This window comes from Rhododendron vialii, chromosome 5a (genome assembly GCF_030253575.1).
Source record: "Rhododendron vialii isolate Sample 1 chromosome 5a, ASM3025357v1".
NCBI lineage: Eukaryota > Viridiplantae > Streptophyta > Magnoliopsida > Ericales > Ericaceae > Rhododendron > Rhododendron vialii.
The window spans coordinates 26,796,871-26,865,747 of record NC_080561.1 but is presented as its reverse complement, the minus strand read 5'-3'; the positions used below and the strand labels follow the sequence as shown (position 1 = coordinate 26,865,747).

The window sequence follows — 68,877 nt, the reverse complement described above, 5'->3', positions numbered from 1 at the left end:
TTGCTGGCCTTTGCATACAAATGATTGTATCGAAGGACTTGAAGGACAATTCTCAAGTGGTTTTCGTGTTCTTTCTCCGTTGGGGAGTATACAAGGATGTCATCGATGAACATTACCACAAATTTGTCCAAGTACGACATGAAAATCTGGTTCATTAGACACATGAAAACTGTAGGAGCATTGGTTAGGCCGAACGGCATGACTACGAACTCGTAGTGTCCATAATGTGTGCGGAACGCCGTCTTTGGTATATCACAATCTCAAATTCGCAATTGGTGATATCCAAACCTTAGATCAATTTTTGAGAAATAAATCGAACCTCTCAGTTGGTCGAACAAGTCATCTATTCTTGATAGTGGGTATCGGTTTTTGATTGTGACCTTGTTGAGTTAGCGGTAGTCGATACAAAGTCGGAGCGTTCCCTCTTTCTTTTTGACAAATAAAGCAGGGGCTCCCCATGGTGAAGTACTGGGATGTATAAAACCCTTCTCTAAGAGTTCTTGAAGTTGCATATTTAATTCTCGTAATTCTGCTGAAGCCATCTGATACGGGGCCATAGAAATTGGGGTCGTACCGGACTGTAACTCGATGGTGAAATCTATTTCCCTTGGCGGCGGTAATCCTGGTAATTCCTTGGGAAACACGTCCTTGTATTCGCAGACGATGTGAGGAAGGTCCAACTCCATTCAATTCGTTTCTTCCAACATGAGGCTCGCAAGCCATCCGAAAAGTTTCTTATGCCATTTCGTTTTGTGTGCGTTAGGTGCAGAAGGGTCTTGTCTATCCCCCTTAAACTTGAAACATGTTCCATCTAATGAATAAGCTGTCACCATCTTTCGATGGTAGTCTATGACAGCTCGGTGTGCGGTCAACCAGTTCATCCCGAGTATGACGTCAAAGTCCGTCATTTCGATTACTCGTAAGTCGCATGTTAACCGCAAGTTCTATACTTCTAGTTCGCACCCTTTGTAGACTAGTACTACCGAAATCTTACCCCCTAATGGTGAGGTCACATGCATAGTCATCTTTAGGGGTTCAGTTTCTAATCCAAGTGTAGATACACATGCGACAGATATGAATGAGTGCGAAACTCCGGAATCAAATAGTGCTTGAACGTATGTGGTATAAAGAGTGAGGGCACCTTGGATTACTGCAGGGTCCATTTCCTCTTCCTTTCCTTACAGTGCAAACACCCTCCCTGCATTGGCTGGGTTGGCCCGTTTGGTCCTCTGTTCTGAAATGAGCGGGTTGGTGGTTGGTTCCACCCTCCACGCGGTTGGTTTTGTCCTCCGGGTTAGTTACCATTCCAAATCGGCCTAGCTTGATTCTGATTTTCAGATCCTGTGGTCTTGACTTGATTTTGCGACGGTTGTTCTCCCTGGTTTTCGACTTGGATCAATTTGGGGCAGTGGACCTGGATACGCCCTTCTTCGTGAAAGAAATAACAGCGGCGGCCTGGATATTGATTCTGGGGAAAGTGGTTGCGGTTTGGCCCAGGGTTAGGGTTTGAGTTGGGGTTGGGGTTTCTCCAGGGTTGGTAGGGTTGGTTGTGTTGTTTTGGACGATGGTTGTTCTGAGAATAGGGTTTTGGAGCAACATACCCTTGGTTGTTATTTCGAATAGGTCCTCCTTGTTGTGGTGCGGCCCTTTTTGCATCCCCGATCTTATAATAGTCGTTGAGTTCTCTTTCCTTAATCAAAGTGGCCTGCACCACCTATGCATAAGTTGAGAGTCATAACCCAACTACCTTTTCTTTGAGTGCGTGGTCCAGTCCCCATTCGAATTTTCTAGCCTTAGCCGATTCGGTTGGTATGTACTCTGTGGCGAAGCGTGACAGTTCGTCGAATCGGGACATGTATTGAGTCACTGTCATGTTTCCCTTACGCAAGGTCATGAATTTTTGTGTCATTTCATCTTTCATAGGGGCTAGAAAGTACTTTTCCAAAAAGATAGCCTCGAATTGAGCCCACATAAGTGTGGCAAGGTTGATAGTAGTTTTGGTGGCTTCCCACCAACAATCCACCTCTCCTTCAAATTGGTAAGTGGCCAGAGCTATCTGGTCAGCACTTAGCTGGACTCCCAAAGCTTCCAACATCTTCTTAATTTGTCGGATCCAATGGTTGGCAACAAGAGGGTCAGGTGTCCCTTGGAAGGTTGGGGGTCTTTGCTTCCTGAATTCAGAAAGGAAGTAAGCGCGGTTTTGGGTTCTTGGTTGCTGCATAGGTGGGTTGGTGGCTAGGGTTTGTAGGATTTGTGCAACATTGTTAAGGGCGTTGGTGATGAGTGGTTCTTGTGATTGCCCGTTCTGTTGACCGTTGCTCACAGATTCCTCATGAGTTTCCACCATCTAAATACTGTTATAAATTAGTAAGGGGGTTTTATTATAAGAACATATATATTTGTATATCTATTATATACATGGAAACAGAATGTTAAAGGAAACCTTTCTTTATTAACAAACGAATCAAGTACATTATTCATGTCAAAACATCTACAGAAATGTGTAGCTACTACAATAGGAGTAAAAAAAAAAAAAATTTCCTTCTACCACAACTATTTCCCTAGAAAGAACAAAAATGTGTTGTGTGTGAAATGACTAGTAGATGCTAGAGAAATCGATCAGTAGAAAAGTGTCGGATAGTGCTCCTCGAGTAGATCCTGTGACTCGACGGTGTCCTTGGTAAGCCCGTAACAGCGCCATGTTACTCGCCATAGTGGTTCTTCTTGTCCTTCGTTGGGGTTTGGGTTGTTATAGGGTTCTCGGCGGATGGGTATCTCAGTATAGGTGATGTGATCGGTGAAGTCGGCATCCTCTATAATGATACGATGTCCTTGTTCAGGGCGGGTCCTTGTGACTCGTGAATAATGGATGCGGTCGGTGTAATGTTCCTGGAATCCTGGGGGTACAGCGATGAGGTAGTATCCATTATAGCATGGGGCTCGGATCTGTACTGGCCCTAGGTAAGCGGACTGGGATCGGATCATGAATGGGCAAAGGTATAACGGTTCTAGCTATATATAGACCCAAGTGTTTGGATCATAGTCAGAATGGTGTCCTATCCATGGAATTCCTGCGGGTCGAGCCATCTTAGGATGAGGTGGAGGGTCGGCATCTATGACTTCACACTCACTGTCGGATTCTTCCATTGGTACTGGGGCTGGAGAAGGTGGAAGTTCTTGCATTTCGAACCGTTGACTTGTCAGCCACCACTGCAGCTCGGCATCCATGTCTCTGGGTGCATCTATGGGTAAGAGCTAGCCATAGTAGTCCATTTCTGGCTCTGTTAAAAATCCATCGTCACTGTCACTGCTATTTTCCGCATCTTCTTCCAATTTCGGCTCAGCATCGCCCATCTCTACACCTTGGTTTTGTACTTGTTCTTCTTCTAGTACTATTGGCTCTTCCTGTAACGACCCGAATTTTTACGTCAATTTGTTTTAACATTTTATTATAATTCTTTTGCTAAAAATTATTTTAGGACCCTGGTACAGGATAAGCAAGAGGAATAGTGGATCCATGAGACGGTTGTAGTTAGTGGATGTGGAAGGAAAGGTTCTCATGGAGATGATCCTTAGATTTCATGTAAAATGATGGATAGTAAAGAAAAAGACGATGTGCTATAATTATGTACCTCTCGTGTATTATCAATTATGATATTATTGTTATTATTGAATGCTAATTGTAGAGTAAGGGGTTGGTAGGATTGGGATTATTCTACTGGGTGAATTATCACTCACGGATACGTTTGTATCCTGGTAAATCAGTTGCTTCGGAGATCAATTTGCCAGAGGGTGCAGGGTTCAATGATGGAGCAGTTTGACACAGGAGGAATACCAAGGGCGAAGATCAAGGATGCTTGAGATCTGTATCAAGACTAGAGTCGCTCTGAAAATGTTTAAATAAAATGTTAGATTTTTTTTTAATTTTTAAATGTAAATTTTGTATAATGACAAATAGGGGCCTAGTAGTTTGTAAAATTCAGTATATTTTAGGGTTAATGCTTCCGAAATTTTGTGAAAAATCGGGGCGTTACAAGTACCCTAGAGTTTTAGGCACTTTCATTAACTTTCAGTTCTTAGTGAACTTTCATTAGTTTTGCAGAAAATGGTATTTTAGCAGCACACTTGTCTTTATGTTTGATTATAAAAGGCACATGTCCTTAAGCTCAAAAAATATAAATATGATGGATTTTTGGCCAAATCTCCCCTTCTTCACTAGTTTCAAATTGCATTAAATCTTGTTTTGGAGTTAATTATTAATTTATATAACATATACTTCTGCATAAATTTGTGGCCAGTAAAATTTTTGGTCATAGGTGTACGTACGGATAAATAAGAAACTTTTGCCTTGTTCTTAGGTTTCTAGCCCTGTTTGATTGGAGGGATTGAATTAGATGAGATTGTGGTCAATAAATTATTAGTGAGGGGATTATTTGGAAGTATCCACGTTTGTTTGTGCATGGGATTCAACAATAGACAATGTTAATTCCGTGTGTCTTATAGTTGTTTTGAATACCGCTTGACAAAGATTAATAGTTCAATTGTCTATATTGCCCACAGTGCAATATATAGTTGAGTGATTCCATTCAGATGCTAAGGGGAGTTTTTTTTTAATTAACCAATAATTAAAAAAAATGGATGCTAAGTGTTATACATATATAACGGTGATAGAAACTAATCTAATCCCACAAATTGTCTTTTTGGTTTGATTGAGAATTACATTCAATCACACTACATCACCAGGAAAATTCACTTTTCTACTTGTGATAGCAGTATTTCTTAAAAAAGAATTATTCATATTGTCCCAAGTGCAATTTATAGATGAGTGATTCTATTTGAACCCAAAAAATTATCTCTAACCCCGACTACTCTTTACAACCACATCAATTAATTTGATCAAAAAAATGAAAAGAAAACCTTTGTGTGGTCTAAGTGCCATTTTATTGACCAAACCAAAAAAAGAAACAAAAGAATTGCTATTTTTTTTACACTAATGATATACGTACCGACCATTTGTAGGGAAATCGTACCGACCGGCTGCGCCGGGCCTTCTCTGGCCACTAGACGGCCGATCCGAGCCGTCCAAAAAATTTTTAAAAAAAAACCGAGGGGCCCATGCGGGAATCAACGGCATCCGATATGTGTATGGTGCTTGATCTAAATACCATTTTTCATGTATATGTACACAGGCCGTCTGGTGGCCGAAGAAGGCCCGGCGCGGCCGGTCGGTATGGTTTCCCTACAAATCTGTCGGTACACATAGCATGACTCTATTTTTTTTAATCATATCGAAAAGAAAGAAAGAAAAAAAATGCAAAAGTTGATTAGGTAAAGCTTCTAACACAAAAAAACTCATATCAAAATTATTAGGCTTGTTTTCAAAATGTTTGCATTTAAAAAAAAAAAAAACCTTTGCCCTTAATTTCTTTAACTTCCGAAGCAAACAAGGGCAAACAACAGGGTATTTTGGTAACTTTGTCCTTAATCCCAACCTTCCTTAGTCCCCAGACTATTTATCCCACCTCCCCCCTTAGGATTATATTGTCCCCTTCAAAAATGACTAATAGTCCGGTTGGGATTATTAGTCCCGGAATTAAAGGTTACACAAACACAGAACTATTAGTCCAGGGGACTAATAGTCCAATCCTACCTCTAATCCCTCCTATAAAACAGGGCCTCATAGTATTAAGGATCCTACAAGTAGACTAGTGCAATTAAAGGGAGAGAAATATTTTGACTTTATTTATTGATTTATTTTTGCATTTGTTTGTTTTGCGTTAAGTTTTTGTAACTTATTGATTCATCTCGTCGAGAGGAATCGGAAAAGTAAAAAGGTATGATCAAAACTCATATATTTTTTGAATAAAGACAAAAATAAGTCAAAAAGACTTACTTTACTTATTTTTGTCTGTTTTAAAAAATTTATGAGTTTCGATTAAAATTTTATACTTTTTCGATTCATTTCGTCAAGACGAATCAATAAGTCACAAAAGGTTGACGCAAAACTAACAAATGCGATTTTTTTTTTGAATAAAGACAAAAAAAAAAATTACTATTTGACTTTTAAAGCCAAATCCACCTTTAGCCTAATGCCAACACTTAGCCACCACTTTCGTTGTCAATCGCAATCATGAATTCAAACCCAAGTTTACTTCCAATAAAATACTTAACATCATTGGATTTCCGCAAAAGTCCCAAGTAATCGCGATTACCTTACTATGATCCAGCGTCAATCATGTTCACAATATGTGTATGCTTTTACCTTATCAAGTTTAATCATTAACAATTGGACGAGATAAATTTAGTTGTCAATTCACTATTTCGAGGTTCGAAATTGCATATGTAAAGAGATCATGGTAATTTTGGCTACAATAATTGCATTTTACCATTGATCATGTTTGAAATTACTTAGGTTTTAATCGAAGTCATTACTCAAGAATTGCTCGTTCGAAAACCAAACGAGCCTAAAAGTTTGGCTCGTCGTTTAAGAAGTGAATCGAGCTCGAAAGAGCTAACCTTGAGCTATATATTGAGGGAAAAAAGATTTGGTTGCATCTCTAGAAAGAGATAATTCAATATATGTCTTGAACCACCACATAATTTTACTCTCACAAAATAATCATGGTTGGCCAGAAGTGGAACTCGGAACCCTAACAGGTGGTTCGTACCACTCTCCTGATAACAAGTTGGGACTCTTGATCCAAATATTCTTGTATGCAATAGCTCACTTGTTGTGACAGTCACATTAATCTTGATATATGCAATGAGACTACTACATACATGAAAAATTCTCTTGATACCTTAATATCGTCCACAAGTAGATAGTAAAAGCTTATGTTCCTCTTTCCACAAATCCCTTAAACCTTTTTGATCATATGGGCTTGGTAAAGGATGGATGACCTCACACCGGAGTATAAACTAATTAATATTGTGGGTCTACACATCCAGAAATAAGGAATGACATTACAATCTCATGATCTACCATGTTTCATTAGCTAGGATGGTGATAAAATAGAGAAAATTTGAGTATTGTTTATTGTAGGTCGACTACCATTTCTTTTGCTGATGATGGAAGGAGAAGAGAATTACAAGGCAACAAATGTACTATTTGTCTCCATATTGCTTTTTTTTTTTTTTTTTTAAATATAAAGCACATCCGTTACACGGCTACTTATTCATATGCATTTTAGTCATATTTTAAAATCAAAAAAGCCCCTGAACTTTTAGGATCTTTACAAAAAAATATCTAAACTTTAATTAATAACAAAAATACACTTGAACTTATCATTCCGCTAACAATAAAGCCCCCGCCGTCCAATTCCGTCAATTTGTAACGGATGGGGCTAACGGAAGGTGTTAAACCTTATCTTTTTTTAAAATTATTTAAACCTTTTTGTAAATAATAAATAAATATGTAATAAAGTTAATTTTTTTCTTACTATTTATTAAAAATTACCTTAACCTCATTTTTTACTATTTACAAAAAAAAAAAATTTAACCACCATTTTTTACTTTCAAAAAATACGTCTCTCTCTCTCTCTCTCAAATGAAACTCTCTCTTTCTTCTCTATGTGATTTAGAGTTTGGACTTTAGGAAAATCTGAAATTCCCCTTTCGGTTGGTTGTGGGGTTGATTGATAGTGTGTGGTCGAATTTCTTAAAAAACAAGAGGGAGAGAGAAAGGAAAAGGTAAATTTTGGTTTTAAAAAATGGGGGTGAAAGTAAGTTTTGAAAAATAGTAAAAAAAAGAAACTTTATTGCATATATATTTATTACTAAAAAGTTTTGGAAGTAAAAAATAAAAAATAAAATAAAGGTTTAAAAAAGAGGTTAAAAGTAATTTCAAAATTTTGAAACTAGGGCTAGGGCTTTGGTGGATGGTTATGGGGTTGATTGGTGATGTGGGGTCGAATTTCTAAAATAAAAAAGAGAGAGAGAGGAGGAAAGATAAAATTTGGTACTGTAGTAAAAAAAGAGGGAGGGTTAAAGTTATTTTTGTAGATAGTAAAAAAAAAGAATTTTATTGTCTATTTATTTACTACTAAAAAAAAGAAAGAGTTAGAAGTAATTTTTGGAAGTAGAAAAAAAAGAAAAGAAAGGAAGGTTAATGTATTCCGTTAGTTCATCCGTTACAAATTGACGGAATTGAACTACGGAGACTTTATTGTTAACGGAATTATAAGTTTAAGTGTCTTTTTGTCATTAATTAAAATTCAGGTTTTTTTTTTTGTAAAGTTTCTGAAAGTTCAAAGGTTTTTTTTGAAATTTTCCCTTATTATTAATTATTGAAACTTTCGATTACCAAAGTTTTTTGCTCTTTAATATAAAAATACAGGAATTCATTTGGTGATTATTTCTATATAGTCGGAAGCTCATGTTTTCAAATCTTAAATGCTTAGTGTTTACAATACTATTGGGTATTAAAAACACCATTCATTTAAAGATATTTAACATTGAATCTTTTTCATGTGACCAAATATTTGGTATCTATATAATTTTGAACAACTTTTTAAGAGGAAAAATCATGTCTCCAATTACAAACCTATCTGCCACATTTCCCAAGGGATAAATTACTTCCATACTATGTTAATCTATTGTCTAAACTTTCAAATTTGATTTCAACTAAATTTGAACGGCTGTCCCATTTTTTATTCTTTTCAATTCGGTCATTGAATTAAAAATAAACTGGGGCATAATCCTTGAATCCCAAAATGTAATATCTACTCAAAAAACTCTGATTTTGAATTATTTGAAATTACATAATCACCTATAAGTTTATTCAACCTTAAAAGATTATATATCAAATATATATTTACAAATATAATGTTTTAGTAGCCAACAATGATATTGTAGGCATTTTGGATATGGTTTGGCTGAAAAAATTACATAGAAAGGCGTGAAATCTACTTTTTTTACTTTAGTTTAAACATGGATTCTAACAATTTCACTTTACAAAATTGTCCTATAATCTCTTAGATTAAATGGGGTGTAAATAAAAATTGAAAGGAAAAAAAGAAGCCTTTTTAACTGTTGAAAACTTGAAAATAAACGGTTAAAACGACCAAAGTGGAATTTCTGTAACCACAGGAACCTATAGCGTAGTTTAGCGGAATATTTAACGCCGGCTTCCTGTAAATGCAATCACGCGCAGCGTTCTCGTCAGTCGTCTCTGTCTCTCTCTCTCTCTCTCTCTCTCTCTCTCTCTCTCTCAATTCCAACTCACTGTGACGAAAGCCAAAAGTCCATAGACTATTCCTTTCCACACGAAGCTCAATCTCAGACGCAAAACCTGCTGTAATAATGTTAGGGTATCTGGATTCCTTGGATTTCCAGAAGAAGCGAGTTCAAGCTCTGGTCTTTGTCGTTGGGATCATCGCCCTCAGCATCACAGGTACACCCCCGTAATTAAACGCCTTTGTAGATCGTTTTTGTGTTTGTACTGCTCTCACGATGTTTTCCAGTGAACTCACTTCAATCCATTTGTGATTTAGGCTCCGTTTGTTTCAAAGTAAAAATTTTTCGGATGTAAAAGTTTTTCCGCGTAAAATGATTTTGCAAAATGTAAAAGTTTCGTTTTTATTTTCCTTTTCCCGTTTTTGGTTGATAGTTGTTCCACACGGTAAGTTTCTGGAACAAACCCGAAAAATTAGAGTTCTGGTACTAATTAATGTAAAAGAAGAAGAAGAAGAAGTTGTAAATTAGCTTGACTCTCTCTTAACATATATATATACACATACATATATGTTTGTATGTATATGTATGCACGTGTGTATTACTTTCAAAATTTTGTCTTTGATGAGAAAGCATAGGGTTAGGTCATAGGTGGATGAGATTGGGGCTTTGGGGGAGCTCAGTAAAGTAACATAAGTCGAGCCGCGAAGTCAAAGTTCGGAAAATGACATACGACCTTTTCAAGCAAAAAACTTTTTCAACCATATGAAGTAAAATGTTTTACCTTGATGAGGACGACAAAAACCAATAAATTGCTAGATGAGGGTATTTTGGTAGTTGCTGAGACTCTAATCAAGAGCTGCATGGTTAGTACAAGGATTGGTAGATGAAGGATCATCCATAGTAGTTTGGTAGTAGTTAAAGGGTCATCATTAATTCAGTGCTTGCATTAATATTTATCTAGATGCATTAAACACATGTTAGTAGGTTCAATGTATGAATTTATATCTAGGTTCATTCACACATCTTTTTGGATGTATTCATTAATTAGGTTCATTTTATTTAGAGTTCTAGGAATTTGAAGAGTCTTTCCCATGGATTATAAATTGAGATGTAATCTATCATTTGGAATAGAGTTGATTAATGAATTGAGTTTTACAAGGCTGAGGCCATTGTAATTGGGGTTTAGGCTGTGGTCCTTCCTTGCAGAAACCGCCTAACCCTTGCGAGGGTGAAACACCTCTATCTTTCTCTCTTCTCTCGCTTCTTCTTTCCTTTCTCCTTCTAAGCGCACTTATTCAAATAATATTCTCATTCCCCACCCAAAGCCACCACGATTCTCATTGTAGGTGGCAATATTCTAAGGGTTCTAAATCCGTCCTACATCATTCCTGGTAGAATATTTTCCAATCTTTTGCACAACCAAACACCAGAAAATAAGTAAAACATTTTCCAAGAAATTATTTTACGCCCACACAAACGGAGCCTTAACTTTGTGTTGTTTTTATTTCCAGAAATCGAAATTGGTTACAAATTGCCCAAAGTAATCTAAATTCGTAGCACACAAAGTAATCTGTAAAAGTTAACAACAAAAGAAAAAGTAATCTATAAAATCCAGATATAAAAGGATTACACCAGGATTAAAAAAAAAACTAGTTTGAGATTGTCACTAGGTTTGAAACCGTGTTGGCAGATTTATATTGTATTCAACTCCTACGTGTGTATTTTACATGGGATCCTATGGCCTATTTGAAACATATTCGGAACAGGACACGCTAACTAAAGAAGACGCCTTCTTCTAGTCGAGTAAGGTTCAATACCATTAGTACCGATGTTCAATACCATTAGTAATTTATCCATTGGTTGCAGCATAGGAATTCCTCACACTAACATATATCCACCAATCGTCACATATACAAGCTAAAACTCTCCCAAACGCTGGCGTTTACGCGACTAAAGAAAATGGAATAAAATTTCCTCTTTATTATAGGTTTTAAAAGTTCTTCCCCTTTTGTCTTAATGTTGACGCTCCAGTCAGATAGGCCTTATTCTCTGCATCACAGGAAGTTGAAAGAAAAAAGAAATACGCACAAAAAGTAAAACAACTGCGGAGGGAATTAAACCAAAAAGAAAACAGTTTTTCATAATTATGGGTAAGTTCCATTATAGAATATAATAAAAATTGGAGGTGTATTCCGATATCATTATGAAGCGACTATACATAATCGTTATTCCAATATAGTCACAGACGATGTGGTGTTTTACACCTCCAATTTTATTATATTCTATAATGGAACTTACCAGTAATTATGAAAAACTCTTTTCTTTTCTTTTCTTTTTTTGTATAATTCCCTCAGTTGTTTTACTTTTTGCATGTATTTCTTTTTCTTTAAACTTCTTGTGATGCAGAGAAAAAGTCTGTTTGACTGGAGCGTCGATAGTCAACATTAAGACAAAAGGGGAAGAACTTTAAAACCTGTAATAAAGAATTTATTTTATTTTATTTTCTTTCGTCGCTTAAACCCCTGCATTTGGGAGAGTTTTAACTTGTATATGTGATTGGTGGATATCTGTCCGTGTGCGGAATTCCTACGCTGCAACCAATGGATGAATTTTGAATATCGGTACTAATGGTATTGAACCTTAAGTATCGATAATTGAGCTTGACAAGGAGAACTCGTCTTCTTTAGTAAGCGTGTCGTGTTCCGTGATATATTTATTAGGCGAATTTAAAATCCTCTTATAAGAGTTCGACTTATAGTTAATAGTAAGTTCAGCATACTGAACATATTGGGTAGGTAAATGTCCAACTAATATATATTGGACAAAGATCCCGAACACTCTTACCTGGAATGTTTGACACATAAACTTTTTGCAATTGGAAGAGTCTGTGTCTCGTAGCGCATTGCAATGCTATGACATACGTAATACTTGTTTGTCATTGATTTTGGTTTTTAGAGAAACCCTTACAATGCGACTCTGGCTTGGAGGAGTTCATTGATACAATATAAAAAAATGCAGGTCCAAAAGCTATGAAACATGGTACTTCTAAAACCTTGTCGTACTCGTATCCCTAATACATTGGGTACCTGTGCTTTGCATGGTACTTCCAAAGTCCAAAGCCGTACCGTGTACATGAAACACATACCGAAACTTTTCTTTATAGCTTTTGCTATACCCAAGAAGTACCTTAATATACATCAAGTCATACCTAGCGTGCCAGCATAGAGATGATGCTAAGGGGATGAAACTTCTTTTTCTGTGCTTAGCATGATTGTAGAGGGTGGTCATAAATTAAGGCAAAATAAATTGGATGGTACCTAGGCTATGGAACTAACAATGCCAGAATAAAGGTTTTGGTCTATTATAGCATCTCCAACGTTCACCATTTTTTTTGGCCCAATTTTGAGTTGAAATTTGGGTAACACTATCTCCAATGGCAAAGCCATTTCTTCAAAGAGAAAAAGTTCCCTCCGGGCTAGCCGGTAACCCCAAGTTGTCCGGATATCAAATAGGCTGAAGCCACATCACCTAAATGGCAGCAGCTTCAGCGTTATCATGGAGGATGGGACCTGCTTTAACCTTGAGTCGGTAGTGTCTCTTTGTCCGGGTTAAACCAAACTAATTCCCTCTTGGTTTGTAACATGGGTCCCCCATTTAGCCTTAGTTTTTTCCTTTTTCCTAGTCACGCGTGTCTTTTTTTGCTTTTGAGTTTACTTCTTTTTTTAACCTCAAGAAAATTGTAGATAACTTCTCTTCTTGGAGGGCCTTTTGAGTTAAAAATAAATGAAAAAAAAAGTTGTCAAGTTCTTTGTAACAGTCTTTATGTTTTAATTTTTACGTTGTTGTGATTAAGGGTCCATTGCCAACATTTTCACAAAGAGTGAATAATTTTGTTACCCTCCCTATTGGTTGGTGGAAATTGTGTAGGTCCCACCACAAACTAACTCATTATTACCAAAAAGTGTATTGATTCTGTGGACCCTACACAATTTTCACCAATCACAAGGAGGATAACGTGCACCCTCTTTAAAGGAGGGTGAAACGAAATTATTCTCTCACAAGGATCTACCTTTACGGTATAAATTCGATTTTGCTAATCAAATAGAAAATACATTTTTTACTACAAAATTAGAGGCAACCCCTAGTTTTTAGGTTTGGTTTCATCCCAACCCTGAATATTATTTCCGAACTTGAATAGGCTTGGTTATGGAGCATGACTTTTTTACCCCAAATCAATTGCTACACAGCATTTCCTCTGCTCTCTCTCTCTCTCTCTCCTCTCTATCCGAGACCCACATTCTCCTCATCCATCCTCCTCTCGTCTCTGCCACACCAGTGTCTCCTCTCCTCCTTTCCTTCCTCGCCATCTCTGCCACTGCCCCTCCTGGCTGCCCCAGTTTGTTAAATGTAGAGAAGAGAAGAAACAAATACGCCGCCGTTGTCGGAAAATTGGTTGCCGTCGGTTGTTTCTTCTACCTCCAAATTACCAGCGGCTAGTAAAAGTTTTGAATCGTTCCTCTCAAGTTCATTTGATCGGGTGGACAATTGTACTCTACTCCATAATAGTACTACCATTATTAGGCCTTTCTCCTCTTGCGCTTCTGTGAGGGACGGGATTTCTTCGCTTGACGATGACGAGGATTATGAACACGGGCTAGAGAATATGGTAGGTATGATTAATTAATTAATTAATTATCTGCTGATTGGAGAGGTGATATCTATTGAACTTAATTAGTACTATCCAACAGAAAAGGGTGAAGTGTCATGAACTTAATTAGTACGGGCTATGTGAACTGTGTGTGGGCTATGTAAAGTGTGTCGTGAGGCTATGTGAACTTTTTATTTTAGTGTGGCAAGGTTATGTGAACTGTATGATGGCAAGGTTATGTAAACTGTGTGGTGGACTATGTGAACTGCATATTTGAACTATTTGAACCGTGCGCTATGTGAACTGTGGGCTATATGAATTGTGCGCTATGTGAACTAAGGGGTATTTTTGTCCAAAATAATATGGGTCAGGACTATTTTAAAAAGATTAGGTAGGAATAATGTGTAAAGGACTATTTTGAAGACAAAGCTAAAAAATAAGGTTGGCATCTAAAAACCCCCCTTTTCCCCCCTAACATTCTAACTTAATTCTAATTCTATTGTATGTTTCTCATATGGGATATGATGATGTAGACCACTCAGAATTGGACCATAACATATGATTGAGAATGGGAGCAAGCATGACCTCAAAATTGGACCATGACATATGTCGGTGTATGGTTAAACAAATATACGGAAGTATTCTAGAATTATTAAAAAAATCTCATATTCAATTTAACTGTATGTTGGAAAAATTAAAGTTTAGAGCTTTAAATTTTTCTTCTTTTAAAAAATCACTATGTTTGTTTTCTCATTAACTCAATTCAACATCTATATAGAATTGACCTTGGTGGAGCCCTACCATAACCTTAATCCTATATATATATATTTTAATCTTTGAAGTAAACTCAAAAGCCGTTACAAAAAAATAAGTAAACTCTTTTTTCTTAGAATTAAAAAAATAAATAAACTCAAAAGGAAAAAAACACATGTAGACTGTAATAGTCGGCTGGGAAAAAGAACTAACTGAGGTTGAAGGGGGACCCATGTTACTACAAACCAAGAGGGAATTGGTTTAGTTACCGGGACAAAGAGACTAACAAAATTGACCCAAGGTTAAACCGGGTCCCACCAATTTTGTTGCATTTAAAGCTTTCTCAATCGCTCAAGCACGAGTGATGTGGCTTCAGTCTATTTGTTATCCGGATAACGGGATAAGTTGGTACCGGCTAGTTCGGAGGGAACTTTTTCTCTTCTTCAAATTGGAACACACTTTTCTCCAAGACGAAGGTTAGAGAGAGAGAGAGAGAGAGGACTGAGAGAAAGGAGGAGTTGTTGAAGGTGGTGGCGATGGCGATTGGTGGTGGCTGGAAATGGTGATAGAGGGGAAAGAGAGGGGTCATAGAGATTTGAGGAGGAGGAAGCCCCAATTTTGAACTCAAGCATCAAGCAGTGGTGGTGGTGGCCGGAGATGGCGATGGAGGGCTTTCGTGCTTCTCTCTGTCCAGACGCACGCACAAGCACAGAGCAAGAACCTGATCTGAAATAATAGCCATGGGTTCCATCTCAACTCTCTCTCTCTCTTAGATGAGCTATTGGGAAAAAAAGGGGATGGGTTGTCCATCATTTGGGCAAAGAAATGGGTAAAACCCATAACGGGGAGGGATTTGGGTAAAGCATTGGAGATGGGTTTTTGAGGTTTTTGCCCAAATTTTGAATTTAGGTCTTAAAATGGCTAAGGAGCGAAAGATGGTTTTAGTTCTTTAGTATAATGGCCTGAAATTCGAATTTGTACCTTAAGTTTGGTGTTAAATTGTTATTTGATGTTGGATTCTTAATCGCTCAAGTCATTTAGCTACTTGCTATATTTTAAGTGTAACACATTGTCTAAATATACATTTGTTAGAGTTGTACCCTTGCCCTACTCGTACCCTAAATTTTTAGGCTTTTCCATAACGCAGGCATATTGTTCCAGTATCCGTGCACGTGCTTCTTAGTCCAAAAGAGTTGGATGCTCTCTTGCATTCGTTTTTGGCATCAGGCATTGAAAGATGGTGCTTTTGGGCTGCTTCTTTTTTGGAACCTAATAATGCTTTCATTACAAATGCTAGAAAGGAAGATATTTACCCGGTCCTACAATCCGCCCACCCCCACCCAATTTGACTGGATTCAGGTCCATGGCTGTACTATTCCTGTCTTAGTTGGATTCACCCGATCTCAAGTTAAAGCCTCTAGAAAAAAGAAAGTTTTGACTTTTGACCCAAACTTAGGACTCTTATTCCCTAAGATGTGTCGGTTATTAGGTTTGAGCGGGTTGGAAAACGTTGAATGCTTAACCAGCTGGGCATGGAACTTGATCATGTGATCAACTTGCATGGTACTTGTTAGTAATACCTGTGGGACTTCATTCCTCAATGATTTTGGGATTGGCTGAAAATTGATGAAAGATGAGTATTCCCCTCCCCCAACACGGACTTCCATTATCGACTGGTGAGACAACCGCGTGCACCTCTTCATTTCCATGCCAGTGTCTCAGAGGTGCTGGTAAATAATTACGCATAGGCGGTATCTAGTTCGATGCACGAGAATCTGCAAAATTGATATAAACATTAGATCAGAGTTAACAAAAAAGGATAATTGAACCCAATAGTGAAATGCGAACATTTTGAATAATTAAAAATTGGGAGAGAGAGAGAGTTCTTGGGGAAGTTGTAAACTACAGATAGATATAGCATACAATCAAAACTTATTTCCATAATTATGTTGGAGAAGTGTGATTAAGGGGCAATCAATCATCTCAAATCATTCATTTTGGAAATTGTATATTACCCCACCAATCATGGAGAGAAAAAGAATCTTAAAATAAAAATATTTTTGTATCTTTCTTTACTGGAAGGATAACTGTGTCTGTGTGCATATCAGATCTTTTAGTAAAACCTTTCTGCGGGAGGAAAGGAGAGATTTAGGAAATTTGATATCCAAAGTGGAATGACACGAGTATGTTTTTTTTTAAAGTTGGAGGGATTGCCCCATAAACCACACGTGCTTAATATGTAGTATAGATATGTTTGTATTTCTTTTTACACATGACTTTATTTGTTTGTAGGTTTTTTCTGCATATATGAGCAGTAATATTTTGGTATACATCTGTATGTTCGGGATGGCTTTTCAAAGGTCAATGAAATAAACTGCCAACACATCTTTTTCTTTCTTTATCAGTTGGCTGCACAAGACTTGGAAGTAAATGTCTCTGTATTTACTCCTTTTGCACATTATAGGTTCTTAATATTGTTATACAGGTTTCAGTTCTTCATGTGTAAAAATGCTAACATATTTATGTTTAGCTGCGTATCTATATAATTCTCTTCAATAAGTTGGGATATGGTGGGGGAGAAATAGATTTGCTGGTCAAATCGGGTTGTAAAGTTGACACTGTGATGAACACTTTGACAAGTTATATTAGCTGGGTTTCATGGTCTTATTCTTAGTAGCACGAAGAGGGGGGTGGGAGCGGGTGTGGGGGAGCGGAAGCACCTAGAAGCTTCCAAGGAGCGTATAATATCGATTATATATAAATATGTGTATAAAATATTTTTAAATACTTAACCATTGAAGGAAAAGTGATACTGTTAAAGCATCCACCTCAAAACCAATTGGCAATGAAATGAGCAGCCGCCTAGGCTCATATACTAGTTTTCGAGGTGATAAGTAACCGATGTGGGACAGGTTTCAACACTCCCCCGCACGTGCGACCCCCGACTCGCACGTTGAGAGGTCAACAAAGGGATCCGGAACACACGGATCACAATCAAACAAAGTGCAACTATGGCACAAACAAAAGGGAAAAGCCTCCGAAAACCTAGCTCTGATACCATGTTAAAAAAGCTCAGCCCACAAAGTCTCCTTAAAACCCAGGTATTATGGAGAGGGAAGCTAGGGCCTTATAACCAGAGTATAAAGGGGGCATGTCCAGGCGATATGAGATACAATCCAACACACCCTCCTGGCCCACAAAGCATGGCAACCGGACAACGGTCCACCATGGAAAGGCCCAACTAAAGTTCTGATACCATGTTAAAGCATCCACCTCAAAACCAATTGGCAATGAAAGGAGAGGCAGCCCAAGCTCATATACTAGTTTTCGAGGTGATAATTAACCGATGTGGGACAATTTTCAACAGATACTTATTGAGAATTTTCCTGATCTTAAAGAGTAATTATGGGAAGTTAGATATTTTCAAGTTGCAAAACTTCTTGATTGATATGATTTTCATATTCTTATTTCCATAATGGCATAACTCCGTTAAAAGTAAAAGAATAACTGCCTTAATGGCCCAATAAGCTCCCATCTTAGATAGGAGCGAACTCCTATTTCGAGGGGACCGAGCTCCCGTCAAGCTCTCATCTTGGGAGCACTGATTTGAGCTCCCGTCTTGGGAGCACACCATTTTAGAAGGATCCTGCACCAAAGTCCAATCACATTTTCCCCCATACCCAAAGTGCTCTCCTATTGAGCTAAAGCTTTTTCATGCCATCCAATCATCCAAAACAGGAAATGTTCGACACTCGTCAACAAATTTAACAAAATTGACTTCGAAAGGGGGACGGGGGAGGCCCAACACCTGCACCAGACCTTTGCTCTATGAAGACATCCATGTCTCCAGATCTTCACTCTTGCCTCAGAACCTAATCAAATCTGCATTTGGTGGGACTGGGTGGGCAAAGAAAAACTGCCATCGCTCAATGTCTAACCCTTTCACACCTTTTGATTATCTCCCCCACCAAATCTTCCTCTTGGAAAAACTGCATGCAAGTATGTAACTCATTACTTCGTGCATGTCTTTTTCTACCTTCACAAGTCCTTTGTCCATATGAATGGAGTTCCACCACTATTCTTGCTTTGGATTTCAAGAACCTCGGTTTTTTAACCCATGTTCTGAGCACGCAATTTCTGGACCTCCTTGGATACCCAGCCACTTGTAACCACTCTCCTCTCCCTTTCATGGATGGTATGTTCACCACTCTGTTTCCTCCACCTGCCCGCAGTTTCGTCTTGGTAAACCTCTTGACTACCTTCTCCACTGAATGCAAATAACCTGTTTTTTTGTTTTGTTTGTGTGCCAAAAACAATCCTCGAGTCTCGACAACAGGCCTCTCCCCACCTAATCTCGTGAGAAACATCTCGCATATCTTATTTATAGGCTTCAATGGAACCAATGTTCTAAATGGCGCTTGGCGCTAGTAGGGCGGAGACCCACCTCCAAGCGCCAAGCCGCCTAGGCGGCGCCAAGCAATTCGGCGTTTTTTTTTTTTTTTTTTTAACAAACCATTATCCAATCAAACTATATTCTATGTATCCATAATGCAAGTTCAAAGTTCTACATAACCATAATGCAAAGTTTAATGTATAAACCCAAATGAAATTAAGTAGTAGCAACTAGCAAATAAGTTGAATAAGACAATAAGTAGAAATAAACGAGATCGGAGATCCCTAATGCCAAGTTCAAAGTTCATCTCCTTCCTCTAACTCTTCTCTTCCATACCCTTCCAATACTTGATCTCCATTAGTTTAATACTATACATTTTAGGCCGCCAAAGGCCTCCAAAGATGCCGCCGCCGCCGCCAAGGCCGCTAAGACCGCCGAGACCGCCATGACCGCCTAGCCGGCAACCAAACCTCCCTGGGCGCCAAATCAAATGCCAAGGGGTATTGGTGTGGCGGCAGGGCACCTCCAAGCGCCTAGGCGGCCTTGGCGGCCTCCATTTAGAACACTGAATGGAACAATCGCAGACTCATCCATGCTCTAGCTTGAGCGAAACCACTGTCCAATGCATCTTCTGACTCCTTCCAATTAGTGAGTTGAAGCCAACCTTCTACCTCTATCGTATCAAGGAAGAAGCATAGGCCTATCATACCACAATTTAGGCATGTAGCGCACTGCGTTTCCGTCCCCATTACTCATACCAATATGATCTGTGTTTCAGGTAACATAGCTCTCTTGCCTTCCTAGCGGTCTTCTTTGGATTCTCATATTAGAGAGATTGTGGCGGCTCGCTTGATCACTCTTTGATTAGGATTCAAGCACAGAGCTCTATATTTCTATAGAGCACATGAGGCCTCTTCAGCGGCTTTTCTCTTCAAGAGCTTTGTGAACGGTGCTCTTCAGTACTTCTGTATATCTACCGAGTACTCCATGCCTCAATGGATTGCTCATTGAGAAGGCCTCTTGTTTTTTGCTCAGCAGTCTTATGTGTTGTGCAAAACTAAGTCTCTAAACCGAAATTGGATTGACAATAGGGCAACTAGGTGTAAGTTTTCCCGGTCTAAATTGTTGTTTTAAAACTATTGTAACATGCTCATAGCGGTATCAAATTGTGTATGTCTTGAACTGAAACACTTTGACCCAACATGTCAACCTGTACAACGAAGTTACATTTTTTCTAATCTCATTTAACAATGGCGTTGCATTTTCTTTGTTTGTTCAAATTTTCTTATAGCGAATATTCTGTTCATTAGTTGCTGAAAAGTTTTCTTTGGATTGAAAGGAGGGATATTGAGGAGAGGAGGACAATTCCTGAATGACGTTTGCGTTTGTGTCCAACCATGGATGACAAAGCTTATCACATACACCACACCTAGTCTTTTTTTGGCGAAAAACATAATTGCTCTTGAGTCTTGATTGAATCAGCCAGCTGAGATCCCTTGATTAGAGAGGAGGTCAAAACGTTAAAGTACTTTCTTTTAAAACTCGCCATTCAAAAACAAAAAGAAGTTTTAAAAGTGTCTTTTTGTTGTGCATTCTATTTTGGCACCTCAATGTGGCCCATTTTGCAACAAATGCATTGGAGAGAAGGCTGATTCAATTCAAAACCAATTAGAGGGGAAGAAGACAACTCAATGGATGGATATTTTCTATGCTTAGTTGATGAGGATAGATTATGCCAGGCCCATGTGGCCAATCCTGACCAAGCTATGGTACACGTACTCTGGTACAAGTACTGAGTGTGAGTGTGTGTCTAAGTGTTGGACCTTCCTAATTCCTAGGACAGTGATATGTATCCAAAAGTTGAATAGGTATCATGGTCACGTTCTGACCATTAGGATAAGCTGTATGTTGTCCAGTAGTCTAACATAAGGCTTTCTTTTCCTCGGATTATATTTCATATCGAATTTGATTAATGAGGATTTGTCTTTCTCATCCATATGAGAATCTATAAAAAAAAAAATCACATGAGCAGCTCCTTTGAACATGGTAAATAAATTAAACAATTTAAGTTGGTAGTTTGGGTACAGGGTTTGACACTTGAGTTGAGCAACTTGAGCCCTTAATCTTGTCGTATCTAACATACGCAGGACCTCAGGTAAAATTCTGTATTTACAGGTATTTAGTAGTTCTGGAAGCTTATTAAGCTTCATATATTTGGGGATTGAGGTGAACATACGCTCAAGTGTTTTTGCACTTAGACTAGATCCCCTGTCACTTTCCAGTCCCGGTTCTGGTTCCAGTAGTTGTCATTCTCATCAAGTATGTAGGAGCATTAGAGGGTGGCTAGTTGTGTGATTGTATAATGGAAGAACGTTCTGGGAAATATGACTTTCGCTTGATAGTGTATTTGTTGGTATATATCTCTTGTCTATTCAGGCTTCCTTTGCAATGTATTGCAATGGTCATTGTTGCAGAATTGTATCATTCTGTGCAGCTTATTGATCTCTCTCACCCCTATAACTTCTCTTTACTGGTTATATTCATTAATATTTCTTACCCTGAAGTCTTCTTTATTGGTTTATCACAGATTTTACATCTAACTACATAATTTCAAGTTCTGTGTATCATACATTCTACTGCAACTCGACATCTTCTCTCTCTCTCTCTCTCTCTCTCTCTCTCTCTCTCTCTCTCTCTCTCTCTCTCTCTCTCTCCCTGATTGGCAACTCGACGTCTTCTTTTGCTATCTTATTAATGTCATGTAATGGATACAGAGGTGGGGGAGTATTACTCTGTCTATGTGTGTGCGCGCGCCCCATCATTGCCTTTTGGTCTGAGTTGTGAACGTTTGCGTGCAATGAATGATCTTTCAACTCTGATTCTACCCAAAATGAAGTAGGTAAACTTGACTTGGATCATCATCCCTACGGGACTCCAGACAGAAATTTCTGTTACTCCCTCCAAAATAAAAAAAATATTATGTAGAAATATATTTTTCTTGGATTCGAAATTGCACGGATTTCAGTAGGGAGCATTTAAATTGGGACGGAGGGAGTAGTTTCCATTCAAAAATTTTACAATGAGAATTTTTTTATTTCCATACTACTAGTATTCTTGGAAGTGTTGTCCAAAGGATATAGGTTCTCCAAAGTTTGTGTGCATTTTTTCATGCATAGCATTGTCCTTGCAGTTTTGAAGTCTTCAATTGATACATCTTTTGTTTCATATTCTTTCTTTGTTCATGAATGGAGCTGTTCTTACTTTTTCCTTTTTATAGCTGATAAATGTAGGCAACTGGTGGGCGAAGAGGCTTCATCAAAGAGTGGAAAGTTCACTGTTTTCAACTGTTTCGACGGGAATTCAGGAACCCTAGCATGCGTAGTGAAAGAGGGTGTGAAGCTCTACTTCTACAATATCAGAGCCGCTCATGTTGAAGGAACAAGGCACAAAGCGATTGAGAAAGCCCTGGTGGATGCTTTGTCGCAGGGCCTGAGTCCTCAAGATGCAGCCAAACTAGCCCAGAAAGAAGGGATGAAAGCGGCCAAACTCGCAACCCGGAAAGCCAAACGCATTATCGGCCCCATAATCTCTTCTGGATGGGATTTTTTCGAAGCACTTTACTTTGGGGGTACTGTGACAGAAGGGTTCCTCAGAGGAACTGGGACCTTGTTTGGCACCTATGCTGTAGGTTTCCTGGGGGAAAAAAAGTTTGGGAGATTCGGGTATTTGCTTGGGAGTGAATTGGGCAGTTGGGTTGGAGGGAGGATCGGGCTAATGGCGTATGATGTTGTAAACGGAGTACATTACTTGCTTCAGTTTGTCCAAACAGAGGAGAGTAAAGTTTCTGGGACTTCTTTTGGGAGTGTTGAGGTAGAGGAAACGAAAGCGTACGAGGCTCCTGCTTTTGAAAGTGCAGAAGCTTCAGAGGATTCCTATGCATATGAGACGCCAACATATATGAGCTCTGAAGCTTCCGATTCCGATGACTCGAGTACTTATGAATCTCCTACTTTTGAGAGCTCTGAGGTACCTGAAGAATTTTGACTTGGTTCTTGAGTTCAGTTCACTTTATGAAATTCTTGTGTAGAACTTGTGCTAGTTACATGGACTATTTCTCATCCAATACTTGTATAGGAAATTACGGGTGGTGGTCGAGGTTTTGTATATAGTCAGTTGTATTTTAAGCGAAGGAAATTGCATTCTTGTCTTGACTGGAAACTATATTTTTCCCCTGTTGAATGTACTTAGGGATGGTTTGGCTTTAATCATCCGTTTGGATTTTTTTTTTATTTAAAAAAATTTGCTGCTGTTAGTTTTGCGTAAATTTTTTGGTAGATTATTGGTTCGTCTTAATAAGAGAAATTTAAAAAATACAAAAAAGAAATATATATGAATCAAAAATTCTGTTTTGGTGCCGACGTCATAGCTCACGCTTGGTCTAGCCTTTAACAGCTTTTGGCGTTGCTTTCTTTCTCATTTCCTATATATGTAATGTGCGTATGCAGTTAGTGAGAGCAGATGTAGGGAACAGAGGGAGGCGCGAGACAGAACCAGAGGGTGTGAGAAAGAGAGAATTTTGGTTTGAATACTCCATTGTTCCTCCTCTTCTAGTCTAGTGCCTTTGGTCTTCAGATGAGTACATGTAGAAGAATCTCTCTTCCCCATTCCGATTTGTATATGAAGATATCTATTTTCTCCACAAAACACACATTCCGGTCAAAACACCAGACGTAAAAAATCAGTTGGATATCAGTATGGACGTGATCGATTATTTGCTCAATTTTCTGTTAGGAAATTGAGCACAAAATCGATCAAGCCCTTACCGATATCCGACTGAGCTAATTTTTTCAACAAAAAATCTTAAAAGAATCTTGACAAATTAAATTGCTCCGATCATTTGTGTGAGACCCTTTGTGTGAGACCCCGAGGTGGGTCTCACACAAACTTTGGGAGGTCAGTCAAATCATTCATACCGAAATGCCATTGCACCTATGATCCAGTGCAATTTGAGCGGCAGGATCGAGCATAAGTTTCTTAATCTGTGACTGAAATTGGAGGTACAGAGACATTTCAGTACCGGTGCCCTGGTGCCAATATGAGGGTGCCCATCTTTAGAGCATTCCCTATTTCTTTTCTTTATTACAAAATGGTAAAAGAACAGGAACATGACTCGACGAATCTTTCTTATACCATGAGACGATGCAGAAATATGATTGAGGAGAACAATTTATTGAATGCTTGTCAGCTTGATGGTCACTCCAAATCGTCAACAACTTGTAAAATTGGTAATGCCTTGGCTCATCCACCATCTGAGTGCCATCAAGTTTAGACTAGTGCCCACATACTTCCCAAGGAAAATAAGTAATCAAGGAATACCAAGCACCAAATACTAGTAATTAAAAGCATCATACTCATATCAAAATTCCAAAATGATCCACATTCCATATTTACGACTACCCATTGATATCAACCTCTACAATCCAGATCGAGGCGCGCGCAAGTAACCCAGGACATCCGCTTATCAAAGGAAAAAAAAAACATCTACAACCCTATATGCCTAGAGTAAGACAGAACAATGACCCACAGTTTGTGCCAGATAGACACACTTGCCTACATACTTCTCTGAAACTGGGGCTTGGTGAAATTTGTTTCAAACTGTTTTAAATCCTAAACACAATGGCTTGAGTGAGGCATGGATTTGCAAAAAATGGATCTTATGTCTTCACAGAACCAATTTATGAGAAACCCAAATGAACTTCAATCGTGTATCCAATGAAAGGATGGCTATCTCGTCAATTAACCGAGCTAAGTAGCATCATGCAGGAAATCATTGCGTGCCATTCTGGTGCATTGATTGCTGCAAAGCAAAAGGGAATCACCATCGATAGGTAAACAACGGAAAATTCCTATTCAAACCTTCTAAACAGCATCGTGTAGTCGTCTTTTGAAATTTGATCACCAAGGGCCATAACCCTTTCAGCATGCCTGTAGGGGGACTGAAAAAGAATCATGATCTTAATCGCCACTTGATTCTCCAGCAGCACTTGTATCGAAAGCTGAAAGCTTCCTTCAAGCATTCCTATGCCATCTGAATCAGAGAGATATTATCAATTACCTACAAACACCAGCAGCAGGCAATTTATCAGTAGCACCGTAAATGTTAACATGACAGATGAGGTTATAGACTCTGTAAGCTGGCATTATGTGTCTCCTCCATTAGCAAATATTTGCCCCTTACCTCCATTAAGACTTGAGGGGATAAAAACTCTCTGGGAGTAACAAAAAATGGATGCATGAGATGGAAGAATTGAGAAAAGCTCCATGAATTGGGGGATGTAGGATGAAGCATTTGTAAGGCAAGCCAATTGTGTAACCAAAATTACCAGTAGCAAAGAAATGTTGTGAGCAGCTAGGATGTGGTGTATGGGAACACTGATGACGCATACCCAAAATACCTCCCAGGTAATACACTAGTGGAATTCATGGTAGCATACTGAAAAGCCTATATCAGGACCTAATAACATGACTCGTACTAAGACGTATGGCTATGGACCATCACTATAGCCCCTCCCCCCAACATGATATTCAAATCATGGAAAAACCAGTTACCATCCAAACATAACAAAAGGCGTACAGAACTAGTTAAGTTGAGGACGAGTTCCGTACTCAAAGAAAGTACAAATAATTTAACTACAGGAAAGCACAATTAAATAAGGTCGCAAAGTGGGCTTTACCCCACATGATCCAAACAATACCAACTTCCAACAATTATCTGTACTTATTAAGTTAGTTTTCCCACCCTTGATGACGTCTTCCGATCAAGAAAATTGGACATTGAGTTTTCACATAGCAAAGTACAATGAGCTCTGAGTTAATGGAGGAGTATGACAGATTTTAGGGTAAATATTAGGAAACAACACACGACATTGTAGAAAGACTAACGAACACACCGTGAACTTTCCAGTATAGCTTGGGGAACCCTCATAGTTGCAAGTAGAATAAACCAGGACTCCAAAAGTTCATCGGTGTTACTAGTGGAGTAGTGATTTAGAAATTTTGTAGTTTTTGGGAAGGTCTTGAAGAACAATGCGTAGTATTGCATTCCCAATACCTCCAATTATGAAAGCAATTTTTCCTCAAAATCACATTGAAAAGACTAATATTCAAATGTTTCCTTTTCCTTGACTAACCAGTGATAAAGAAAAAAGAAAATGCTTTCCCTCAAGTTCTTTTTGATAGGACACATGAGATCTAATGTTTAGAGCACCCCAATCAAGCGACATTTCTTCTCTTCTTTTCTCCAATCAAAAGAGATGCTTCTTCAGAATCACACACAATAGCAGGAATCAAGAGCCATTTACATGGATCATCCGGGGAAGCACAAATCAAATCTAGGACTACAATAGCGTGAGTAATGAACACTGTCCTGTGAGCTTAACTCGATATGATCATGAATTTGAGTTGAGTATTTAAAGTTTTTTCTTATTTCAGTGAAAAAGGTCCAACAAAATTAGGATAGATCTCGCTTTGATCAATACTCTTAAAAGCAAGAAGCTGAAATAATCCAGTGTCCTAAATAATTTAGTTATATGTTAAACAGGTGAACAGAAAAACAAATACAAATTAGTTAAAAAGCAAAAGAAATAAAACTAAGTACCTGAAGTTGTCCTCAAGTCGGCAGAAATTTACAGCCCTTCGCTTTCAATTTCTTTTCCAGACCAAAAAATTTCAACCCTGACAGCACCAAGTCAGCCGTCTTCTCCTTCATGTGGTCTACCAGTTTATCGTCATAAATAACCAAATCTGATTCCGTTAGAAGCTTACGCTCTCTCATATTTGACAACACTTTTCTCGCTTCCTCCAGCGTTCCATGTTTGCACATGCCGTAGATAATAGCAGAGTATATGATATCATCAGGAGGGCAACCCTGTTGTATCATCTCATTTAGAACTTCAATTACCCTCTCTGCATCATTAGATTTGCAAACATGGATAATAGTCAGAGTATACTTAAACTCCATGGGTCCGCTCGTAACATTCGCCAAGCTGTCACGAATAAGCATTATAGCTGGATCAATCCCTCCAATTTTACAGAGCCCTTTAACAAGAGAATAATAAGCAGAGACAGAGGGAACCGAAGACATTTCTTTTATTTTGCTATAGCACGTACATGCTTCTTGAATATCTCCAATTTCAGAAAAACATGTAATTGCATGGCTGTAAGTAGATGAGTCAGGTTCAAACTTGGAGTCCTTTAATTCATGGAAGAGTGATAATGCCTTATCCACCTCTCTGATCTTGTGGAGAGCCTCCATAAGAATATTATAGATTGGAACACTGCAATAACCTCTCACCTTCAAGTATTCAAACACTTCTAAAGGCATCGTTAATTTTTCGTCTTTTGTCACCACGAATAAAAAGAATCTGGAAAGATTGTCAAAGATGTGAAAACCCAGATTCTGCATTTGCAGAAGCAAGTTGCAGAAGTCATCCATTCTTTTCAACTCTGCATAAGACACTAGTATGGGATTTACAGTCACAAACTCTGACTCAAGACCCTCTTGAACTGTGACCTGGAAAAGTTTAGAAGCCTTATCAACCTGGTTCAAATTACAGAATCCTTCAATGAGGGAGTTATATACTGCTAAGTCAGCCCTATATCCCGAGTCGACCAAATCCTTCAACAAATCACATGCAGAACCAACTTTCCCATCTGCCACAAATGCCTCAATCAATGACCCATAGATGGCCCTATCTATCAAACACCCCTTCTGTTTCATCTCCTTGAACAACCCATAACCTTTCTCAACCTGCTTCCCCTTGCATAACCCCAAAACTAGGGTCTTATAAGCCATAGCATCGGGCTCTACTCTATCCTTTTTCATTTCCTCCCAAACCTTCAAACACCCATCTAAATTCCCCTCCGCCACCAACACACGAACCATTGCCGTGTAAGCAAAAACATCTGGTTTACACAACTTTTCCCGCATTCGGCTCAAAAGCTCCAACACTTGGTCAATCTGCCCTCCTTTACACAAACCCTTTGCTAAAATCATGAAAGTAACACTCTCCTCCACTAACTCATCTCCTCTAAAGTCATCATAAACCAACATTGCCAAATCCAAATGACCCGTTTTCATGAGTGCATCCATTATCCTGTTATACAAAAACACTCTAGGTTTCACTCCAAATTTCTTCATTTTCTCATACACGTAGTACACCCTAAGACCCCTATTGGCATCAGAGTGCATTCTAATCAAGATTTCAAACTGTTTCTCGGTAGGAGGCTTACCCTGCATGTTCATCAACTCGGGCACCTGGTCAGCTGCCCGGAACTGATTTGTCCGGTTCAAACAGTAAGCCAATGCATTATAACTAGAAAAGTCATGTCTATAACCCTTCTGTTTACCTGTTGGGCAGAGACAAGAAATTTGGTCAGTGGAGGCAAAACTTAACTAAATATTTTAGAAAAAAATCTGTTCTTGTTTTCTTCCCAAATTACTGTATTACAATTTCACCGGTCCCAAATGAAAACTCAAAAACAGAGGAAGAGAAGGGACATCCTTTAAGAAGGCAAAGTTGCAAATGAACAAAACAGGGCTACCTAAAAATGGTATAGATTTTACCTTCTAAAGAGGTCCCACAATTCAGGATGTTACAAAACTAAAAGACGGTCTAATAATTTGGAAACAAGAGGATATTTTCAAGAGGTATAATCAACAATCCTACGCACCCGTATAAAACACTTAGCAACATACCCAATTTAAAGTGTACATAGACGAGATCCATTTATGTGTAGCTCACGTAAAACTAAAATTGAATCCCCAACACATTCTTCAGGTGCTTTGGGATACATTTTCTAGGTAAGTGTGCTTTAGGATACATTTTCTAGGTAAGTGAACATTTCAAAAAAAAAAAAAATTTAAATCTAAAATTTTACAACTGCAAGTCTGTCGTGCTTAGAGTCCTTTATCTTCCATAACTCAAGCCCGATAAAAGGAGAAGGGTTATGCCTTAGCTAGCTGACAGCAAGCACGTAAAAGACCAATAGATCCTTTAGGGCGTGAATTCGATATACTGCCCTCAACATTGAGCCGACAGAGTGAGCTCAACGGAGAAAATAAATTCATTCAGCTGACCCCAATAGATTGGGGCTTTAAGAGCACCACCAGTCTTGACTCATTTCTTCACTTAAACCCTTTTTTTTGGGTAAAAGAAGCAAAAACCCATCTCCAATGGCATACCCAGTTCTTTACCCAAAATGAGTTTTGCCCATTTCTCTACCCCATTTGGGAAAATCCAAGCTTTGAACCATTTCCTTAACCAAATTTTCCAAGGCTCAATCTTATCCCTCTTATTTACCATGTTGCCATCGAAAGCCTTTTTTTGGGTAAAGATTGTATTTTGCCATTGGAGATGATCCTCCTAAATAGAGTTTTTGCACACATATTTACTCAAATTTGGATAAAATTTTGGGTAAAGGCTGGAGATGCTCAAAGGTCCATTTGGTAACGTTAAATGTTCGCGCAATTCGAAACGTGCTTATTTACCTGCCCAATGGAAGAACTTGGATGAGATCCTGGGGTCCGAGTTCACCTTGAGCACCTCCGCCACCAGCTTCGGCGTCACGCGGCGGAGCTTGTTAAGGTCCTCAATAACAGCAGGACACCAGCAGTTCTTGTGCTTACGGAACGTGTCGACGATGTACCGAGCGATCGGAGAGAGGGTCTGGGCGACGGAGAAGAATTTCTCCGGCGGAGTTCTGGTGGGCGGGATCGAGAGGCTCTGAGCGGAGTCCGGGTCCCATTTTCGGAAATCGAAATCGGGGGATTTTTTGTCGAATTGGTGGTGTTTTTTTGAAGGGTTCAGGGTTTGGCGGTTGGAGAAGAGGCCGCCGCGGACGGTGGGCCGGTTCTGGGAGGGCTTGCGGTGGCCGTAGAAGAAGTAGAGCTTGGAGGCGTTGGTGGGGGGTGGGGACTGAGGTGGCATTTGGGCGTTTTGTTGATGACCTTTGTGCTACTGACAATTGTAGTAAGAAATTGGGGCTGAAAATTTAGACAACATTTTAGTAGAGTAGAATCAAGTAAGATAGTAGTATGTGTTTGTTTGATAGAAGTAGAGTAAGACATGTTACATTAGGGAGTAACATGTTGTGGCTTGCTCTTCCTAAATTAAGAATTCATCGCGATGATTTATGCGGATACTCATGCAATGTGATTTCTATCTACTGCCAATAACATATATATATCAAAGTGCACAAAGACAATTTCATAAAATCAGGTGAAGAAAAGTAACAAAATGAATGTTATAGCATAAAAGGAGAGTGTAGAAATTATTTTTATTATAAAAATAGTTGTGCCTATTATTGCTTTTCTCAAAAATTTGGTTTCATTGTTAGGAATTCCACGAGGATAGTTTGATCAACTTAAGGAAATAATACCCCTATGAAAGGTTATTTTGGTAATAAAGTTCATGGCACTTTCTTTTTCTTTGAGAAATCACCCTCTCTCTCATGTTTTGTATATCCAAATAAAATACCAAAAGATGTACTAGTTTTTTTTTTTCATCTAGTTAAGAAATTAGAATATTTTTTCGTTTCCCACCTAGCTGCCCAGAGGGTCTGTGACTGTCATAAAATATTGTGGGTTTGAATCCTCAAGACTGAATGGTTTAGTTCAATTCATTTTCATATCTTTTCTGGACTCATTTTTATCATCGCGAGTGTTCAATTTTTAAATTTCATCAAGAACACAAGACATGTTAAAAATCATGTTTGATCAATATAAGGTTTAATTTATTTTCTATTTTGAAAAATAAGTTTTAATATAGTTGCAATGTTTTTGAAACTCATTTTTTTCTCAAAATAAATGTGTTCTAAAAAAAACATCAAACAACACATGAATTTTAATACAGCTTTGCTAGAGGTACAAACACATAGGTACATACACCGCGTACATATGCGTTTTTTACCCATCTTGGATCCCAAAAAAATTGATCCAAATGCTCATTTTGTTCAAAATGAGTTGTTTAGGGTGTCCATAAAAAATAAACTCTATCTGAAATCGTTAAAGGGATATACGAAATATCCAACTTTTTTTTCATAGACTAGGTCTTGATTATGAAGCAAAATAGATATTTTGTAAATATTCTTACCGATATTTGATTGAGTTAATATTTTATAAAAACCCGAAACAAACCATTTAAGACCCGATATGAGTCCAAAATGCATATATACGAGATGTATGTACCTACGTGTATGTACTCGTACACTTTTTCGTTTTTAATATGCCTCATGTTCTCACTAGATTTAGAACGTAAACTGTCCCGATTATCGAAATATAGCAGACAGGATCCATTTCCAAATTTTTTTGTCCTACTTTAGATGTGGAATTAAAATCAAGATTTGCCGATAAAAAAAAAAATAAAACCAAGTTTTTTGTGTATAATAATATGCCATTAAATCCAAATCCAAAAAACTGTAGACTGTGAAGGATAAGGGGCAGCAACAAATATATGATCCAAGCTCTGCCACCAGGAGGAGGAGAGACATGGTGAGCCTCTTCATCTGCAACTCTAATCTACTCCCCAAATCACCACCCCTACGCCTCCTTCAAACAAACCCTTTTCCTCCCTCCACACCCAATTCCTCCTCTCTTCACTTCCACCACCGAAAGACCAGAGGGCTGTCTCTGGTAACACGAGGAGCTCCCGGCACTAGCACCTACATCTTCGCATTCTTCTTACCCCTCTCTCTCCTCGCCATTACCGTCTTCACTTCCATCCGAATTGCCGATAAGCTCGACAGAGACTTCCTCGAGGAGGTTCGTAGCCTGTATTTGTTGTTTTTTTTTTTTTTTGGCCATTCTATGGGTTTGATTATTGGTAATTGATTCATATCTTTGTGGGTTTTCTTCAATTGGAATTTATTTTATAACCGAATATCCGGACCAGCTTGCACGCAATTGGACTAATTCCGAGGCCTGAATCCCTCTAGTGGCCCCGAGGATTGAAATGTTGGTGCTACATGATATCTAAACATGCAACCTCATGGGGACTAGCACTTAATAGCTTTTCTCATGCCCACTTGGCCAAAACCCTTCGGATTTGCTTCAATTGGTAGTACTTGTGTGTTCGGTTTCCAGGTTCAGATAACTTTTTGTTATAATTTGGGTGGTGTGATGGTGAATATGGAAGTTGTTCAGATCTATACCCGACATGGGCGGAGCCAGCATTTTTGAGCAGTCGGGTCAATACTTAGAGACATACTTGATTTTGTTGCCCATTAGCTAGTCAACCTTGGAAAAATTGCTAGCCACAATCCCTAGGGCAGTGACTTTTTTTTTTTTTTTTTGCCATTCGTTAATCCTAATCTACTCTACTTGGGGAGGGGAATGAGTGCTTCTGGGAATCGAACCCTGCCTATGTGTATGGGAGTATAAGGGAGGCACCAACTGCACTCCAACCCACTTGCCCTAGGGCAGTGATTAATATGCTTAAATTGTCTCAACACCGATGAAAGATGCATACAAATCTATGAGTGTCAATTGATCTTCGTGAGAGTTTTGTCAAAATAGTACTTTTTTTTTAGCATTGTGTGTGTAATATCCATGCCTATTAGACAGTTGTTAGCAAAATTATAGTACCAAAAAGGGCACAAGAATGTAGTTTCACTAGGAATTCTTTCATGCTGAGGATAATTTCATTCTAATTGTGGGGTCAAGTTCACAATCAATTTATCAAGACAGAATTTGGAGGTCAGTGGCTCAAGTGACCCCACATGACCCAGTGCCCTCCGCCCATGCTACCAGAGGTTATGTGGGAATTCTTTATGCTTAAGTCTTGATACTAATTTCATTATATTTTTTTTTGGGTTTGTTTCAATTAGAATGTTGATACTTGTTTTTTAGTGTGGGTTCAAAGAAAGTTTGGGAAATGTTTATTTGATGATTACCTATTTGTCCAAATACTTATTCTAGCAATTTGCTAAGGGCCAAAGCCATAGATGACCCTAATTTCTCTTCTCAAATATCACTACAGGCCAGCGCATCCTGTGTGTATGCTGAATATTTTTTAAAACACAAAAATAGTTTCTGACTTCTTTCGTCATTTGTTATACCATATTATCTTTTTATTAACAAGTATATAACGGTTAAATGGACATTATACAAATAAATTGACTCTAAATTGCATAATAGTATATGTCACCTACCATATTTGAGTTTCGTTGTAATCAATTCAATGCCATTGATTATTATACTATACCGTATCCCGGTATACGCGTGTCCAATTTTGGATCCATATATGTGTATCCTGCATTTTTCAACTTGGGTGTCCGAGACGTTTGACTTATCAAAAAAAAAAAACGTTGGGTGCCCGATTCCTAGATTCGCACCCGCACCTTATACCCGAGTCCGAGCAACATAGATCGTGATATGGGTGAAATATCATTTGAGTGATACTATGCTAGTACTACTCAACATGATATGTCCTTGTCACATCTACTTGGGGCTCAGTTCATATAATATTTAGGGTAAAAAAAAAATGTACTTACCCCGTAAGCTATCAAAAAAATGTTTACTTCGTCCGTCAACTATCAATTGCACACACTTGCCCCTTAAACTAACCAATCGTTATTTACTAAGGAGAATTCCCACTTTACATCCACGTTTTGGATGGAAAATTCATGCCTTGGATGGAAAAGTGGTGACCTAATATTACCCAACACTTTTGGAGGATTATTTTAGACTTTTACTCCCAAAACCTAACATTATAGGACCAAAATTGATTTGGGGGGTTTTCAACCAAGAAAACCCTAACACCCCACGCGATGGGATCTGAAAGAAACGGTTGGAGGAATCAGTGCTTTTGGGTGGCAAAATCTGAGTTTAGCCTAGGAGTCCGGTGGGATCTAAAAGATGGTGCCTATTTCAATGAGCTGGGCGGCGAGCGCCAGCCGATGGATCTCATCCATTGGCTACGGCACTGTCCCTTCGAGAATCTTCCTCGACAACTCATTGGCGTGTCCTTCGGTGGTATTTAAGTCGTCTGTAAAGGACCTGCCGCTCGATAGGAATTGTACTTCAAGGCGGCTTGCATGACGCATTCATTGCGCAGGCTAACGCCAAATACACGTACTCTTGGGGGTTTTTCTTACTATTGGGGTAGTGTATACTAATCCTGTTCATTGCTCTGAAGTCTTTTTAACCCTATGTATTGTTAGTCCTTGCAGACTAGTGAAACACCCTCGAAGATTTTCCTCATCAACTGCTTGTGTGCCATCCAACCACCCCTACTCCGACACGAAGTTGCATCCGAGTATGTGAAAAATTCGGAACAATGATCGATAACCATGATAGGTGCGTAAATACACCTACCAATGCGTCATTGGGAAGGTGCCATAGCCAAAGGGGATGCCTCCTTGTTAAGGGGTCAGCTTGTAGCCTAGGCGGCGAGCGTTGAAAAAAGTTAAGGCCGTTTCTCATCAGCAATTAAAATCCCACCGAGATGTGGCATCACAACCAATTTTGCAGCCAACTCTCTGAAAACTAGTTAGTTGATGTTAGCGATCACATGCATGGATTTCTCTGTAGCATTCTCAGGTTGTTTAACATTTTTGTTGTGTTGAAAGAAAGTGAATTGTATATAGAGTTAGAAAGAGAATAGGTACGTTTTTCGTGCGGGGACACCAATGCGTCATTGGGAAGGTGTCATAGCCAATGGAGATCCATCGGTCGGCGCTCACCACCTAGGCGACGAGCTTACCTCTCAGCAAGGAGGTATCCCCGACGAGCTTACCTCTCAGCAAGGAGACATCCCCCGAAGGTAACATCAATGCGTCCTCGAGGAAGATTACCGAAGGGACCCGAGCAACAAGCTTACCTCTCAACAAGGAGGCATCCCCGGAGGGGAACACCAATGCGTCATCAAGGATGCCCGTCACTTGGTTGATCACCCCCATGCTTATCCAACGAGTCTTATCGCTGCGAATTGCAGCATCCCTTCCCCCATCCCTTCCTATCGATAGACAGAAAAAAAAAAAAAAAAAAGAACACCCCATTATTTTTTGGCTTTATTCAAATTTTTTTGTATTTGTTAATTTTGTGTCAAACTCTTATAACTTATTGATTCGTCTCATCAAGATGAATTGAAAAAGTAAAAAGTTTTTGATTGAAACTCAAAACCTTAGCAAAGAACCATATATGTATCTTTCACAATTAACCCCCAATTGACATACCATAACATATCATGATAATAAGTCGAATCTTTAAAAACCATTAACATTAGCTCTTCCTGTCTACTCATTTATAGTCCCACTAGTTTCTCTGTAGAGCATAAAAATAATACTCACAGTAGACACATCAAGCAATGCTAATAGGGCAAGTGGGCATCCTCGGGGGATACCTTCTTGTTGAGAGGTAAGCTTGTTGCTCGGGTCCTTTGATGCATTGGTGTTTCCTTCAGGGGATGCCTCCTTGCTAAGAGGTAAGCTCGTCGCCTATTTCATTGAGATGGGCGGGGAGCACCGGTCGATGAATCTCATCCATTGGCTATGGCACCTTCCCGATGATGCATTGGTGTCCCCGTAAGGAAAATCGTACCTGGCTAATGGTCTTTGATTCCTAATGCCACGGTGCATAGCCTAGGGGATGCCTCCTTGTTGAGGGGACACCAATGCGTCATCGGTATTGCCTTCACGAGAGACAGACGCCGGGGAGATCCATATTATTGGTGATGATGCTCCCTTTTTCGAACAACAGCTTTGCCGCGGCAGGAAAATGGTTTCTTGCTTTAGAGACTAGAACAACACCTCCTTCCCGATGACGCATTGGTGTCCCGCGCGGAAAAGCGTACCTAGCTAACGGTCTTTAATTCCTAATGCCACGGTTCGTAGCCCAGGGGATGCCTCCTTGTTAAGGGGTTAGCTTGTCACCTAGGAGGCGAGCGTCGACCGAATCCCCATCGGCCATGGCATTGTTGAGGGGTCACGTGGGTTAGTTGATAGCTTTGGCAACTCGATTTCCTCGGCACTAGATTACCTGTACCCCATTCATCAATCTTTGGTTGTGGTATCGCTTTTTGGGTGGGTTTAGGTTTTGGTTTTGGTTTTGGTTTTGCCATTGTTGGTGTAGGGAATCTAGGGTTTGGGAGGAAGAGAAAGATTGATGAAGGGTGCAGGTACAGGGGGAGTGCTTCAGCCTCGCCGCCGCAGGTATGTAGAGAAGTGTTTTGAGGATTTTTGTAAAGGGGAAGTGGTTTTTTTTTTTTTTTTTTTTTTGTGGTTTCTTTTCTGTTGGGTTTCTGGAGTAGTGTGGATTTTGTTTTAAGTGTAGAGGAAAAGGAGTTTATTGGAGGAGAGTATTGGAGGAGTTTATTGGTAAATTATTCTCCTAAACTTATCTTAAAATAAGTTAGTTTGTCATTATTTGAATTTTTTTCGCATTTGTTAGTTTTGCACCAAACTTTTGTGAATTGTTGATTTGTCTCAATGAGATCAATTGGAAAAATAATAAAAAAATCTAAAACTCCTTCAGTACTCTCCTCTAATAAACATTCGATATCTTCTGCTGGCAATGCGCTCTTGGCCTTACTTGGCCGGGTCATGCCTCTGGCGCTGTTACTTTGAAGAAATTAGAGTTCTCAAAGCAAGTCTACGCTATTAGAAAAGGTGATCAAACTCTATATATGTCTATCCGGAGTGAAATAGGCGACGGGCTTACCTCTTAGCAAGGAGGCATCCCTTGAAGGAAACACCAATGCGTCATCGAGGAAGATTACCGAAGGGATCCGAGCAACAAGCTTACCTATCAACAAGGAGGCATCCCCCTAGGGTAACACCAATGCGTCATTGGGGATATGCCCGCTTGACATAGCGAGGTGCCAAGCTTTCCGAAACAACAATGCCATAGCCAATGGGGATCCATCGACTGGCGCTCGCCGCCTAGGCAACAAGCTAACCCCTCAACAAGGAGAGAGAGAGAGAGAGATAGAGAGAGAGAGAGAGAGAGAGAGAGAGAGAGAGAGAGTGGGTACCACTTGGCCTTGCCCACGTGGTTCCCGAGCAGCGCATCCGAGCTGTCCAAAAGTGTGTTGGATAGCCCAGATTGAAACTCTCTCTCTCCTCACCCCACCACTCTCTCTGCAGATCCGAAATGGACGGCCTGAATGGGGGAACACCAATGCGTCATCGAGGATGCCCGCTTGACACAGCGAGGTGCCAAGCTTTCCGAATCAACAATGCCATAGCCAATGGGGATCCATTGACCGGCGCTCGTCGCCTAGGCAACAAGCTGACCCCTCAACAAGGAGAGAGAGAGAGAGAGAGAGAGAGAGAGAGAGCAATTGCTCACTCTAGAAGGCTTTCGTTGACTGTGTTTCCCTCGGGAAAAAAAGCAAAACATACGCCTTGGCTGTGTGATCGAGATGCACGCGGTTCTTTTTTGACTCAACGAAGAGGACTTCATAATCTTCTCAAAAGTGATGTAGAAGAAGTAGAGAGGAACGAGCACGGTACTCGAACCTTGGAAACCGCTCGGGGTTTTCCATTATTGAAGAGATGAGCGCGGCGCTCAAACGTAAATAACGCCGTTGAAATGGAAATCCTCGGGATCTCCATTGTCGGAAATGATAAAAGTTACACGAGCCGAAACTGAAAGTGCAGAAAAATAAACATAGAATGGCTGGAGCCGAAAGAAAGATAATTGAAGCCGGAGCTTGAAGTTGTGTTTGAAGGGGCTTTTCAAGGATCTTGGTCTTCTCCTTTCATAGAGACGAAAATGGCAGTTACTTGCCATAAACCATCACCCCCACCTCTGCAACATGCACGAGAATTGCTTGTAGGAAATTTGCCAATTGCATTGAACTTTGCCAAGTGTCCCATGAACTCCAAAAATCAACTTCCATTAGCCCATGATTTGAACCCTTTTTAATGGGGTTCAAGGTATTTCGGATACACCAAAAATCTGTGGGGCCGGCGTCACGTGCCGGCTTTTTAGTGGGCGGTCATTTTTGGGTACAGACTGGTCTTTATGTTTTGTAGTAGTTGGTAGCTTCTTGGCTTTGGTTGCTGGAGATGTGTTCGTGATGTAGGGTACGTTCCAGCAAAGTTCCATCTTTGCTGTTGCTTCCCTTTTTTTTTTTGTGTGCGCTTTTTGCTTCATTGTCTAAAAGAGAGAGATACGAACAGAGTTGGGGGGACTGTGAGATGGAGGAAGAAGGAGACACATATATTCATATTCATACATATATTGGTATAAAAGACATTTTTAGCCTTGGTTTGAATTTTCCATCCAAAATATGGATGGAAAGTGGAAATTGTCCTTAGTAAGTAACGATTGCTTAGTTTAAGGAGCAAGTGTGGCAATTGATAGTTTAAGGGCGAAGTAAACATTTTTTGGATGGATCAAGGGGCAAGTACATGTTTACCCTAATAGTTAAAGTCATTACATTCCATGAGTAGCATCAGGTTTGATGCCTTCCTATGTTAGTTTTTATGGTTGCTTATCACTTGTTAGAAAGCTGTAAGAAACAAGATCTGTAAAGCCATTCTGTTAGATAAAGTGCCCTACAATCCTACATTATGGACCGCCCTACATTCATGGAACACCTTTTATCTAAAAACATCCATCACATTTTTAATAAGGAGCAGTAGGATAACACTGGAGTGTGCAGAAATAACTGAGACTGCATCATGTGATGTTGCACAGTATTTGGCTTTTTGTGTTGGAAAATGTTTATTTGCTCTTATTAATGTGCTCAACTTTTATTGTTCCATGTATTAGATGGCAATCAATCAAGCAATAATGGAAGCAGATGAAGAGGATGGTGATGCTGGCATGCCTTTGGAGGAGAAGCCCTCACTTCCTCGAACCCGTAATCGGCCGAAACGGGAAGCTGAGACTCCGAAACGGGAAGCTGAGACTTCATCCATGTAGTTATCCTATGTGACTTTGCATAGGATACGTTGCCCAATTCCATTGGATGGATAACAGTTCCGGATCACTTGTAATCTTCAACCAATATCATAATTCACATTTTACTTGTATTATAGGTATTAGGATTCGCATATTTTAGGGATTATTTCCTTGTGGGTATGACTCTTTGGTCGTACCCAGATATTTACAATGTTAATATGATGAGATCGAACTCTCTGGTACTAAATTATATATCTTGGCATAAATAGCTTGAGTGGCATGGCACTGGCTATTCCAATTGACGGATGTGTTGAGTGGCTCTTATTATTTGTTCTTAAATGCTTTTTTTGATTGACGTTAAGAGTTTCTGGAAGTAACAAGAAAGTGAAAATGTTGTGGAATTGTGCGATTCTCGCTTTGTTGGGCTATTTGGTAAGGGCGCAATGTCAAGGTATTTCACAATAAGTAGTATGATACTGACTCGTCGTGGGGTAGAGTTTCTTATTCGTGTCTCTCTGGGCTTAGGTATCTGCTTCGTTTAAATAGACCCTTGTTCTTGGTTTCTAGATATTGAAGGGCATTGTGTGACATGTAGTTGGCAAGCTAGTTGTTGTGGTTAAAATGTTTTTTCGTTTTGCTAATAAGGTTTCTTTTTGTCACTGAACAATAAGATTGACTCAACAATGTTTTCTTGTGTATGAACTATGATCTTTCTATCTATTCCCTGTTGCTTGAGAAACAAAACCATGTAAATGGGAATGATATTGGAGACAAAACTATGACAAATTGCAGAGATACGATCGAGAACATTTTCTTGACATGCCAGCTGTCAATTTGACGATGTTAACCCATGATAAGAGCACATTAGATTAGGAGTGATTGGGAAACAGAAACATTCAGATAAAATCTCTTCTGTAATGGCTTAGCTTGTCCACTGTAGTGGCCACAAAACTTTGAAGGAACGTTAATCAAACAACTTGACCACCACTTGTGTACAGTTTTCCCTTGAAATCAACTTAATCAACCACTTGTCTACATTGTTGCCCAGACAAATTGACAAGCATACCAACTTACCAAGCAATCATGGAATACCATGTACAAACATAACGAATTCTACGCTAAAAGTCTGGTTTCATAGCATTGCATCCATTTGCTATGTCTGAATCTGAACTCTTGGCTATTTGGGAAAACAAGAATATACTTGTCATCTCAAAGATCCATTCTCGCCCGATGCTGTTATTGCTAGAGGCTAGAGCAAAGGATTGCGCTAAGTGGTTTCAAAAAGCATCTGCATAGACTAGTAGTTAAAACTCTGATCAGGGGAGGCTCAAGAATTTTAGTTCAATTGTAACAAAAACATAAAGAATTTTTTTTCATACAAAGCTCTATATAAAATGAACATTTTTTTTTTTATTGAAAATGAATTGTGCCTAATTTATTTTGTTTTGTTGAGTTATATTATCTACATATTTACTAATTTAAGTGAATATGTGGGGTGTGTCGAGGCTCTATCCAGCTGCCAGAATCAATTGGGAGCAATCAAGAAACATGCTCATCCGCTTGGGTGCCCAAGATCCAGCCATTTCAAACACATTGAATTCAAATTCGGGACTCCAAGTCACAGATGACCGTTTCAAGAAAAGGACTAGTTGTATAAAATTTTGTTACGTCGGAATTTCATGTTTACCGAAACAACGCTCGAGATGAACTTACAGCCAATCACATGGATGACGACGGTATTCAAGTGGTTAAAATTATTTTTGACGAACTTTCTGCTGTTAGTGACAAATATTTTTGTCTCCAAACCGTAAACTGATTTGAGCGACTCTAACCAATAGCACAATGCTTCAGGAATCAGGATTACATATTCCATTACACCCTGTTACAATCTTTAGTGGAAATAATTTCTTGAATATATAAAATTTTCTATGAGTAACCAGATAGCCACAAAAAACAAAAGAACCCCATAAAAATGACAACAAAAATGTGGTTTCATTTGGTTTTTCCGTCACCTTTTCATCAGCAAATCCACCATCCAAATAGTCTAATAGATCTTTCGATATGCTTATGGTTTTAGTCTCACTTTGATTGAACTTCACCAAGTCATACAACTGTTTTAACAGATTCGAACATTATCTACCAGTTCTGTTTTGTTTAGAAGGAAAACAAAACAAGAACACATAGACTGCACCTAAGAAATTGGCATTTCATATGCTTTGTACATGAGTTATGGAGTACATGTAATGAGTACCACATGAAATTGAAATAACAAGGGACAAAATAAGAGTTTTGCCCCCTTGTACAGGAAAAATTCCACACATACTATAAATTAGATAAAAGTAAAATCCTTTCCACTTGATGAAGGATTAAGCACACCACTTTCCCCCTTCAGGTAGTAGGCTCCATGACTTAAGTTATAGGATGTGCCCAGAAATATCAACTTCACTATAATCTGCATGTATAGGGAAAAGAAACTCTTCAATGTAAAATGCGGGAAAAGCCTCCTCTCTTTCTGGAAACACACTTGACATGGAGAAACAAGAGAGTTATGCTTTTCTTTTGGTACATGAAATGAATATGCAGTTAGGCTGCTAGTCCACATATATTGCTCTCAGACCGCATACCTATAGTGTTGTCAACAACCCCATTCAACACATATCTACAGCAGCAGCACTAATTCCAAAAATCTTCTAGATGGAGAAACTATTCGGTCTGGCCTCATTTTACAGTAGCCATGGATTTTCACTTGCCATTGAGTAGGTCAAAAATTCGTGGCATGTGTTGCCCGGGCATAGATATTCATGTTTTACGTAAGTTTTTCAACTCTACTGCAAGTGCTAAACTGTTTTCCATGATATGTGAATGATCCTGTTCAAGTCATTGTCTCGCATACGGTTTGTACCCTTTAACAAGAACGTGACTGGAAAAGACGATACTAGGAAAATACTTCACCTCTTTATAAGATTCCACATGTTTACTTCAAAATTGGTTTAATACATTGCACACACTACATGCCATCAAGCATAAACTTAAAAGCTGAAGCGAGATTAAGTTATAGCATGCAGAGTTCAATTATGCAAAAACAAAAAGAAACAGAAAACAGCCAATCACACACTTCCTTTTACACAGATTAATTTCCAGAAATGCACTGATGAGGTAACAAAAAAAGGAATCTATTGCTTCAAACAAACCTTGTTGTCAGTTCAAATATCCACACTTCCAGTCCCTCCTGCATTGTCAAAGTACCCAACACTGCCACTGACACCTTCCATGAGAGCAAATCTCATGTCTTCAGATGGTTTCCAATGCCTTTTTCTCTGGTTAATGAACCAGTTGTTGATCTGCTTTTGGCCTAACCCAGTAACTTCTGACAATTTTGTTTTCTCCTCTTCCTGTACCAAACATTCATTCGGTGTATTTAGAGATCTACACAGAATTCTTAGGAACAACAAAAAGTGAACTGAAGCTTCATCAAAGTCAAACAGTTGTAGTCGGACTGTTTGATGTTCCGTTGAACTAAATTAGGGATTCTGTTTGATGGATGAAACGCATTTAAGGAAATATTTAGCACTCTTTTGCTTTCAGTGACCAAGTGTAGGAGTATGACATAAGTAATGGAATTATTAAGTAAATGTGTTCTTTCGCTTGTAGACCATTAGGAAACTCTAAAGCTGATAAAATAGTCTGGCATAAAACTATATTAAAGCTTTTCATCCCAGTTTTAATGTGGGAAAGACTGCAATCACACCAAACTAGCTGAAAGTTGTTCTTGACTTCACCAGAACCACTGACAGGCAGAAAATTCGCGAACATAGGTTTTTCAGCAATCACTTTGAGAAAACTAGGTTTAAAGGATTTAAAATATCAGTAGGAATCTTGCAAACTGCACGTGGTTTTCTCATTTAGGATCTAGGCATCTTCCTCATAAAGTACTCCAATGAAAAGGACAATAAGGTCAAATTTCAAATTACCGTAGGGTATGGCCATCTGTAATGTGTGTTCCACCAGTCCAGCAGCGCGGTCCTTGCATCCTTTGGTAGCTTTCCTTTCTTTCTTTTCTTCAGAAACTCCTTTCTCAGGCTGCTGAGATAACCACTATACTTACGCAATAGCATTTCTTTAAGCTCCTGGTCGCCTGGACGGGCACCAGAAGATTCTTGACTTTCAGCTGCTTCCCCCTCTCCTCCACAGCTCAGGTCCCCCTCCGAAGATCCTGCATCTTCATCTGAAAACACAGAACCCATAAAAAGATGCCAATTACATGCAAGTCGCCTTTTAAGCACGAGTTGGTACATTGGATCACATTTTTTAGGACAAAATCTTTCTGACATTTCAAGCGAATCAATCGATAATACGGGCCAGGATTCAGATTCCCGGATGTATAACTTACTAAGATGCTACCATGCAAGGGAGCCAGTGTGTTTGTGATGGTGTAGTGGGCCAAACTGAAATGCTTGTTGGGCCTAACTAGTGGACAGCCAAGAGCACGAATCGGATGGGCGTGTTGCTGGTTTCGCCTGAGCCCAAATCTTTGGAACTGCGAATCTAGGCCCGGGCCGGACTTGGTCAGATTAGGTCCGATCCGATTGAAGACGGAAGATCCGTGAGGATACCAAGCCGAGCAGCTTGGCCAAGTGGAGTCCGTCCATGTGTCCATTTGGCACTTGCTGCGTCACACATGACATCAATCCTAAAGGCGATGTGCCTAGGATGTGTTCATGTGAGCCTAAGAGTGGAAGTATGGTGAAATAGTGTGATAAATTACTTTGTCACCCTTACACGGTCCTTGTGTTGGTCATTTATCCCCTCTCTCTCTCTCTCTCTCTCTCTCTCTTATCAACTTTAATAATTCGTATGTTTTCAAAATACAAATAATGACTAAATACATATATCCTATATATTCCCAATATTGAGACTATAATAACTCATTGTCATATTATTAGTATATAATTTAAATATAAGAGATTAAATTTTATTTACAGTTGTGTAATTTTTATTGTAAGTAATAAGTACAATAAACATTGAGCACAAGTAATTTAGCTTATGATTTTTTAACGGGATTTTTAGCTTATCATAAGCACAAGTAATATCCATTGAGCTATGGGATAAAGAAAAACCAGAGAGATTGACGGCATGCAACTATGCAAGTAATTTAGCACTGTGGGATAAGCTAAGGATAGGGTAATGGGTGGGATAAGTTTATCCGGGTGTAGGTATCTTGCTTATCCTGGTGGAATAAGGTAGATGCAATTGCTTATACAAGCACCTGATATAGTCCAGGATAAGCTTGTCCGACTTAGCAGCTCCCCTCAAGATTCAAGATCCCCATCCCCACCATACCAGTCCAGGATAAGCTTATCCGATATAGCAGCTCCCCTCAAGATTCCCATCCCCACCATACCCCTCAAGACCCCACTTGGTGGACACCACAAGGTCAACGACAATGATCCAAACTGTCCACCTCTTAATTCTCATTCAGACCAATCAATATGCAAAAATCAATTTAATCATATACCGATAGGTACATTATTATTCATGTCCTTCGTTACGAATTGAACCATCAGTTTAAAACTTATATGTACTGTCCATTTTATAAAAGTAGACTCAATTAGTGGGCGTGTTTATCCCTATCCGATCAAATTAATTTTTTACATACTACTTTGTCCCGGTGAGATTTACGAGGTAAACGGTTCAGATAGTTATTGCTTGCCTTGTGGAAGTCCTTAGTTGCAGGAACCTCCAATGTGGGTGGCGAATCCATCTCGGAACCTCGCTCCCGCGCTCCCAAGTCAGGAACCTCGCTCTCGTTGAGAAGGAACCCGCTCCCAACTAGGATAGAACCTCTTAGGCATATAAATCCCAAAAGAAACAAAAATAAAAGATACCAAGCAAGATAAAAGATAAAGTAATGATAAGATATTAGAAAAATATTAACTTAAATTTGCTCAGTTAGTCAATTACATAATATAACTATAATATTACTTAGTTACTAAGGCAATCTTTGCAATTGACATGATTGACGCATAATAATATTTACCTGCATTATATATTTTCATGTATTATTCTTAAATGCTCCCAGTCCCGGAAGAGGAGCTCCTATAATTCTCCACCACCGATCCCGCTCCCGCCCTCGCTTTGTGTAACTAAGATATGGAGAACAGCTGGAATCACATATTAAAACTATATATATTTTTATGTTTTGCATTTTAAGTGGTAGAATAATATTTCTTTTTTGACATCTAACTACATTAAAATACATAAAAATAAATAATTTTTCCTAAACGCTCTCGACGGCACTCCCACACTTCTATGATCATCCGCTCCCCCGCTCCCGCCCCCGCTCCCGCTCCTGTCCCCGCTTCCGCTTCGTGCAACTAAGTGTGGAACCCACAAAATGGGGTCTTGAGGGGAATGGTGGGGATGGGGTCTTGATTGGAGCTGCTTTAAAAAATTTAGGTCTGCTCTGGGTTTGGCTTAAATAAGCCACTTGGTTCTTTTTTTTGGTCAATTTTTTCTTTTCCAATCGTTAGTTTTGAGTCAATTGTAGCTTATATTTGTCTTTACTCAATATATTTTAAGTTTATCACAATATTTTCACTTTTTCGATGCATCTCGTCGGATCGAACTAATAATTCACAAAAATTTGATACAAAACTAACGAATGCAAAAAATCAATAAAGACAATAAATAAGCCAACTGGCTTATCAAGCCAAATAAGGCCTAATACTCCTTTTGGATTATTTCTATGTTTGGTCTAATTTTTTTTGTCAATGTTAGTTTTGCATCAATTTTTTTGGATTGGTTCATCACGACAATAGGAATATAACTAATAATATTATTCAAAATTAAAAAATACAAAAAATATTTGTCAGATTATTTTTTTGCTTTAGTAAGATCTTTTAAGATTTTGACAGTAATTTATTAGTACATTTTATATTCCTCTCGTCAAGATGAACTAATAGTCCGCAAAAAAAAAAAAAGAAGATGCAAAATTAATAAAGACGAAAAAAATTTGAAAAAAAGCAAAAAAGAGAGAAGGTAATTCAAAAGATTATTAGGCTAAAACAAGTCTTACTTTAATTTTCTAAGATAGAGAGTTTTCCATTCTTGTAAACTTATTTTTCTTCTTCTTTTTGTGTGTTTTGTTTGTCTTTTCTGAACTTTTGTTAGATTTGTGTCATATTTTTTTGAATTAATCATCTATCTCGACAAAAGAAGTTTAAAAAGTACAAAATTATAACGGAAAGCAAAAAAAGTTCACTAAAGATGAAAAAAGTATCAAACATCTGTTTTATTTGTCTAAATTGATATCTTATTTGAATTTTCTTAACATCGGTCCATATTTTTATACTTTTTCGATTCGTCTTGTATCAAGAACGTAATCCCAAAAAATAGGATTAAGATCTAAACAAAAAGTAAAAAAATATCAAAATATAAGTTCCAAACTTATAAGTTTACACGAACTCAAAGAGTGTTGGATTGGAAATGCTCTTCAATAGTATTAGTATTATTATTTATTTGATGCATATTAGCATATGGCATGCCACGTTCATTATCATGTGTATGTATGGTAAGGGTTCAATCCAGAGCTGGTCCGGACCTAAAGCAAGTGTTGCGGCCGCTTTAGGCCTCCAATGATTGGAAATTACGTGGATTCTTTTGTTGTATTATAGTCCAATAAAAAAAGTCTTATTTTTAATTTTCGTTTTAAACCCTGAAAAATCAGGGTTGGCTCTGGTTTAATATTCAATGGTGGTTAGGCCCCGTTCCGGAAACCTTCTTAAAAAATAAGTACTTATTTTGCCACTTCTCCTTAAAAAATAAGAAAGGTCATTCCACAAAACCCAAATAAAAAGTTCCTTTCACATTTTCAAACTCAAAAATCATGTAAATGAAAAAAAAAAATTCAATTTTTTTTGCACCGTATTAAAAATCTCAATGAGATCTATCAAACAAGATCCATAGTGATAGGAAAATTATTTGCGTAAACACATGATTTTTTAGCTTGAAATTGCCTTATACAAAAAATAAGACTGTTGCTATGATAATGGGCGCCGGCGGAGGGAAATCGTACCGGCAGCCGCGCCGGGCCATCTCCGGCCACCGGACGGCCGATCCGAGCCGTCCAAAAATTCAAAAAAAAAAAACCGAGGGGGCCATCGCGGGAATCAACTGCATCCGAGGTGTGTAGGGTGCTTGATCCGAGCACCCATTTTCCGTGTATATGTGATGATCATATATACACAGAAAAGGGGTGCTCGGATCATGCACCCTACACACCTCGGATGCCGTTGATTCCCGCGATGGCCCCCTCGGTTTATTTTTTTAGAATTTTTGGACGGCTCGGATCGGCCGTCCGGTGGCCGGAGATGACCCGGCGCGGCCGCTGATACGATTTCCCTCTCCGGCACCCATTGGTTCCTATATAAATTCTGAAAAATAAGCACCTCCTTCTTATTTTTTGGGGAACAAGCCTTCTTATTCAACAAAAAATAAGTTCTTATTTGGGTGGTGGAACACAGCCTTAATATCCTCAACTACTACAATATATATAGTACTATAGTATATATGGGTATAAAGCAAAGCAGGACTGTCTGTCGGCATTCCAAATTTCAAGTTCCAAAGAAATGCAAACTGACAAGTCTCAAGAAAACACAGCCAAAGTAATGGGGGATAACGCAGAGCATCCCACAACATTTATTACTAAGTAAAACCAAAGAGTGGGATTTCTGACAAGATGTTACACTGGTGCATGTTTCCAAGGAGTCAGACCTACGGTTTATTCATGATCAATACCCCCGGCCTATAATTATATTTCGTTTCAAAACTGATCAGTTGGAGTATTTTTATTTATTTATTTTTTCTATCAAAAATGCTACTTGCACAACTGTTGTGTTGATTGTGTATGTAATTCTGACCGTGCAGATGTATTTGGACGGTTTAGATTTTATAAAAACTCTTCAAAGGAAAAGATTAATTTTTATGGGGAAGAGTTTGAGCGAATCCTGACCATTTATTACAACAATGGACGGCTAGAGATTGATTGTGTGTTGTGTTTTACACAACCGTTGTGAGTGTAGCACTTTTGTTTTTCTATTTCGTCTTCATGTCTTGATATATTATCTTCATAATGGCTACTATTGCTACTTTTTATAGCATATATTTTCATGTAGGATTAATATTTTGAGTTTTCTAAACATACGCGTATAAACATATACATTAACTGTAACATAATACAAATCTAAAACTGTAACCAAATTAAATTGGTTTAGTTTGGTTTATTGGTCCAGTATTCATAACATTGGTTAGAGGTGGTCAAAGCACCGCGGTACATTCAATAAAAACATGCTACCCACTATCCAATCAGAGTGATTAATGCATGCTTGGATGCTATGGGCCATGGATGTCTTGATCAAGAAGGCGGCATCATACAGTTAATTTACCAGATTTATATATAATCATTCTATATCGAAAAGTATATATGTGGGAGTTGAATTTTGGAGAAATTGCATTTCAGTAGGAGTTGGGGGCAAATAATGCCCAACTCATGGAGAGGTTTTTTCGAAATTACATAAATATGGAACGGAAGAAAAAAAAATTCTCATACATGAAACGGAGGAAAAAATATTCCCCATACATGGAGTTGGTTGTAATCGAATCTGGGTTTTCTAAGTTGCCCCTTCTATGAATCTAAGATTGCATCTTATATGGACCTAAGTTGCCCATTCTATGAACTTAAGTTGTTCCTTCTATGAACTTTCTGAGTATTCAATTTCTTGAGCATTTCTTTAATCTCCTTACTATTTCTATTATTTTTTAAGAAATTTGGGATTTGGATTACTTGCAGATTTGAGTTTTAAAAATACTTTGAGATTAGTGTATTTTGGGTTACCGATTTCATGTTTTGGAATTCTCCATTCATGAAATGGAGGAAAAAAAATTTCCAAACACATGAAATCGGTAACCCAGATCTGCAAGTAACCCAGATTTTAAATTTCTCAGAAAATAATATAAATGGTAAGGAAATTGAAGAAATGTTCAAGAAATTAAATACTCAATAAGTTCATAGAAAGAGCAACTTAAGTTCATAGAATGAGCAACTTAGGTCCATATAAGGGGCAACTTAGACTCATAGAAGGGGCAACTTAGGAAACCCAGATTCCGTTTCATCCAACTCCATGTATGGGGAATATTTTTTCCTCCGTTTCATGTATGAGGAATTTTTTTTCCTCCGTTCCATATTTATGTAATTTCGAAAAAACCTATCCATGAGTTGGGCATTATTTGTCTCAACTCCTACTGAAAATGCAATTTCCCCTTGAATTTTTTGGATTATTTCTTATTATCAATAAACAAATGGAGTAGTAGTAATATATATCCACATCAATGGTATATAATGATACAGAATAAAAGCAAATACTTCTAAAGAAGGCTCTAAACCCCGTCAAAAAATGGAGTAAGACATAAGGCTGGTTTAGCCCAGGAAGTTTCTCTCTTTGGATTTTAGTTTTGTTGTTATCCAACAGATGTACCTATCGCGTGTACATTAATCCTTCAGACCCTCTTAAATTCTTCTTCTTTTTTATTAATCTTTATAAACGATTACAAAGATTAAACAGAGGCAAGAGCACACCGGCAAAACGCCAACCAAAACAACAAAAACCCTGGGAAAACCTAACTAAATAACACCCAAAATAACTGAACGAAAACTCGAACCAAACCTCAAAACCCAAAGCTCTACAAAAAGCGAAAACCAACCGAAGCTCTTACGATTTTATAATTCTATTTCGAGCCACAACAATGGTTCAAACTGTTCATCTCGAATGAGTCAAAAAAAATTCAAACGCTGCGAAAAACCCGTTCAACTTAGCATAAACAATTATATGAACCAAAAGTAATTTGTTTTACAAAATGGAGGACGAAATATAATTTTGAACTTATACCATCAAGTTTAAATGAGTTGTTCATTTATCTTCTGTCTATTACAGGGATATTGTTATATGCAAGATTTACGAAATAAACGGTTTGAATCACCGTTGTGGGTTCGGGATAGGTAAAAATTGAGCATTTGAAGGAGTAAAGAGGATTACAGTATGGAGAGGAGCTCCCCCAGTTTATTGGGTCCGATTAATAAGTCACTCTTGTCTAGGTCTCCATTAAGTAATAGGGTCCCCTTAGTAAATAACTTTTGTTGTATTCTTTGTACCGTCTTTTTTGTTGCTCCAACAACCCTTCTAATTTTTTTCTACCAAATATAGCTTTGATAACCTATGTGGTATCTGAGGACTCATTTTTGTAGTTTTAAAATTGTGATTTCAACCCACTCTTAGTGTGTGTGTACGTACTTATTTTTTAAATTAAAGATGATATATTGTGAGATAATGACCTGTCTCGTAAAGGCTAAGCGAAAAATAAGTACTTAAAAAATAAGAACCTTAGCGGAATGGAGCCTTAATTTATTAGTTTCATATCTCACCTCATATTATATTCATCCAAAACTAATTTGTTTGGCAAACAATCCATAAGTTTACTAGATTCAAATCAATTTTTTTGAATTAATTGTTCGTCTCAACAACCAATCAATATCCCTAAGTCGGAAAAAATTCATATAAGATACACTAAAAACACTTAAAAATAGTTATAAAAAAACCTATCTTTTACGAAGTTTTTGTCATTGAATCAGACGATTAATTCAAAAATTGAACACGAACTTGATAAAAAAAAAAAAAAGAACATAAGGAAAAAAAATGATTTTGCTAATAACCTCAGTCCAATCCGTTGTGGATAATTCACTCTTAATATCAAAAAAAATTAGGAAAGTGATTTTGGCACTCTTCAAATTGATAACCGCACTCCCCAAAGGGGAGTGTCAAAATCAATCATTATATGGAATTGATTTTGGCACTCCCTTGGATAGTATGGTTATCAATTAGGGGAGTATCAAAATCAATTTCTAAAAGAGGAGTGCTAGGTACTCCGAAAGAGTACCCAGAAATTACCCCGAATTTGAAAATCAATGGTCCAGATTCACTTGAAGTCAATCTGGACCATCGATTTTCAAATTCGTGGTAATTTTTGGGTACTCTTTCGGAGTACATAGAATTTTCCTTTCCAAAAATTAGAATATCAATGTATTTTTCACATATATCAATAAGCTTTTTTGAATATCTATACATATCAATGAACTTTTGCACATCAAACATTGTCTACCGGATTGAGGTTGGTATCTTCTATAAAAATAAAAATAATAATAAAAAGAAGCAAGGCAATCACGCACAGATAGCCCCTCCACCTTTATACCAATTGGAAAAAAATAGTATCTGAGGAGCAACCAAAAAAAAATTCTTATCGTCTGGCCAGGAAAAAAAACAAAATCAACAATGTACAGATAAAGGGGGGAAAAAAACAAGAAAAATCACTGAAAAAAGGTTTGGAAAAGACAACACAGAGATATTGAAAGACGCATCAGTTTAGGGTTTCCCACTGTTACTACAACCCACGATCTGTGCTTCAACTTTACTAACGTGCACACATGACACAACCATGCTTGTGTAGAGCTACCTCGACGTATGGCAAGCGTGTACGTTAAGCATGAAAACTACTAGGAGTATACTCTTACATGCGCACAGGGATCTAGAGAGAGAGAGAGAGAGAGAGAGAGAGCAGGTTATTACCCGAATGTATGTTCCCGGAGGTTAACGTCAGCGTCTCCTTGCAGAGGTTACTGAGCTGTGACTCGATGTTGGTCAAGAACGTCGTGGCTTCATCGAACGGCTTCGACAGCTCCTCTTTGTACTTGTGTAGTACCTCGCAGTACGATTCCTTCAAATAATAATATTCACCCAAAATTAAATTAAGAACCATTTCTCTTTCACAATGACAATACATCGATCGCAATACAGCGCTATACCGGTTGGTTGCTGCTACGTGACCTTTATGGCCGCTTTTATTACTATATTTTGCCAAAATTAATTTTAAAAATTTAAAGCACTATTGATTTTCTTTTTTTTGAACAGCAATTTTTTTAATTAATCTTTAAATGTGACTACAATGATCGAAGGCAACAAAGAGAAAGGCAATAAATACCCATTCAAGACCATAGCTTTTGATTGGGGAAATGCTAAGTGCAAAAAAAACGTACCCAAAAATTACTTCGAAAGGGCAAATCAATGGTACTGATTCACTTTGAAGTGCATCTGTACCGTTGATTTGCCTTTTTGGGTAATTTTCGGGTATATTTTCTTTGTACCTAGCACTTCCCTTTTTGATTGACAAGATGCCGATTAAAGAGAAAATCCAAGGGACAAAGTCCACACCTGATTCTCAGTTCTCACTATATGTTATTTGATACAAAAATTCTAGAGGCACATCACCTTAATCACACCTCTCTCATATATAGGTGGGTTCCACTGAAACGGACCCCACTTGTATGTAAGAGGGATGTGGTTAAAGTGATGTAACCCTAGCACCTCTCTGATACTCCTGTTTTCGCAATTTCTACCCCTGTAAAACCTTTATTGATTCAGCTCCTCTAATCTTTTTTTTTACTCTACAAATACTGCTACTAAAATAACAGTACTAGTGTATTTCTCAATTGATAAGAACATGGAGAGAAAAACTAAAACAAACTTAACCTCTGAGAATAAACAAATAAATAAATATATAAAACGTGGCCGTTGAAAATTTTCGAACTAGCAATCCTATGTATCCAAAAATTGAGCAACTCAAGGACATTAAAATTATGAAGATTGCGGAAGACTTTTGGAAAAATGACGGCCAATGACGTGTTTGATAATTAATACCTATCAAGAACATTTTCAATATTAACAAATGTTCTCAGCATGTCCTTTGCGGGTATTAATTATCAAAACACGTCCTGAACCGTAATTTTCCCAAGACTTTTTTCCTGTTTCAAAAAAGCCTGTCCGCTTGTGCAGTTAAGTTGGGTACATCACTCTTTCCCCAAATCCTGTTCTAATGGGAGCTTCGTGCCCAAATGAGCTCGTTGATTCTGATACTAAGAGCATCTTCAACCCATACACTAAAACTTCAATGGAAAGTATGGAGGAACTCCAACCCATAATCTACAATTCATCTCTGGTTGGGAGAATGGATTTTGGTCTTCTCAATATAGGAGCATATAGGGGATCATCCCCCTATCATCTCTTCAAGAGAACGAAGATCCCCCTATCCTCTATTCAAGAGAACGAAGATTTTAATCTTAAAATGCATATAACATCTAATCGATAAACTTATATTTTACAAAATTAAAGTTATTGAAAACGTCTCAATGTTATATTTAAAAAATAAGACTCATGTTCAATATATTATGAGAAAATATTTAGGGTTTATTCGTTTGGGGGACTCAAATTTCAACGAAAAGTCTTTAATAAATTTTTTCTATCTTTTTCTCTGAACTGATTACACTTTAAAATCTCTTTCATAACCTAAACCGAACAAGGTCTTAACTTTGTAAATTCAAATTTGTAGGGAAAACGAGAAATTGTTGAGTTTTGAAAGATATGGACCGTGTGTGGTTGAAAAAATGAATAGTACCATCTCCTAAATTTAGCTTTTGAATATAAAACATTATTTTGATCCTCAATCTTGAGAGGATTTGGGTCGGAGATGCTCTAACCACTGTACACTGCCGCCATTCCGTATCCTTACGGCTCTTTCGAACCGGGAGAGAGAGAGAGAGGGAAGTGTTACCATAAATTCGTCTAGTTCCGGATCGGCTCCGATCTCACAGCAATTGCTTATCGGAAGATTCTCTTTACCAATTTCCTCCAGAAGTGAAGCCATCTCCGGCGGCGCTCCCACCTGTGACATACAGCAAAGGTAGTCTGACAAATGACAATATAACTAGTCACTAGAATACGTACACACACACACACGTCGATATGTGTATAGGGAGAAAGTAGTACATGTGTAATCAACGCTCAATCACCTTTCGGCATTCGATATAGGCAGAAACAAGGTTAGGGTACAGCGGATGATTGGCGATCTGAGCTTTTACGAGATCGGATATCTCCGATCCGGCGGCAACCTCCATATTCACCGTCTCGAACCGGAGCATGCTGTCAATTTGGCCGTGAAATCCAGTACTCATACTACTGTTCGGGAAATTTCCGATTCCAGTAACATCGTTTGAGAACGAAATCGACGAGTGCAGCCTGTACAGTTCGTCCATTGACTTAAATAGACTAGTACACAATAATATTGCGTTGAGAATGATCGAATGTTCATGAGAGTCGTCCCCCAATAATTGAGCTACAGTCCCGATCAAGCTTCATTAACTAGAATTTGAATTAATTGGCTAGAATTTTAGAGGAACAAAAGTCCCGGAAGATCGACGGCTGCGATTTCGAGAGGATCAATAATTCGAGCTTTCTCAGGCCTTAATCTGTCATCCGGTTCCAGCTCCCCTTTAATGCGGGAATTTCAACTTCGCGGAATCCCTAAAAAAGAACAGAAGCCTGAACAGTTAAGAGTAGTACTGATCTGGAGATAGAATTTCAAAAGGCAAGACACATATGAATTTCCGAAGAACTTAAAATTTCTAGAGAGAGAGAGAGGGGGGTGGGGGCTTGAGAAAACTACCTGTGAGACAATTTGTACACCTGAGAATTGAAGGTGACAAAGACCGGACTTGAGTGGGGAAGGAAAGCAGAAAGGGGGGGGGGGGGGGAGAGAGAGAGAGAGAAGGTGGGAGAAGATGATTAGCTTTTGTGTTTGGGAGAGAGAGAGAGAGAGAGAGAGAGAGAGAGAGAGAGAGAGACGGGTACCGCGCGCACGTTCTCGCACGCTCTTAAACAGTGGTAGTGAGGAACAACTGACTGATGATTCGTTGAAATCTTCATGCCATGCCGTGAGGCGTATCTATACGTTTATGGAAAACCTCACTTTTGCCCCTAATAGGTAGGTATACCATACAACGCTGCTAACCACACAAATAATAGTGTATAAATTGTGCAGAGATTTTATTATGGGATTCATTATGGGTTTCACAGAAATGATTCGAACCGTTCATTAAATGTGAAATATTTTTTTTAAGGGTCTTCACAAAAAATCATTTCAATCTGATATCTATAGGTTCTCGATTTAATCATTTAACTTTTCATTTAGATTTTTGGATTAAAAGTTACTCCGTAGATGATTGGATCAAACATCTATAGGTATCGAATTGAGCTGGTATTTTGCGAAAACCCTTGAAAAAATATTTTATATTTAATGAACGGCTTGATTCGTTTGTGTGGAATCCGTGGTAGACCCCACAATAAAATCTGTACACAATCTATGTATTATTTGTCAGTGTAGACAGATTTATTGTATGCCATAAGGAGATGGCTTTCCTGCAGTTAGGAAGCAAACTGCACGCCATGCAGTTTGCCATTTTCGTTGCTTTTGGGCCTCGTTTGATGATCGGAATCGTTCATATGATAGAACTTGACGAGTACTTTGACCATGAAAAATATCATGTCAATCGAAGTCTGATTATCCAATCAAAATAAGTTTTCTCTTCATACAAATGGATTGCAGTTGGTTAATCTAGTGTGTATGGTACGCTTTTTCAAAGAGAAATGTGTTTCGTTCTTATACCTAAAGGAATTTAATTAACATGCTTTTTTTTTCATGGTCAAAGTAATCGCTGAGTTCTATCATATGAACAATTCTAATCATCAAACGAAATCGAAAAAAGCACAAAACTGGGAAATTGCAGGTTGTGCAGCTACTCCAAAAAAGCCATTTCCTCAATGTTATCAATACCGTTCCGTATCGGCCGGTACGTACCATTTTTGACAGAATCCGGTACCCTATACCTCTAATTCCGTTTCGGCTCAAACACCGATCGGTACCGGCCAACACCGGATAGTACCGGACTACTTTTAAATTTATTTTTTTCTTCAAGTACCAGACAATACCGAGCAAATACCGGATGGTACCGGACGATACCGGCCAATACCGGATTTTTTATTTTTATTTATTTTAAAAAAGTATATATTATACTATAAATTCTTTTAAGTAGGAAAATAACACTAATAACGATCAATCCAAAATGGTATCCGGTATTTGATAGGTACCAGTATGTACCATATCAATAGGAAAATCGGTACCCTGACCGGTACGATATTCAGAACATTGCATTTCCTACTATAAAGTGTTTGTTGGGTAAATTTCACTCACACCCTGTACTTTGCACAATTTAAACTTACACCTCCTCAATTTTATTTTTATATACTTACACCCTTGTACTTTCAAGTAAAGTGAAAACGTCAGTTTAACCGTTAAAATTGTCAGATTTGCGTGCAAATGACTTGAGCAGTAAAATGCTCTCCAAAATGCATTAAAAATGACCAAATCACCCTTATAGATATCATATAAGTCTTTCCATTTTTTCCACCCTACATCTGAGCAAACCATCTTCTTCCTCATTCCAAATAAGCTCTGAATTCCTTTATCATCAATACAATGAGAGTACACTCACATGGACATAAAGAATGCTAATATTAGACCGTTTTCTTGGAAGAAAGATAGAATATTATCTATCTTTATGAGTTTGAGTAATTTATTGTACATTTGACATGTGCTATGTGGATAACTTGAAGTGATAGATATACCGATTGTCAAAAGGAGAATTAGTGACTCGTTAGGGACAGTTAATGATCAATATGATATACATGGGCCTACTAATACATAATCGATGCGTAGTGACGTGATGTGATATGTTGTATTGAGATTAAGTTCATGGATAACTTACGAACACCAGTAACGCAATGGGAATTTGTCGATAAAATGAGAAATATATAGGATAAGAGTTGTTTTCTCCTCGAAATAGAATGGGATATGAAAGGTTTGACATGGATATATGGGGTCCTGAGTACCTGAAACGTGAAATGGATATACGGGGTCCCAAGTACCCGAAATGTGAAATAGATGTACAGGGTCATGACTACTCTGAACGTGGAATGGGTATACGGGGTCCTAACAACCGAAATGTCTTTAGGTCCACCATTCGGTGTGACGCTAGGAAGGAGCTTTTTAAGCTTTTATCTACAACCAGCGGAAAATATACGGATCACAAACTCCTGGAACGTGAATCACTTGATACGAATAGGTGTGAGGTAGAAGTTGAACAACAAGGAATTGGATTGACAATAGTGGGTTAAATAACTAAGTGTAAAGTGTTCTTGTGAGATCTTTTGTCTCTGATGTAGAATTGTGCCTTATCGTATGTTCCTTTGTTTTCCGAAATCTCATTTCTCATCTATACATGTTATTTCATTTGCATATAAAATTTGTAGAGATTTTTTTTTTCTATTGGACTAGTTGTGGACACCTCCCCAAAGGGGCATCACCACTCAGTGATCATGCTACATGTTTTATTTGATTTGGACCAAAACTATGGATAGTCCCGTGGCTAGAAGTATCATCACACAATTAAGGCCACATTAGAACAGAGTCGTCACTTAGTTTTAAGAAAATTAAGAAAATAAGTAGAGATTCTTGAATCGGGAGCCAAAGAGAGGGGGAGGTGTTAGGCGCCCCTCTCAGCCCAGCCACGAGGCTGACCCATAATCGTTCAACATAAATCTAATTATTATTTTATTTGATTCCACACATAAAACTTATTTTTAGCCATTAAATATTTAATAAGTGATCCAGGAAAGAAAATAAATCACACAAGATAGAGGAAGGGACGCCATGAAGAATAAAACAGTAAACTGCCCCAGCAAATTGATTTGCATGCTGACTGGAGAATAGATCTGCCAGCCAGCAAATCATGTTGGTTTAATGTACCGGCCAAATAATCTGAGTCTTGGCCGATGTTCTTCCTCATGCCAGAACAGAAAATTAATTAAGCAGAAATAAGAATTTAAACAACAACAAAATAGAAATTAAAGATACCAAAGGCCTTGTGGCCTTCTCACCTTGATCGCTCAGAGATTAGATTGCTCAGATTGAAGTTGATTGTGGTGATTGACTTCACTCAAACCCTAGAACTAAGTGGGTTCTTGGGGGGTTTGGTCTCTCGGATGTGGCCGTTCACGGAGGGGTTTAGTAGAGGATGTATGAGAGGTGGATTTGGCAGAGTATGGAGGTAGGAGATGGACTACGCTTAGAGAATTTGGGTACAAAAGTTGTATGTAATGTGTGAACCCTAAGGTTAAGCCCCTTTATATAGGGCACGGAAATCAATGTAGACGGTAGGATTTAGAGGTTTGGCTATGGAAAACTAGGTCACCAAGGTTGATTTCGTGCTCACGAAGTAAATTCAGTCGGTTTAAGTTTTTCAAGAGCTATTGCAGAAAGTTCCAGATTTCCAATGAAGTTGATCTGTTGGCCTCAAATCGATTTACGGTAAGAGTTTTCAAAAACTCAAGTAAATCGATCTGTCGGCCTTCAAATTGATCTATCGGCCTTCAAATTGATTTATCTTGAAAGCTGAATTTTGGGCTTTTTAAGGGGCTACAAAGGCTCACAAAGCTCGTTGGGCTTAGGTGAAGTCAACCACAACATTTAGAAACATTTCATCATCGGGATCGTCTCCAGGATAGAACCTGAAACATCTTTTAAACCAAATTGGGGTGTCTGCACTAATGTAGCTCAACCCTTTATTTTTCAAGTATAATTTGGAATACTAGCATGGAGTGCATTAGCGGGAAAACCTTTTGAAAGCTAAAATTGAAGTGATTGTAACTTTAAATTTGATTTATTTTGACAATGGATATTTGTAAGCATTTAACTCTAATTCATCACTCAATACACTTGTAATACTGGGCCTTCGTGCTTTGGATGTAACCCTTCTGAAAAATTCAAGATGATATGGCAACTCTTTTGGGGTACTTTATATTTTATTGTAAGGATTTTATTTATGGAAAGTTATTATTATTTATGTTTGAAATTGAAAGTGTGACAGAAGCGATTTTTGTATTTCTCTTTTTACTTTTACTATTTGCACATAAATCTTTAACTAAGATTTTTGTTATTCTTTTTTTACCCTTCACTCTTCTTCTTCTTCTTCTTCTTATTTTTACTCACTTGGAATTATCATTTTGTCCCTTCAATTTTTCCACACATCAAGTGATAATATAGTAAATTCACATGCATAAAAGAAGAAGTGTGGATGATAAAAAAGAAAATCTGAAAATCAATTCCTTTTAACATTTGGGAATGTATTTTGTCCAAAATAATGGTACTAATTTTTACACCTGTCTTTCTACTGTTTTGCCACTTCCTATTTCATTCGAACTTACAATACTAACCTTTGGTTGATTAACATATTTTATATATGAACGGATAATTGTAGTAAATTCATATTGTAAGAAAAGTTTCAATGGTAAACATAGGAATTCGACAATTTACTCTCAAAATCAAATAAAAACCTAAACATCGAAGACCTTTTTTTCGAGAACAAAGGATTCATACATACGTACGTGTGTGTATATATACGGGCCGGTTCCGCTCAAAAAATATTTGACACAATATCTGGTACAAGTTTTGCATGGGGGTGCGTGGGACTCCCACGCAAATTAGGGCTGTCCAGTGGATCAACCGAACCGCCCAAACCGACCAATCCGTCCAAACTGATCCGTCCGTGAACCAAATCGAGGTATGTTGCCACTTATCACTTTGTTATTAATAGAAATTTTTATCTCTAAGTACAGAAAAGTGAAACTTAATTCACATTAATGAGAGATGAAATAGTTAATTACCACTAGGTCCAATTTTACAAAAATACATTTACCATTAATGGAAGTGTCACCCTAGCGTTTTAGGGTATCCAAGGGTTTTAGAGTACCCTAGTACCTTTGGGTACCCTAAGGTTTTAGGGTTTAGGGTTTAGAATACCCTAGGGTTAAGGGTATCCTAAACTTTAGGTTTAGGCTCTTTCAAAATAAAAAAAAGCGTTGCCTTGTTTGGATGGTATTTTGAAAAAAAAATTCAATTCAAAAATCACTCATTATCCTTATTTCTAGTCGTTACTCTCATTTTTCTGTCCTCTCTCAAATGATTATTTCTAGTCATTACTCTGATTTCTCTCTCCTCTCTCAAATGATTATTCTCATTTGTCTTTTTATCTCTATCCATTTATTACTTATATTTTCAATTATTATCTTAATTTTTTTCTCTATTCATTACCCAAAAATTGAATTCAAAATTTTTCAAAATTCCATCCAAACCAAAGTTGTGAAATCCGTTCCGTACCGGTCAGTACGTACCGTACCGGTGCCTGTTCCGGCCAATACCGGATGTACCGAACGATACCGGTCTGTTTCGGACATTTTCCGGTGGTCCGGACAGTACAAAATTGCCTTTTTTTATTTTTATTTTTTATGACACAAGTTAAAAAGCCGACTGAACCAAAAAAGAAATAGAAAAAGAGGATTCTCAATCAATGCAAATATTTTCTAATTGTCCCCATGATATCACTCCTCACGTTTTTCTCTTTCAAAAATTTAAAATATAAAGGAAAAAAACAACATTCTCAAATTAAAGAAACTTATGAGCTTATATATGATTTTATTCGATTAAGATCACGTTGGAATCCTGATCTGTTTCATAACTTTGTTTTGAGTCTTTTTGGATAATTTTTTGCTGCTGTTTGTTTCACGGAAATGATTTTGCAACCTGGTAGATATATATTAAATATATCTAAAATATTAATTGTGATAAATTCGGAACGGTACCAAGATACAATCCGATACCGGTACGTATCATTCTAGTAGTGAAAACGGTACGCTGACATGTACGGGATTAATAACTTTGATCCAAACAAAACATCTTTCCAACACCCGGGAAAAAATTGGCAAAGCTGGTGAGGGATAAACGAGAGATTTTAGCCCCAAAAAAAAAAAAAAAACCATAAAAAGTGTGTGGCATGTGTACTTACATTGGGTGGGGTCAGGACAGGGTATGGCCCTGGGGGAACTGTTGACATGACATTCTGCCATGTTTCGAATGTCGATTGGTTGAGAGCTCCGCAATCTGCTGTGGTGCGGTGTACGACTTGGGACTTTTTTCCGGTTAAATAAACCCAACTTGACTTTATTTGTTTGTTTTTTACATTTATCAATTTACGTCAAATTTTTATAAATTATTGATTTGTTATGACGAAATGACCGAAAGAGTAAAAAATATTATCAAAACTCAAATTTTTTGAATAAGGGAAAAATAAGGCGAAAAGACAGATTTTTTTTGTTTATTTTCGTCTTTACTCAAAATATTTGCATTTTGATCATAATTTTTTAATTTTTCGGTTCCTCTCGTCGACTCAAATCAATAATCCAAACAAATTAATGCAAAAATAAAAAATGTAATTTTTTTTAAATAAAAACAAAACAAAAAAAAGCTAACTGGTTTATTTGGCAAAAAAAGCTCTTAAAGAGTAGTACTACAGATCCCTCTCTTTCTTGTGTTGATTCATTTCCCCTCAGAGAAGGGCTCTCTTTTCTCTGTGAAACAGCCCAATATAACCGGGGCAGTCCCTGAACCCGGTATTCTGACCCCATTTACTAACAATTTTTTTTCATTTTGTCTTTATTTGAATTTTTTTTGCATTAATTAATTTTGTGCCAAATTTTTTGTGACTTATTGATTCATTTTAACGAGACGAATCGGAAAAGTAATTTTTTTTCTTTTACCCAAATATTTTGAGAAATAACCACTTTTAAGTAAAAAAAAAGTCGACGGTTATTTCCCAAAACATTTAGGTAAAAGTAAAAAAGATATTTTCCCGATTTGTCTTGACGAGACGAATTGGAAAACCCAAAAAGTGAGATACAAAGCTAACAAACGCGAAAAAAATTCAAATAAGGACAAAACCCAAAAAGTGAAAAAAAAAATGTTAATGGAGTCTCAATAAAGGCAATGCGCAAATAAATACTAGTGGAGTAGTATAAAAATAAAAAATAAAAATTGAAGAAAAACGTTGTCGTTAAAGTAAGGCTCCATCCCGGAAAGAAAAATAAATACTTATTTTTTAAAAAAGCAATTTCAAGCCCAAAAATCATGTGCTTACGTAAATTATTTTCCTATCAACATGGATCTTGTTTGATAGATCTTATTGAGATCTTTAATACGGTACAAAAAAAATTAAAAAATTATTTTTCATTTACATTATTTTTTAGTTTGAAAATATAAAATAAGTACTTATTTTTTGAGAAGGTGTTCTGGAACGGAGCCTAAGGGCAAAAGAGCTGTAATTTGCAGTCACACAAAATGTTATGTTGGTTACAATATTCTTCACAATTACCGCTCCATAAAATTAGAAAATTGATTTTGGCACTTCAATTTTAGTTACTGGCACTTCACGTCGTATCTTCTTTTTTTAACACAAAAGGGTTAGAGAGTCACTCCACTTACCATCTCCACGAGGCAATTGCTAGCTAGGAAGGGGTATGAGGACCCCACACTAGTGTCATGATCATGTGGGATTTGCAAAACAAAAATTGGATTGGCGAAGGTTAAAAATGGAGTATCAAAATCACATCCCTATAACGGCAGATACACCATTTAGTGTATATCAAATATACACCGTGTTCCGTAGGACTCACTTTGAGGTCCCACACAAATGATTGGAGCCGTTTATTTATTTGAAACACCTTTTTAAGGACTGTTGTGAAAAATCAGCTCCATTGAATATCGATTTTGTAAGGGCTTGATTGATTCTACGCTGAGGTTGCATTCTTGTAAACTTTATTTTCTTTTTCATTTTGTGTGTTTTGTTTGTCTTTTTTAAATTTTTGTTAGATTCGCGTCATATTTTTTGAATTAATTATCTATCTCAACGAGAAGAGTCTAAGGCCTTCTTTCAGTAAGTTTTTCTAGGGTACTTTATGTCTTTATTCAAATTTTTTTCGCGCTTATTAGTTTTGAGCTTAACTTATTATTAGAGAAAGGAACCTGAGTTGTGGAGTTTTCGCCCCAACCTAGGTTAGGGGTTCGACGGTAGCTTGTTGCCGAAAAACATAATAGGCTCGATTCGTCTCTAAGAGAGAAATCGGAAAAGTAAAAAATATATTTTTACCCAAATATTTCTGGAAATATCCAAGATAAAGTCCAAAAAGCTCAAAACGCTAGCTTTTGGGGCAAAATAAGAAAAAGTCTTAAAAAGCTAGGCTCCATTCCAGAAACCTTCTTAAAAAATAAGCAGCTTATTTCATATTTTCAAATTCAAAAATAATGTAAATAAAAAATAAATTTTTAATTTTTTTTCATCGTATTAAAGATCTCATCGAGATCTTTTAAATAAGATCCATATTGCATATTTTTAGAATTCAATTTTTTAAGCTTGAAATTACCTTCTTAAAAAATAAAAACTTTTTTTCACTTCTGGAATGGGCTCTTTTTTTTTTTTGATAGGCAACAAAATTTTATTAAAAGCTCGACAAAGGGTACATCGAGAGAGAGCCAATTACAGACTTCAAAGATTGAAATCCATAAAAGACCAAAAAGAAAAAGGCAATACAAAAAAGATTACATTTAATGAAACTTGAATAAGTTCCGGATTAAAGGTCATTCAACCACCGTCCAATATCAGAAATGTTGGCCTTGAGAGTCGCCATACAAAATCAACCCCATTCAGCAACCCATTGATAGCACAATACATGAGTCCTTTACACCAGAAGAAGGCATCGTTGAGCAGCAGATTGAAGGCATTAGGCATCCATTAGCATCATCTTGAAAATAGGCATCCACAACCAGATACAAGAAGACCAAACCCTCCACTAACCAACAGAAGAAAACCAAACATAACCCAGCCACAAGACACACGACCCCAACTGAGTCTCAACCAAAGCACGACCCCAGTCACATAAACACACCGCCCCTGCCCAGACCACCCAAAACCAAACAAATCCAGAACCATGTCAACAAAACCTGTATTGGAACGGGCTCTTAGTGAAATTATGACCAAAAGCAAAAAAAAAAAAATGAAAAAAATTCCAAACAACTACTTCCACCATCCCAGTTTGTTTGTCCAATTTCGACATATGTGTCATTCAAAAAATTATCTATATCTCATAATCCATAATGTTTTATATAATTTCGAAAATATCGTATTATAGACCTAATCAAGATCTATCAAATAAGATCCATATTGCATATACAAAACAATATATACCGAAACATATAGACAATTTTATAGAAGGTCCCAAATAGTAAAAAAAGGCAAACAAATCGGGACGGATGGAGTATTTTTTTGCTCTAAAGGATCGTCTTATATGAACCTTTTCAACATCGGTCTATATTTTTATACTTTTCTGATTTTTCTCGTCGAGACAAATAATTAATCCCAAAAATTATGATGAAAAACTCAACAAAAGGTAGCGAAAAGCAAAAAATACTGATAGAAAATTTAGACAAAAAGCTAAGGAAAAGACAGCTTAATTTATAGTTTACTAACAAGAAATCGAGCAAAGAATTACTGCTAGTCTATTCCCCGGCCCCAGCTATAGTGCCTTGGCGAGTGGCAATGCATGCATCACATCCTTGCTATAAATTCGAAAAATGATTTTCATATTTTCTTTTTTATATTCACACTTTTTTCTTTTGTATTTTAGCAAATATAATACATACACTTTCAGCACTAAAAAAATATGAAAAAGAAGCGTGGATTAATTGACTCCGTCCCCTAACTTTTGTCTACTTTTTTTCTTTTGCGTGTTTTGTTCGTTTATTTTTTATGAATTTTTAATTGACTCATGTCATATTTTTTGGATTACTTATTCATTGCAACAAGAGGCGTCTAAAAAGTACGAAATTATGATCGAAAGTAAAAAAAATTCACTAATGACAAAGAATTTATTAAACAAAATTTTTTTTTTGTCTAAAGTGTCGTCTTATATAAATTTTTTTCAACATTGACGCACAGATTATACTTTTCTGATTTCTTTCGTCGAAATAAATGATTAACCTCAAAAATTATGACAATAAGCTCAAGAAAAAGTTACGAAAAATAAAAAAATTACTGAAAAAAATTTAGACAAAAAGTTTAGGAGAATGCAGCCTAAATTCTTTTTTGATTATTTGAAGTTTGTCTCAACTTACATCAGATTTTTTATTTTCTTCATTTCTCTAAAAAATTCAAAAAATTTATTTATTGCTTATTCTACGTTTTCCCTTTGTTACAAGTAGAGCCAGGTCCAAGATTTTTGGGGCCCAATACGAACTTGTTAAACGGAGCCCTTTATAAATGAAAATATCTAAACACCGTTTAGTTATTAGCGTGAACTCATCCTAAATTGAATTCTGTATATATCTAAATTGATTATTTTGCCATTTCAGAAAAGTTTTGTTTCGTTAATAACTCTTAGACCGTAATTCCTTATTAGTTGGTTCTTCTCTTTTTGAATCCCCTCGCTTCTCTCTCTCTAAAGGCCCTACAACTTCAAAATTGGGCAACCACAGGGGGGAAGGCGCCGCCCCTCCTCCCCCCGGGCTCTTTTCCTCATCTCTCTCTACCACCCTATCCCTCCCTCTCTACCTTCTGCCTTCCCCCCCTCCTCCTCCTATTCTGCTTTGTTTTAACCCTCTTTTTTCTATTATTCACAAAGCTGAACGGCGTGATAGCGAGATGGCAGTGACGGTGGTCTTCGGTGGTGGTTCTAGTCGTTTTGCTGGGTTTTGCCGGAGCTTGTGGCTGTCTACGGGTGCGCTTCTCTAGATTCGTCTTTTGTGTGCTGATTTCAGCCGGTGGATCATCTTTGGGGTTTCTTGATCGCCGGAGAGCGGTTTTGGTAAGATCCATTCAATCTGGTACGGCTCCATTCCTTCGCCTTCTCCGTCTCAGATCTGTTTTTTTTTTTCTGACCCCCTTTCCCTAGCTGTTTTGCTCCCCTTCCCTCGGCCGTTAGTCGGCGCTTGTTCTTGGTCGGAGGTGCGGCTGGGTTCTTTGACTTTCGCTCAACGGCTAGGGTCCTTTATGGTTTTGATGGAGCGGTCGGCGTTGGCTCCCGCCATGGCCATCGTTGGGCACTCGATTCTCGCTTAACAGCTTGGTGCAGCTTCAGTGGCAGTTTAGGTTTCCTGGTTTTAGTTTTCTTCACCGTAGGTGGCCATGGTGGCTTGGTGGATGTCGATGGTAAATTCTAGTGGTGGTGATTGCGCTGTCTGTGGCAGGTGGAGGCAGCTCTTGGGTTAGGTTTAGGGTTTTCTTTTAGGTTGGGCTTTCATTGTTGTATTTAGGCTTTTAGGTCTTTTGAATTTTCTATGTTGTTTATTGTATATCTCGGCTTCTTAGGCCCTCAGATGTTGCATTGGGCTCATCCATTTGCTTTGATTTCAACCTTTGGTTGGATACCTTTCCTCACCCCCCTAATAAAATGCTATTTTGCCATTCAAAAAAAAAAGTTGGTTCTTTTTGGGAAAGTCCTGTTTTTATTTCCCATTTTCAATTTTAGCAGTTTTCCCAAATTAGGGGACTTTTTATTTTTCAGCTTAATTTTCTAGGGTTTCGGGTTACACCTTATATAAAGGGTTGTAACCTAATGTTTTGATCAACTTCTTATCGATAATATATATTTAGACTTTGTCTCTTTCTCTCGTGGACTCCAGTTTATCATTCGTTTGATTAGTACGCAACTAATCTCTCTTTTTAATTCCGCTGTGTCAAATCTACAAAAAATTAACGAAAAACTAAAAAATGATAAATAGATTTGAATGAAGATAAATAAAAAAGAAAAAGAAAAGAAGTAAGCCAGTTGACTTATTAAGCCAAAATAGGTGTAAATAAATGTGAGAGACTTAAAATGAGTAAATTTGAGCACCTATTACATAGTATAATAATGGTACTGGAAATTAAGAATTAGTTGAAGCTAGCAGTGTCTCGAAAGGCAAAGATGACGAACCAAATCTTTGACTGGAGCAAAAAATAAATCTTTTCCCACCACCAGGAGGTTTTATTATCCTGTCTGATCATCATAATTATTTGTGCGTCCAATTATAAATTACGACATTTGTCGTAATAAAGACGAACAAATGGTATAGTATTATGCGCTTTACTTTACCAAATGATTGTTCTTTAGATTCGGATGTGAATTAAATTAACACTAGTCATCATTGTTTTTTTAAAAATAAATAGCACTTTTCATTGTTTAAGACCCTCACTAGGTGCTTCTGAAATGTAGCACTAGATTTTGGGAATATGGCTTTCGAGCTCATTGGATTCTAAAGTTCCATCTATACTACTTTCTTCTTTCTGTCTATTTCTTCTTTTCAAATAGGAGTATTCCACAATATATATGTCAATCGTGTGAAAATTATTGTTTTACAAAAATTGCTACAATACATACTTCTATTCGGGCAGAACCCTTACTACAGAAACCGCCACACTTTCCCCACCAAAATATTGGCCGTTTGTAATGGGCCGAATCTGGAGGATCCATTTGAGCCTAGCAGGTCACCGGCCTCATTCGGCTAAGCTTTTGGGGCAAAACGTGTATAATGGGCCAATACTAGGCTGCCTCCGATTATTTAGCCTGAGCTTGTGATCTTAATCGTTTCATTTCGGGCCGGTCTGTGTCTGATTCGAACTGCAGTTATGCAACTCGCGTACATCATGGACAAGTTGCTTGGTCACTGTAGCATAACTGCTTGGGTTCGGTATGTTATCCATGACGTCACACCAAGCAATTAGGGCACGTGCCTTGGACGATGTGACTCGATGGTCCTATGTACAGTCCCATAACTTGAAGAGGAAACACCATTACTATTCACTTAAGAGCTTTGTACTTCATCTTCTTAACCAAAGACTTACTTAACCATCAGTACCTCCCAGTGATCATGGGCCGGATAACTGTTGGCGGTGGTTTGGGGCCTTGCAGACTAAGTCCAAAGGTGGAGCTCAGGCCATATCCAAACCAGAGGTCTATATATAATGTTCAAAAAATGCTAGAGAGGGATGAGATTAGTAGACGACTAACAAATGGATTAAATGAAAATTTTAAATTCGTAAAAGAATCAAGGCTAACAGTAGGAAAGAATCCTTGGCAGGAACACCTTACCCCAACTACAACGAAATCAAGTGCGATCTCTCTTTAGAGAGTGTTTTCTCTCTCTAGAATCACTCTTGGATCAGTTCATCTAATCGTCCACCCAAAATATGGGAAATGTTCTATTTATAGGCACAAACAACCTCTCTTTCTGTGCTGAGTGAAACAATAAATTTTAGACACGTGCCGCATAGATCATGCACGAATATCCCTTCTGAATTGTTAGGCCGCGACCCCCACGACACCCGTGGTAGTCCCGCGAGTGCTCCTCTGCGAGCACCTCTCTGCGGTGGTCCCTTGTTATTTAGCCACCAAGCCGCTAGATCTCCAGTAATCCTGAATAAGTGGTATGGTCGAGGTCTACCTCAGTCTTGCCATTGCCACTATCAAGCAAGGTCAAGTCTTGGATTTGCCTTGCCGTTACCGCGTAAGCAGCATGGTCATGACTCCTTTATTGGTCGTGCCAATACCGAAGCGGGACTCAATCGTGCAGGTCAAATCTTCTTTAAGGGGCAACATCTCTCTGATTGCGCCCAAATGTTTAGGAAATTACAATTGGTCTGGCATCTCTAACCCTAACTCGGGTGATGCCGGCCGCATTATCATCGTGCCACATTTAAATTCTTGGTTTTCACTCTATCCAAGAAGGGCACGCTTCCCTTTCTCTTGATAATTGGTTCTCCAGAAGTACCTTAGACAAAGACGGATTTCACACTCTTGAACCAAAATCAATTCTCCCGACCTTGATCTAAGAAAGACCTTGTCTATCTCTCAAATTTTGGCCAAGTATGAAAAAATGACTTTTCAAAAAAGTATTAATTTACAGAATAAAAAATAGCGGTAATTCATCCTTGGATTTTCTAAAATCGAATGTACGTACCTTCACATGATCTCTACGTGAAGGGTAATGGAGGAGATTCATGAAGGTGTATGTGGCCCTCACATGAGTGGCATAATGCTTGCCAAGAAGATCTTCAGGCAGGGATATTTCTGGTCTACCATGGAG

At 38.0% G+C, this 68,877-nt stretch overlaps 5 protein-coding genes and 2 long non-coding RNA genes across 9 annotated transcripts; 2 read left to right on the top strand and 5 right to left on the bottom strand.

Moving 5' to 3' along the window:
* Positions 1-1,294: 1,294 nt before the first annotated feature.
* LOC131327754 (uncharacterized) lies at positions 1,295-2,347 on the bottom strand. Its single transcript, XM_058360889.1, has 2 exons — positions 1,748-2,347; positions 1,295-1,705 (listed from the first exon to the last, which is right to left on the bottom strand). The coding sequence occupies exons 1-2, from the start codon at positions 2,345-2,347 to the stop codon at positions 1,295-1,297; spliced, it is 1,011 nt and encodes a 336-aa protein (XP_058216872.1).
* A 6,795-nt stretch (positions 2,348-9,142) lies between these two features.
* Positions 9,143-23,246, top strand: LOC131325621 (uncharacterized). Its single transcript, XM_058357958.1, has 2 exons — positions 9,143-9,391; positions 22,246-23,246. Exons 1-2 carry the CDS (start codon positions 9,301-9,303, stop codon positions 23,010-23,012), a joined length of 858 nt encoding a protein of 285 aa, XP_058213941.1. The 5' UTR covers positions 9,143-9,300; the 3' UTR covers positions 23,013-23,246.
* LOC131325623 (uncharacterized) lies at positions 18,880-20,200 on the bottom strand. The gene is made up of 2 exons (XR_009199762.1): positions 19,533-20,200; positions 18,880-18,963 (listed from the first exon to the last, which is right to left on the bottom strand). It is a non-coding gene; the product is annotated as an uncharacterized LOC131325623 (long non-coding RNA).
* A 1,109-nt stretch (positions 23,247-24,355) lies between the features above and the next one.
* On the bottom strand, positions 24,356-30,078 carry LOC131325619 (pentatricopeptide repeat-containing protein At4g20740). Of its 2 annotated transcripts, none has more exons than XM_058357954.1 (3): positions 29,518-30,078; positions 26,626-28,376; positions 24,356-25,083 (listed from the first exon to the last, which is right to left on the bottom strand). In XM_058357954.1, the coding sequence occupies exons 1-2, from the start codon at positions 29,954-29,956 to the stop codon at positions 26,638-26,640; spliced, it is 2,178 nt and encodes a 725-aa protein (XP_058213937.1). In that variant the 5' UTR covers positions 29,957-30,078; the 3' UTR covers positions 24,356-25,083; positions 26,626-26,637. The 2 variants fall into 2 exon arrangements, with proteins under 2 accessions (XP_058213937.1, XP_058213938.1); XM_058357955.1 differs by having other exon boundaries at positions 24,356-25,056.
* Positions 30,079-31,342: 1,264 nt separating this feature from the next.
* Positions 31,343-39,184, top strand: LOC131325622 (uncharacterized). The gene is made up of 2 exons (XM_058357959.1): positions 31,343-31,788; positions 38,746-39,184. Exons 1-2 carry the CDS (start codon positions 31,516-31,518, stop codon positions 38,896-38,898), a joined length of 426 nt encoding a protein of 141 aa, XP_058213942.1. The 5' UTR covers positions 31,343-31,515; the 3' UTR covers positions 38,899-39,184.
* Positions 31,803-33,474, bottom strand: LOC131325625 (uncharacterized). Its single transcript, XR_009199763.1, has 2 exons — positions 33,332-33,474; positions 31,803-33,290 (listed from the first exon to the last, which is right to left on the bottom strand). It is a non-coding gene; the product is annotated as an uncharacterized LOC131325625 (long non-coding RNA).
* A 1,755-nt stretch (positions 39,185-40,939) lies between the features above and the next one.
* Positions 40,940-54,724, bottom strand: LOC131325620 (homeobox protein knotted-1-like 1). 2 transcript variants are annotated; one of them, XM_058357956.1, is made up of 7 exons: positions 54,481-54,724; positions 53,828-54,338; positions 53,590-53,700; positions 51,552-51,699; positions 42,849-43,102; positions 42,069-42,269; positions 40,940-41,329 (listed from the first exon to the last, which is right to left on the bottom strand). In XM_058357956.1, the coding sequence occupies exons 2-6, from the start codon at positions 54,068-54,070 to the stop codon at positions 42,081-42,083; spliced, it is 945 nt and encodes a 314-aa protein (XP_058213939.1). In that variant the 5' UTR covers positions 54,071-54,338; positions 54,481-54,724; the 3' UTR covers positions 40,940-41,329; positions 42,069-42,080. The 2 variants fall into 2 exon arrangements, with proteins under 2 accessions (XP_058213939.1, XP_058213940.1); XM_058357957.1 differs by having other exon boundaries at positions 53,828-54,631.
* Between the last annotated feature and the right edge of the window lie 14,153 nt (positions 54,725-68,877).

Coding starts and splice junctions, on each gene's coding strand:
- LOC131327754 (XM_058360889.1), bottom strand. CDS start 2,347: ATGGTGGAAACTCATGAGGAATCTGTGAGCAACGGTCAACAGAACGGG. Junction 1,706..1,747: donor ACCACGCACTCAAAGAAAAG/GTAGTTGGGTTA, acceptor TAGGTGGTGCAG/GCCACTTTGATTAAGGAAAG.
- LOC131325621 (XM_058357958.1), top strand. CDS start 9,301: ATGTTAGGGTATCTGGATTCCTTGGATTTCCAGAAGAAGCGAGTTCAA. Junction 9,392..22,245: donor CATCGCCCTCAGCATCACAG/GTACACCCCCGT, acceptor TCCTTTTTATAG/CTGATAAATGTAGGCAACTG.
- LOC131325620 (XM_058357956.1), bottom strand. CDS start 54,070: ATGGACGAACTGTACAGGCTGCACTCGTCGATTTCGTTCTCAAACGAT. Junction 53,701..53,827: donor CCTATATCGAATGCCGAAAG/GTGATTGAGCGT, acceptor TGTATGTCACAG/GTGGGAGCGCCGCCGGAGAT. Junction 51,700..53,589: donor CGGAACTAGACGAATTTATG/GTAACACTTCCC, acceptor TATTATTTGAAG/GAATCGTACTGCGAGGTACT.
- LOC131325622 (XM_058357959.1), top strand. CDS start 31,516: ATGGTGAGCCTCTTCATCTGCAACTCTAATCTACTCCCCAAATCACCA. Junction 31,789..38,745: donor ACAGAGACTTCCTCGAGGAG/GTTCGTAGCCTG, acceptor TCCATGTATTAG/ATGGCAATCAATCAAGCAAT.
- LOC131325619 (XM_058357954.1), bottom strand. CDS start 29,956: ATGCCACCTCAGTCCCCACCCCCCACCAACGCCTCCAAGCTCTACTTC. Junction 28,377..29,517: donor CAAGTTCTTCCATTGGGCAG/GTAAATAAGCAC, acceptor TCTGCCCAACAG/GTAAACAGAAGGGTTATAGA.